At 44.6% G+C, this 72,089-nt stretch overlaps 2 protein-coding genes across 2 annotated transcripts; both read left to right on the top strand.

Moving 5' to 3' along the window:
• Positions 1-15,518: 15,518 nt before the first annotated feature.
• msrab (methionine sulfoxide reductase Ab) lies at positions 15,519-45,389 on the top strand. The gene is made up of 6 exons (XM_079369392.1): positions 15,519-15,769; positions 22,974-23,042; positions 23,218-23,337; positions 25,498-25,602; positions 36,763-36,869; positions 45,206-45,389. The coding sequence occupies exons 1-6, from the start codon at positions 15,598-15,600 to the stop codon at positions 45,377-45,379; spliced, it is 747 nt and encodes a 248-aa protein (XP_079225518.1). The 5' UTR covers positions 15,519-15,597; the 3' UTR covers positions 45,380-45,389.
• Positions 45,390-68,667: 23,278 nt separating this feature from the next.
• Positions 68,668-70,654, top strand: id3 (inhibitor of DNA binding 3). Its single transcript, XM_079369393.1, has 3 exons — positions 68,668-69,093; positions 69,431-69,506; positions 69,887-70,654. The coding sequence occupies exons 1-2, from the start codon at positions 68,791-68,793 to the stop codon at positions 69,482-69,484; spliced, it is 357 nt and encodes a 118-aa protein (XP_079225519.1). The 5' UTR covers positions 68,668-68,790; the 3' UTR covers positions 69,485-69,506; positions 69,887-70,654.
• The last annotated feature ends 1,435 nt before the right edge of the window (positions 70,655-72,089 follow it).

Genomic DNA, 72,089 nt, shown 5'->3' with positions numbered 1-72,089 from the left:
ACGGCACGTGTCGTGTCTGCGTTGAGGGTGCGTGGCAAACACGCTGCCTCGAGGGGATCTCCCCGTGACCCTTATCTGCGCGTCTCTGGGGACGCCTTTCAGCCACTCTTGGGATGCAAATGAACGGCCATAAAAGAGGCACAGAGACATTCACCGAGACGATGGAGGAGAAGAAAGGGAAATGGGACCATGGGGAGAAAGTGCAGGAGGAGGAGGAGGGGAGGTCAGCACTTACACCTCAGAGCGAAGATCAAGCTAAATGCAATGGAAGAAGAAATAGAGGAACAAAATAAGTTGCCCTGGAAGGATGCTCAGTGTGTGTTTGTGTGTGTGTGTGTGTGCTCACGGTGTTCCTGTTATTTTAAAAAGCCAGTTGCAAGTACACAAAATGAAAGAAAAAACAATCAATCAAACTGGTTATTTATCATCAATCTGACTCCTTTAATAAAGCATTTAATACATGCTTTAATTTTCCCAACTCTATCCCTGCATTCGTTTTATAGTTGGTATTCTTTTATTTTAATTAATGCATTATTAAAAAAAAAAAAAAAAAAAGTGTTGTGCATTGTTCAGTCAGAGAACTGCACAATGTGTGCACGGTGTCGGTGGGTTCATATTGCACTGCAAGGTCATGGTTCTGCTTTATTTTCTCCTCATTATCATAAAGCATCCATCTCTTTCTTCCATTAGTGACGCTTCACCATGTCGCCAAGCCGAACTCTATTTACATGACTAAATTAGATTTCTTTCTCTCTTTTTGGGGGCCTGCCTCTAATATTCATGTGAGGGGGGGGGAAATGTAGTAAAATGCAGCAAAGTCCGACAACAGCTTACTTTGTGTTGAGAAGAATAAAACACGTATAGTTACATAATATCTTGCTCAAATCTCACAAATAACCTTTTCCTGTCAATGTTAATTAAAAAAAAGCGTATTCCCCCGCCCCCCCAGCCTGCAGGCCTCTGATTCCATCCTGTCGCCAACACATCAGCATTATTTAGTGTCATGTCTACAGTGCAGTGCGAGTTCAATTGTATATGCATAAAAAAAACCTACTCGTGCTTTTTAGGAATATACGTCCTGGTGGTGGATGTGTCGAGCATTGTGTGTGTGTGTGTGTGTGGGGGGGGGGTCCACACGCGGTCACCTGCTCACCCTCACCAGGGGTCCGGCACTCATGACATATTAACTGTCACCCCCTCGTTTCTCCTCACATCCCCAATTCTATTGAGAGTTTTTCAACATGCATAATGTGCAGACAGGGGAAGGGGCCCACGTAAACAGTCCATGACCTCTGTCTCATGCATATGTGGCACACTTGCCCCCTGCACGCTTGTATTGTGCGGCGATGTCAGACAATAATGAAATGTCACCCGCTGATGTATCAGAACATAGAGAAGGATATAGGCCTCATTTAGATGCGTGATGTATATTCTTGGAAAAGGACATCTGTGTTTATTTTATAATCTCTCCAGCTTAGATATAGCGGGTTTAACTGCGTTATTGTTTTTGTGTTGATTATTGTCGACCTAAGACTACACTCAAATTTAAAGCAGCAAGATGTGGAATGGATCGAAATGAAACTCGACAAATAAATCCAGGATTTTTCTTTTTTTTTTCTTTTTTTTTTTTGTTCTTTGATATTCCGCCTCCATCATCTGAGATGTAGGTCAACTCGCATCTCTGTTGCCTACAGCGATTTAAAGCTCGAATCATTTGACGCAGCTCTGTGATTATAGGAGTTGAGATGAAGCTCATTATTTAAATGACTTGATGTGCTTTGGGCCTTTTACTTTGAAGAGAAGCGCTGGATTATACAAATAGAGATGTTGTCCATGGAATAGACTTCTTTATTGAGACTCTTTCTTTTTGCAGAAAAAAAATACACAAACAAAGCCAAGACAAGAAAAACTTACGAATACAAAAAAAAAAAAAAAAAAAGGTTTAATGCAGCAGATCATTTTCCAAAATAAAAGCTTAAAGCCGTGATATTGTGGTGGGAATAAAATAAATCAGCGTGCATGAGAATGATTCTTTGTTTTTATGATAAAGTAAGAAAAAGGAAATGTTTGGCTCATCGTTCTCACCCTTATTTTTCTCCATCTTCCTCTCAGATTCAGCGAGTGTACGCTCATGCGTGAACGCACAGACCTTTGAAGTGGCCCTCTGTCACCACATGGCAAATCCCCCTGGTGTGATCCCTCTGTCCATTTGGCCACAGGAGCCACACTGGTAGGCTGCCTACGGCTCTGTCTGTTCTGTCATTATGGAAACCAGTATATGACTTCAACTAGTGCCCAGTAATTATGGCTGATTTCTCTCTACGTGTCCTGTATGATTTAAAAATACCTCTACCGGATGCTTGAACTGACTTCACCTGTCTGAGGTCTCGGCTGCTCTGTAACCTCTTTACCTAAAGCTTCTTCTCCCCGGCTTCTGTGTGACCATTAATGTCATCTCTTGTTAATCTTATAGGATTGTGGCGAACGTCCATCTGTGCAGTCGTCAGAGCCACTCTGCTGTCCTGCAGCGGCTTTCTGTTGATGTCTCAGGTGAGTGAAGACTGTGGCTTTTCTCTTGGCATTCACCGCGTGCCTTAATTGTATTGAAATTAAATCAAGGTCCACTGTGAACACAAAGAGCTCAAACCCAAACTTGGAAAATGTTCTCCTGCCTCGGGTGCACATCCTGCTCTGCTCTGTTACTTACCCCAGCGATTAGCAACACTCTTCCTCCTTTGTATTCATAATGTGCCTTTCCACATGAACACTGTTTTCTTAGCGCTGTCACTCTCTGAATCTTCAAAGTGCATCCTGTTGTTCGGTGTTTTTGTCGACTTCCTCGTCCCTCTCTCCTCACCTGTGATCTCTCCTCCCTGTGTGCTCAGAGGCGGCTATGCGGTTCTTTCACACGTCAAAGTACATTGCATGCTAATCCCACACACACACACACACACACACACACATACATACATATATACATGCGTCCTCCTTTTCGACATAAAAAAACAGGATTTTCTATACACACAATACAGGAAAAAAAACATACATGATACGAGCCAATGACATTGTGAGTCCTTTGAATGGTCAGCGTGGAGTGTGCGACTGCATGCATGCGTTTGTGAAGGTTTTACAGCAACATCATATGAACAAAAAGCAGCATGTAAGAGCACAATACGACATACTCTGTATATATATACTACAGCAGAATTTTTTTTAAAAAGCAGCAGAGAGAGAGGAGAGCACAGAGGGTGAGATAGAGCGAGCGAGCAGAGCTACCTTTGTTGCACCATAAAGAGAGCAGCAGCCCAGCTACCTGACTGCTACCATTCCTGCAGACCATCTTCCCCTCAGAGCAAAACAAAGGATGACGACTAGATATTTAGGAGTACACGGCGCGATGCGTAGCTATGCCTTATCCTCAGCGGAGCGCTGCCTCTGCTGGTCCTGTTCAGGAGCTTGGTGCGGTTTAATCAGACCAAGCAGTTCTTCATTACAGTTGGTAAAGCTGTGTCGTTATCTACCCCTTTCCCTCCCTCTCTCCCTCCCTCCTACTCTCCATCTCTCTCTCTCTCTCTCTCTCTCTCTCTCTCCCTCTCTCTCTTTCTGTGCACTCTGCGCATGTAACTATAGCCATGTACAGACTGGCACACAGGATCTAAATAACAACATGTTCTTCTGTTAAATCACAAACCAATGATTTAGCAAAGTGTAAATATGGATCTCTGGAAAGGATAAACACACGGAGAAATTTAGCTTCTCTGCAGGTACACAAGAGTCCCGTCAAGAAAAACTGCAAGTGTTACATTTTGTATCCCTTTCTTTTAAAACTCCTAATCACTGCGCTCGGTTCTTTCTATTTTTGCCAATCGAGAAATTTTACAGCACAAGAAAAAAAAATCAATTATTTTGTTCTCAGATCAAATATATCCTTTCTCTCTAAATACGGTGCGAAAAAAAAAAAAAATAGCTGAGGTGCTGCAGAGTATTTCCTCCTTTCCGGGTCCGCGGTCCTGATTCTGTTATTGTTGTGGCTGAAGTTGTAGCTGTGACGGTGCAGCTCCATCCTGTGAAGAAGAAGGTCCTTCTGGGATGGGAAGAGCAGGGGAGCAGGCACACAAGGGGGTTGGTGGGATGGCGGACAAGGGGGGCTGAAGGGACGGGAGGCAGGCAGGTGTCACGCATGCAGTCAAGGGATATATACAAAAAAAAAAAAAAAAAACTAAATTCTACCCAGTCATCACCGTTAGAAAAAAAAAAATCCTTTGGATCTGCTCAAGACAAAACCAAAAAGGAAGAGGAAAAAAGCCCAAGATGTAAAATATACATATATAAGCCGGGTGGGTATATATGTATAAGGATCCAAGAGGGGAGAAGGAGGAAGAGGAAGGAGATAAGGGATGGACGGACGAGGAGGAGGAACAGGCAACTGGCTCACACACAGACACACTGCGCCGAGGCGAAGGCACGGGCTTCAATTTATGCTTTCTGGTCGACACCACCCCCCACCTCACACGCAAATACACACACATGCAGACACACACACACACACACACACAGAAAGCGTCCCGCCCCTATCTGCCCCTGTCCCTGTCCTGTCCCGTACTGGATGCGTGGCCCAGCTGATCAGTGCAGAGGGATTAGCCAACGGGGCCAGCTGGCAGGGATTACACAGGCAAAGTGGGGGAGGTATGTGTGTGTGTGTGTGTGTGTGTGCGTGTGTGTGTGTGTGTGTGTGCATTCAGAAAGGGGAGGGGGTGGGGTGGGAGGGGGGGCGGTGAGGGGTGAGGAGGATAGTCCTAATACTGGAGGGTGGGGGGGATGGGAGGCACTGTCTTGTCCTGCATGCACACAAACACACACTCTCACACACACACACACACACATGTCTACATACACATTTCATGCACATATCATGCAGCAGCGCTTGAATACAAAATAAAATGCTTGCAAATATTTCTTTGTGAATGCACGAGCTGCAGCGGCGCAGACTGCCGCGGCGAGCAGCCAGTAATGCATGCGGTGCATCCTCTCGCCAGTGAGTCACGGCAACGCACAATGCTGATGAATGTATGTAAATGTGCAGCAGGCAGCGGGGGGATGGATGGATGGAGGAGGAGGAGGAGGGGGGGAGGGAGGGAACCCCAGGGGAGAGCAGGGCCAGGCTGACAATGCAAGGCTCTGACCCTTGACCCCTCTCCGCTCCATCATCCGCGGCCATCAGCTGATCCCGGGAAATGGACAGCCACAGTAACACCCACCTCCCCGTCTCCTTTTACCTCTTATACACACACACACACACACATCCACTCAGAGGGCCTGCCTCACCTCCTTTTTTTTTTACCCATCCTGTTCCATCACTCGCTCCCTCCAGCACTCCATCGCTCTTTCCCGTCTCATGCCTCACTTCACCACTTAGCTCATCCCGATATCCCCGCTCCTAACCTTTCTCATTATTTTGAAATGTGTCGACTTCTACAACTGTCATTTCTGTGCAGGGAGAGATGCATTCGGTATAAGTGTATTTTTTATGTGCACATATTTTGATTTTCTCCCCCCCCACCCCGATTTCACGTTTTTAAATATTTGCTTTCAGTCTGAGTTTTACCCCCATGACCAACGTCAACACACTTCCACATCACATCCTCAGCCCCTTTGTGTGTGAGAGAACGCAACGATGCTTCAGGAGTTAAATCAAACAATCCTTAATGGCAAATTCTTCCATCTGTGCTTTAAAACGAGTCAAGTATTTGTTTCATTAAGATGACTCTGATGAAACTCTAATTTTCATTCAGCAGTAGAAGATTTTTTTTCAAGTTAAGCTACATGATAGGTTTGTGTTGTGGGGTTCCTTAAGTCTACAGACTATTTATTTTGTTATTTCGAGGTTTTTTTTTTCTCTTGCTATGTTGGTGTGATAGGAGCATCGTACTTCTAAAACCATGCGAGGTCACATTTACTGCACACCCTCCGTTTTTTTAGAACAGGCATAAAATATGAGTTTTAATATCACGCAGGAGAATATGCATTCACGATCAAATGTCCTGGAATTTAATCCCCATTATTCTTCACTGAAAATACGGCCTTGTCTCCACGTCGGTCTCACACAGCTGTAAAAATGTTCCTGGTGTGGAGGGACAGTGCAGAGACGGGTTCACTTAGCATTACATGCATCAACTGTGATTTTGTGAAAATCTAAATGTCAAAGTTTCTGCAGACTTATCAGCAGTTTGCGCCACAGTATGTAAGACAGAGCTGCAGCTTAGACACCCCCCCCCCCCCCCCCCCCCCGCCCCAACGAAAAAAAAAAAAAAACATGAACACAAACTTCTGTAACACGCCTCAGAAACACACACACACACACACACACACACACACACGATGATGCAGACACACGGTGATTTCTGTAAAATCAAAGAGACAATTTTTTTAGGGCCTCGCAGGCAAAAAAAAAAAAAACAGCAGCAGTGTTTCATAGAAAATATATAGAATCCGACATGGTTGATGTGTGACAAATAGGACATTAGCGAGGGCCTGTTTATATGAAATGCGCAGTAACATTGCAGCAGAGCTTTTTGGGATGGAGCGACAGAGAGAGCTTGGCCTTACATGTCTCACAGATCCAAACGTGGAGCGGAAGGGTGGATATCAGGAAAAGCAGTTGGAATGAAAGCACAATGAAGAAATGTTCTTTTCTTTTGTTTTTTCAGGTTTACGCTTGTCCAAAATACGCGTCAAATATTTTATCAATTTCTTCAGAGGAGAATGGAAGCTTATTATTTATGGGCATAAATTACACGCCATAAATTTCACACATTCTCTACTGTATATGTTTATATGTTTCGTCGTGGTATGTTTACCCGTGTGCAGGTTGGCACGAAGAGACGAGGGAGATTTGTGACTACATTTTTGATGTCCTTCTCCCTCTCTCGTCCTCCATTTTTTGAAAAGCTCAAAAACATGAGAGGATGAGCGCGGGGCGAACAGGCATGCAACCCCACAGTACTCGCAGACAGCGGGGAAGATCACAGAGAGGCAAGCAAAGATTTTTTATTTATTTATTTATTTTCTATCATGCAGAGCAACACAAGAGCAAGCAGTTTTACAAAGTGACAAGCGAGGAGAGACAGACAGGCAGGAAGGACAGGGAGACAGGCGGGGGAAGCCACAGACAGGGCTCGTCCCTAGTTTGGTAATCCGATGGAGAGATTAGCAAGCAGGCAGCATTTGGGTCGGATTATCGAGTCATTAGAAAAGACTGGTGCTCCAGAGCCTCTCTTATGTGTTAATGTGGCTTTACAGATTCTCAGTGCAGTCTGTGCAGATTGTCGAGATTGTGTTGAGAGTTTTTACAGTAGATAGTCTTTCATTGTGTAAATAAGGCCACATGAACCCAATGCCCCACGGACTGATCTCTCTCTGTGTGTGTGTGTGTGTGTGTGTGTGTGTGTGTGTTATTTAGCACACACACACTTATTTTAAACATATAAACTCATAGTTTAGCATTATCACTTATTTTTTTTCTTTATTTAAAATGTTTAATTATTTTTAAAAATCCCAATTTTGAAAACAGAGAAGTAGTAAGTGCAGACATTTTTTTTCTTTTTTTAAAATTCTTATAAAGCTGACAAAGTTTTTATTACACAACCGAAGGGACGTCAGTGGAACTAAACTGAATCTCGTTTTTTACTTTTTTGCATCACCTAAATCCACCTTTCTTCCACATGAAATGATCATTTAGTTTTCAGATTATTAATCAGAAAAATGTGCATTTCACCCTTTGTCTGAGTTTATTTCAATTTTAAGTTTCATGCCCCCCCCCCTTTCAAAGAAATTCACCCAATGAAGGCCTGCAGAGTCGTGTGAAGTGAAAGACAAATAAAAAAGGGTCTCTGAGCATAATGCATCTGTTTAGCAGTATGGCTTTTTAAAGCTGTAGCATTTAGTGCTGTGGGTCAACAGGCTGTAGTAAAGATCATGCAAATCATACAGCTGTGATGTTCAGTGATGACGAGGATTCAAAAGAAAGCCCGAGCTTACGAGAGCGTGGGTGTCTGTGCAGAGGGAATACATGTATTTACAGTATGCTACGTGGGCTTTCAGTATTTACTCAGTGAATATCAGTGGCCAATCCACAACGTTTTCAACGTGTGTGTGTGTGTGTGTGTGTGTGTGTGTGTGTGTGTGTGTGTGTGTGTGTGTGTGTGTGTGTGTGTGTGTGTGTGTGTGTGTGTGTGTGTGTGTGTGTGTGTGTGTGTGTGTGTGTGTGTGTGTGTGTGTGTGTGTGTGTGTGTGTGAGAGTGAAAAGTTGTGTCAGGGCTTGAGGGTAAGTTCATCGACAGCTGATCAATGCTGCTGACACACTCTGTGTCAGATGTGCTGATATGATCCAGTGACCGCAATATCAGTTTCAATTTCTCTAGAGTGGGCGATGGAGCTCAGATAAGTATGTGTGTGTGTATAGAAATACCCCACATTTTTTCACAATCATGTGTCAGCAAAAATAATTTCTTTTCGATCTCACTTTGACCAAGCAGTTTTTGGATGAGCGCCTAACTTTTTCACCAGGTCGTCACTTGCATGATCCTACACACACACACACACACACACACACATACACAAACACACAAACACACACACACACATTCACACATTCACTTACAGAAATGCACACACAAACACCCAATCTGATCTTCGTTTCCAAAAAACCCTTCCCTTTCGCTGCTGCCTCTGCATACACCATGCCCCAGTTCCCCACCCCCACCCCTTTTTGTCAAATAAATTGCTATGTGACCTACTTCCCATTTTGCACCATTTCTGTCATGTTCAGATATTACCGTTTTGAACATGACTGTTTTGCTGTGGGGCAAACAGTTTCAAAGAAAAACACGGTGTATATAATATGGGGCATACACTACAGTAAAGTGTATACAAAGAAAAGTGTTTTTTGTTTTTTTTAAATTGGGGGAAACATTAACATCGGTGTTGACGGTGTTTTTTTTCCCCCCCTGAAAATTTGACTTGTTTTTTCGTCACAGTTTGTCTCCTTCTTTTCACATGGAGGCAAAACGTTTGGATTGTTTTTTTTTCTCCAAATTGCCCTTGTATGATTTGTAATTAAAAAACATGCTTCACGTATTTTTCTGATTAACACGTACAATAATACTCGTAGCCCTCTTAATAACAGGATGTCTTTGTGATGGTCATAGACTGGGGAAATAAGGTAAATCAATTTTGCAGCCTAGTTAAGCAGAAAGCGCAGTAGTCATTTCCAGTAATAAGCATGGCTAATTCATTGGACCACATTGCATTTATAACCCAGTTAGGTTTGCACTAGTTGGCATCCAGCACTCTGTTCGGAGATGCTTTATTTGAATTTTTAAAGACGCTCTTCATGAGGATCTTATAATGCAGCGTGCTGGAATCCAAAATGTCGAGGATGCTGCAGCATTTGTTAGGACTCTTAAATATTATGAGTTTGTCTTTGTTTATGTCATTGATGTGTAAAGCAACTTTTTTTTAGATATTTGCAAAACAAATTCTGTTCTTATTTTAACTTTTAGTCCAGCAGACGTTGCAATTGTACATTTTCATTCAAAAAGTTCAACATACATAAATGTAAAACACACTCAGTGAGTTTTTAAATTTCATGTATTTATTGAATGAAATCCTTATAAAAGCATATTGATATATTTTTGTTCTTTCTCTATAAAAAAGTGGGATTTCCTGTCTCTCCTGTGTCTTTTCCAAAGCGCACAGAGATGGCACCGGAGACCTCACTGACCCTGATTTATTGGGATCAGAATCCACATGACAGCAATTAATTTACATCCATTAACTACATTGCTCGCTCCCTCTTTCTGGCTCTCTGTGGACATTTTGCACTCTTGCACAACCTCTTTGAACATTCTCCGTTTCGCCCCTCTTTCTCTCCACTTTCTCCCTCCTCAGCATGTTCTGTCGCTCTCTCCCCTTTAATCAGTCACTCCCGCTCGACCAGCTACACCCAAATCAAGGTACTTTGATTCCATATTGCTAATCCTTTTTTTTTTTTATATTTCAGTGTCCCATCTCTCCTCTGTGAATGTGCAGGCCTGCTACATATCCTGTATAATAATGTCATCAGGTTCGTACCACGTGTCTCGATTCACGAGGAACCTCTGGCTGGCGATGAACGAACACCTATAAAAAATCATTATGTTTCATGCACTCAGACTTTTTAATAAGCGAACATACGATCTGTGTAATCAGAACAAATTCAACAGTACTCATCAAACGCTGATCGGGATTTCACAAGGAATTTGACATTAATGTTCCAAGCTCAGCATCTTGTGATCATTTTAACGAATCCTTCATGCCGTTTTCTTATTGTAGAGGTTCATGCAGCTTCTCAAACTCAAGGGTCTCTCCCCCTCTGCCCCTTACGATAAGACACTTAAGTGCATGGCCTACATCTCTGGCTGCCCCTCTACCTACCGCTTTTTGTCTGCCATGGCTTTTCAACTCGCAAAAAAAAAGAGACTTTGGCTTCGGGGGGAATTTTTTTCTGGAGACAAAAAATGAAAAGGGGCTTAAGCACTTTGTATCTCCTCTCCTTTTTTTGTCTTCATTCTCTACGCATCTTTGCTCTCTGCAGCATTGTGGAGTCTCTTCATCCAACTCGGGCCTCCGTGCCTTCGTCGTGTCCTCAGGGTGAGACGAGCAAGTCAGCTCGGCTGGTTTAATGCACCGGGGGGGGGGGGGAGGATGAATGTAGACTTTTATTTAAATCTGTAAGAACTCAGAAGGCACTCTCAAACAATCCTGGTCATGCACAAAGGTACTCACAGACGCCATTACATGCACACCATGCTGCATGCACGCTTGCTAAGTATAGCCTTGTATTACTGCACGCTAATATGCACACATATACAGGCAAGCAGAGTGTTCATGCCTGTCTGATTGCAAATTTATTCTAAAGAGAAAGACAATGCAGAAATCCTTTGCTCACATCTCCTCACCGACATAGCTCGGGGACAGGTTCTTGCAGTATCTGTGTTAGGATTGGCTGAGGATGTGGTGCGGGAGGAAAAGTTGCAGTTGGCAGCAGACAGAAAGACACAGCAAGGGGAGCGGGGGTTCACAATAAAGGATTTTAAACCAAAGCCTCTTTGGTAAAGAGGAGGGAGGGAGGGAAGAATGGGGCTGTGGGGGTGGTGGATAGATACAGGATGACACAAGGTCCAGATTAACCCTAATCTCAGGCCTGGTGGTTTAGGTGAAGCTGCGAGACTGGAGGAAGCTATCCCGTGCCAGGTGGTCATGAGGAGGTTAAAACTGGGAGAGGGGTGGGGGTGGGGGGGGCTGGGAGGATGAGGACAGGACAGGGTGTTGCTGGGGAAGACAGAGCGAGAGGAAGAGACAGCAGTGGAATGAAGTGTTTTCATGTTCCAGGTTTAGCAGACAGAAATGAAACCGAAAAATCCAAAATGGCTGACCAAAAAAAAAAAAACAGAAAACAGAGGAGATGTTGGGGGGGGGGGGGGGGGGGTGCAGCAGGCACGGTGACAGTGGCTGCAGGATGATTGGGTGGTTGGTGCATGGTGACAGTGGCACATGCCCTGGTGCATGGGATTAGAGGGACACGCAGTAATCTGCTGTTTAGGCTGTATGTAGGGCAAGAGTGGCTTAGCCCAGCCTCTCTTAGCACGGGTGGAGCCGCAGAGCGAAGAGGGACAGGAAGTGGACTGCTGTTATATAGCTGCACTCATCTCGTTCATATCACCTCTGGTTTCCGACGTTCATCCAAATCTGTCCTACTCTTGGGTTTGTCTTTAATGTTGTTGGAAGTGTAAAGATATATTCTTCCTGAGATGTTCCGCAAAAGAGAAAATGAGGACAAGATACGCACCCCAACAGAAGGGTACCAAAAAAGCAGGACGGTCGAGATCAGTTCTTTTGGTACCATAATAAACTTTTAAAAGTTGAAACAGCAATAAATGTGTACTGAACTGAACCGGACCGCTTGATGGAAATGGGTCTTATGGTTAGTGCATGTAGCCCCCTTGTGTGGAGGCCGACTCTCTTATTGTCGACCAGGGTTCAAATCTGAGCTAATACTCCTTCCCTGCATGTCATTCTCGTCTCTTTCTCTCTCCCAAATTTCTGACTCTGTCCTCTGCCCTATTTCTAAATAGAAGTATAAAAAATTCCAAACATCAGCCTTTAAAAAAAATCAAAATAAAGGTCACCTTTTGTCTGTAATTTAAAGGAACCAATAACAACTTTTCCATCATCACCAGGGCTCAATAACAGTCTGCAGACTACAATGAAGAATGTGTGAATTGTTCATCACAACAGTTAGGTTTGTTGATATTGATTTTGTACTTCATGTCCATTAAGGTCATGAAATAAGAGCTGGAGGGAGAGTGAGGTCTGCTTAGTCCAACATATGGCCTCAGCAGAAAGTAGACGTATACTTCCCAGCAGCGAGATGTGTAGGTTCTCAGTCATCCAGGTCACGGTCGAGTCGAAGCTTGAACCCAAAAGACAACTTCAAGACCTTCAAGTCCAATCGCCTTTTACATCAAGCTCCCAATTTACCAGAAGAAAGAAAGTATCTTGGAAAATAAAACCCAAAGTAGTCTTGTCTTCCCTTTTTTTTTTTTCCCAGTGAGCCAAATGATTCATGTCAAGTGAACTCAAGCATGGGCCAGTGTATGAATCAAAATTTGTCAAGTCGGATTTTCCCACTCACATCCATGAAATGATAGTTGTGAATCTGAAATCCAGGGAGAGCGCCACGCTGCTTTTAACCGACGGTAAGCTTGAGCCAAGCAATCAAAGCCTTTGTTTTTCACACCATCCCACAATCCCACCTGCTTCGGCGAGACGATGGAGGGCCCTTTGAAAACAACGAGGCGGCATGATTTATTATTCTAATTAGGTGAAGTGAGACTTTAGCAAAGCCACAATTACACTAAATGGCCAAAACAGTTTTCTGGTTGGCTGACTCCTGTTCTGTTCAGATGTTAATCAGAGGTAGCAATAGAGCCAAGGTGCAAACTGCTTGTGAGTCACACTATCGCCTGGTTATATCTCCCACATACACACAAACAATCAAACAAACACTTGAGTCCTGTATTGAATTACAAATAAGGATTTTGGCTTGTTAAATCAAACTGCATCAACCATTTAAACGCACAGCTTGAGTTCCAACTATCTCTAAATCTAAGAAGGGGGCTTAATGTGAAACGATACCCTTTAAAAAAAAAAAAAGCAGAAGAAAAAACAACTACTGCGGAGTTTAATTCCAGGTCATTTCATAATCTCTTTGATACTCACACACATCTGCACAGCTCTTCGCTCTCACTCACTCGCTAACAATCAAACATCTGCAAGCTGGCATACTCACTAAACCTCCGCTACAACACACTCACAAGCACATGCATATCACCCAACATGTGCACAATGGGCACATCAGAGAACATGCACACAAATGCAACCGGGCGGAAACACTTATTCATGCCAGTGTGCACACGAATACACACTTTTCTCAAACTGCTGCTGCTGCAGTCACGTAAATGAATTGTTTTTATTCTCGGCTAATTCAAATTATTTTCTCGTCCGCAGCAGAGATGTGGGGGGAAAACATTTAATGTATTGATCATTTCGACAAGGAACACATGAATTTACAAATGCACACACACACATTAATGTGACACATGCATGGTGGGGTCTCTGTATATACTGTATGTGGCTCCTTCCAGTCTTTTTGCTTTTCATCACCTTTTTGTCCCTCTTCCCCTCTCTTCCTCCTACATCCCCACACACCAACAAAACACCCCAATCATCTTGCATCAACAGGCATGTGAACCCACTGCTCAGTTCATCTCTCCCTCTCTCTCTCTCTCTCTCTCTGCCTGCTCTATTTTCATCTGCGTGCTTCCACTCTCCTAGCTTTCGGGTAATTACCTGGCATTTGCATTGCAAAGTCCCATGTGCCGCCCTCAGCTCCTCCGCAGGTGATTGAGCTTCATTTCCCCGGCAGATAAGAGAGAGAAAAGAGGAAGAGAGAGAGAGAGAGAGAGAGAGAGAGGAAGAGGAGGATGGCAGCAGGGTGTGATGCTATTCTGGCTTGCAGGATGTAGGAACAATGCCCTGGATTCTTTGTTACCGGTAAATTGGCTGGTTCAGTGCGAGTACAAAAAAAAAAGTTAGCGCATGTAAATAATCATCCTCGTTACTTAACTGTTTGGTCTGGCTGGAATGAAAGCAGAAAAAAAATCACTTCGGAGAGTGACCAGCCAGTGCAGGCCTGTGGCTCTTTGTGATTAAAATAAAGACATCTGAGCAGAAAGTGCAGACATGTTGAAGAATCCTGGACCCCTAAGCCACATTTATTTTCTGAACTCTTTACATATAAAAATGATCTGACATTTGTGCAGAAAATGATTAGTCTTCGGCTCTTTATCCACAGTGTCTTTCTTTTTTTTATTATTATTTGTTTTAGCCAACCAACACTCCTGAACTCTGGATATATTGCGTTTACAATAACACTCAACATGAAGAAGCAGATTGGAGAAGGCGTAATAAAATTAGAGGACATTAAAATAACTGTTGCTAAGAAAGTTATTTGACCACAACACCTCAGCTCTACCTTCGCTTTTTAAGCGTTTTAGTCCTTGACCGTCCATCTTTATCAGAACGACAATCATGTGTAGCGTTCAATGACTAAAACACATCCCTCAAATCAACATTCAGTCAGTGTTTATCAGTCCAGATGATTGACATGATACCTGCATGAAGATATTTGTACAGCAATATGCAACTCTCTGTAAGTCTTCACCGCAGCACAGATGAAGGTAAGCGGTGATGCTGAGGAACTTCATGTTTTATGTACAACACCAACTCACTCACAGCTTGAGGGTTAAAATTTACATTTACAGATAAAGTTGACTTTAATGGCTTTTGTAATTTTAGAATATTCTAACTCAGTAAGAGCTCGGATAGTTTTCAGCATTTATGAGATATATAAATATAATTTATGGGAGAGTAAGTTTTAAAAAATGACTGAACACTTCAACTCTTATAAATCATCTTATAGGGTGAGTATTGTGAGACACTGGAACATGATGGGTTTTTGTTTTTTTTAACAGATGTCTATTAATTCGTATAATGCAGGGCTTGAGTCATGTTGTAAGCTCTGAACAGTAGATTTTTAATGCTGAACTCATACAGGATTAACCCAGAACACGCCTGAAAAATGAACCACAAAGGGAGACCATACCCATCCATACATCCACACTCCAGCCTGGTGTAGTAAAGGCACCTCCCGCTGAATGAGAGCCCATAATTGGGGCGCGCTCATTTGCATGCAGCGCGGCGTGGATATTTATTTAAATTTAATTTCGTTCCCGCACACGGCGCACTGTAGGCTTTTGTGCCAAAGTCATATTAACCCTTGATTAGTTAATATGCAGCGCACGACGTTGCCCACGCACGATGAATATTCATATTGATGGCGTTTTCTCCGTCCTCTCTCTCCGCCCCTCCCTGCCTTTCAGTCTCCATCGCGCGTGCTTCGCCACGTGACGTAACGTAACGTAACGTCGCGGCTCTATGGAGGCATCCCGGAAGATAGCGCCCCTTGTACAGGTGTTCTCCAAAACGTTCTCACAACACACCGCTTGGTTTCTTCTACTTCTACTCGCTGACTCAATGGCAGATAAAAGCCAGCTTCCGGGCAAAGACCGCGCCATGAAAGGAAGAGAGGAGAGAATGGTCGTGGCAGGTAAATGAAAAATAACACCAAGGTGTTGAAGTTGTGTGCGCGCGGGCATGGAGGACACCTTGTTAACCTTTGACATGCTTGAGTCACGCGCCTTCACAGCACACAAGTCAAGTTAAAATAAGACATAATGACAGATGACACTTTATCTTTGGCTACATTTTTTTAGTAGAGATGCACTGTTGTTCATTTACTGCTCTGTGGGCCTTTGAATTAAAATAACATTTTTTTTAAATTGAATCAAATTAAGGGTCTCATGCTGTTTTATTGATGAATTAACCTTATTGTTTAAACTGAGGTTATGGTTAAAATTAAGCTGTTACAATTACAGCCAAAGGAAAAGTTTTTATGTAACATCTTTTTTTAAGGCATCTTTTAGCTTCTAAATCTTCATTTTTTTTTTTTTAAATATAAGAACTTGTAGGTTAAAGAAACCTTCCCTGCTTCAACCACTACATGGATTTAAAATAAGTGAAAGTTAGAAATACCAAATTTTCACATGAGTTTTAGGTTCTTTTTTTATTAGTGCTTTCTTTGAGGAAGCCGGAAGTGCAGTAAGAAAAGAGTGTGTTGTAACTTTGTACAGTGTGTGTGCATGTCTAATCTTCTACAAGTTTGTGCTTATAATCTTATATATATTTATATATATTATAATCTGATCTGATAAGATGGTAAAATATGTCCTAAATTGCCTGACGCAGTTTTTCTTGTGAAATAAATGCTTGGTTGTCGGATCAAGTTGTACCTTGCCCATCCTTTATGAAATGTCAACAGTTGAGACGTCACATTTGATTTGATAATGACTTAATTGTTAAACGTTTATGCCAAACATGTGTCCACATGGTGTTTATTGTAATCATTAGAAAGTATTATTAGAAAATTGCAAATCATTTCAACTTTCCCACTACCTCCCGATGAGTCACGGCCCGAGGAGAATATTTCAGCATGCTTAAAACCGCAGTTTTTAAAGTATCTTTTCGTAAATTAGGTTGTCATTTTTACAGGTGAAATTTAAAATGAAAATACAAACGCGTTCTTTAACGTCTTCCTTAACGCCATTTTAACCATTTTTGCTATGTGGTAGCACTTAGGGCAATTCATCGTTTCACCACCACATTTGCGATGCCACTGCCTAGGATGTGTAATGCCAGTCATGTGACCTGAAGCGTGTCACGCTGCCTTTTTTTGTGTCGCTTGATGCAGACAAAAAGTGACCAGCTCTCTGGTTTCCATGACTGCTGTACAATAAAAGTCTGATATCACCTTCAGTAGTCAGAGAACTGACCGCCGTGCACGCAGAGCCTGTGTCCCCTTATTGTAAAAAAAAAAAGTTTGGAGGCTACAGGCCACGCTGCTGCCTTCACAGATACCACAGCTTGACCCTCGAGGCAGACGCTCTATCACAGATTTGAAAAGGCACCTCATCCCTGTGCTTGGTAACGCTGTGGGCAAATATAAGTTGATGTAGCCCTGATTGTTTCCTAACAGGAAGTAAACCAGCAGCGCCGTTTGAGTCCCATGCTGCTCAAGACGGTGAGCCTCCCTTTAATTAGACGTTAGGATCACGGGGCTGGTTATGTTCAGCTCAGTGTAACTTTGAACCAAGGTAGAAATGGTTGGTCATGTTTGAAAGTTGATAAAGAAACGTGTTGCTCCATCGACTCCGTGTGTGTGTGTGTGTGTCTGTGTGTGTCAGAGCTGCTGTCAGAAGTAGAAGAGGGTTTAGGGAACGTGTCAGTTTGTCCAATATCATTCATCCATAGTAACAAGTCAAACCTCTCAGTGACTCCTCTCTTGGTACGTTTAGACTGCTTGTTTTTAGACAAGTCGCTTTAGTGCTGGATGTAGTTGAAAGACTAAGGTGAAACATGTTTCAATTCAAATCAGTCCTTGTCCTCACCTGCTAAGTCGAGGTGCCCTACAAGTGCATTATGGGAGCAGGGTGTGAGTGCATGGGAGGAAGCCGTGCCGCAGCGTCCAGGGGCCCATCTGGGCATTATGCGCATGAAGGCTCCGCCCCGTTGTAAGTTCCCGCTCCGTCTGTCGGAGCAGCTCGGAGACACCGCATGGCAGAAAGCTGTTCCTCCCCTTTCACCGTGGGGTGCAGCTTAGGTGGAGACGGGCTTGTTCTTGTGTGTGTTTGCATTTTGCTGTTTATTGCTGTGGGCCAGTAAGCATGAGTAATTTAGGGATTGCAAGGACTGCCTTCACAAGCTCCCTGCTAGGCCCAGCCCTGTGTGTGTGTGTGTGTGTGTGTGTGTGTGCGCATTCGAGTACACACATTTGTCTCCTCTGCAATGAAGATCTCTAGTTTTGAAAGTTTCTTCTTCCCCTCCAGCCTCTCTGCAGAAGCTGCTGGTTCCTTAGTCAGCTGTCCCGGTGTCCTGCGTCGCCTCCCTCTATAATGTACTCGGTGACCTTGGCGAAAATGATCCAGTGGCAGATTGCTACATGGTAGGGGCACAGTGGCTATTATTTTGAGTCAGTGCCGTATAGACTGCCAATATTTCTTCCAAACAGGATGGGGGAGGTCAGCTGACCAAAATCAATCTCTGTTACATGCTCGACTATAACTCTTCAAAGCAGGTTCATGGCGAAGATATATTTCAGTGATTTCAGTTGTTTTCCCATCTTTGCTGTCCCAGGTGCCCTTGAGCCCCTCCTCTTGTTTTGCAAATGGCTTAGAGGGAGAGGAAAGGGTAAGTAACTGAATGGGTAAAAAAAAACAAAAAACATGCAAATGAAGTATGAAACAGTAGTGACATAAATAAGAGGGATTTGCGAATGGGGAAACACTGTTGTTCACTGATAACGACGCCTGCTTCAGTGATGAAACGCCCTGTGTTCATATTCTGCTCTGCACGCGTATCCTTCATGTAGATTGGGTTTGATGCCATAATAAGACATGGGAACTCGTGACCCTGCATCAATGCATGATGGGATTGATTGTAAATACATCTTGTAGCTGCAGAGTGAGAGTGTAAAGGTCACTTCAGGATCATTTTCTCTCACAGTGTTGTTCATTTGTGTCTGTGCAGTCTATCCCATCCTCTTCGTTCCTCCCATATGTTGCAGTGAAGATAGGCTGCTGGGCCTCAACAGGATGTGCCTCCATCTTGCTCAAAGGAGATAATGCAGCCAGGGCCATAGTAGGTAGCCTTCTCCATAGCAACTGTTTCCGTTGCTAGGATACAGTATGTATGGAATGCATGGATGGCTTCAAAGTTGCACCTTTTTGCAGAGTCCAGACAGTTTTCCAACCCTGAGCAGTGGATGCTTTCAGTGTTTTTCATTGTGACAATATCAACTTGGGCTGTTACTCACCTCTCAGTTTAAAAAAAAAAAAAAGTGGCCCAGCGCCCATTAGCCTTGCCTCTTTCCTCCCCTCCCCTCCCCCTCTGTTGCCCGATTCTTCCTCCCCTACCCGTCCGCCCATACAGCAGAGGGTAGTTGGCATTGGTATAAAGCTCCAGCCTCCTCCGACGACTCGTGCCTGACTCCCTGCCAACCTGTGTGAAGCTAAAAAGAGGAAGAGGGAGGGAAGAGAGTGAGAGGGGAGGGGAAAAGAGAGAATGGATTTTTTTTTTTTTTTTGGAGGAAAATAAACAGTGCAGCCTGGAAATCGACCTTTTCTGTTACCAGTTTTGGTGCGCAGGAAAAGCGCCTCTCTTGTTCCCTGCGTGAGGGGGCAGCAGCAGCGCTCGGACTTCAGTTTTACTGGTGAGAAACACGGGACCACAGATACAATGGAAGGGTAACATAGATCAAATACCCGAACAAACGTCAAACTTGATCGCTATGCAACAGATTGACGGTAGCCAGGATGCAAGCATTGTGGCAACGCTCCGGCTCCGATGTTTTGGTTCTGGTCCAGCTGCCTACAACCACCAAGCTAGAAAAGCAACAAAAGGTGACCAAAGTTTTCCGCCTTAGCCCCGCCGTGCTCTACTGTTCTTTTCAGATATCCTCAAAAACAAAGGTGCACAAAAGAAATTACGCCCATATCTCATCCAAGTTGGTAAAAAAAAAGAAAATCCTTTTCCTGACTCCGTCCCCCATATTCAGCCAGTTTTCTTCTTTTGTAAGCTCAGTCACCCACCCTGCTTGTGTTTTTCTGTCGTCCTCTGTTCTTTCTTTAGCTGGCGTAGTGAGGCAGCGTAGTGAGGGTATTCAGCCAGCTCTTTCTCTGTGCCTGTGTGTGTTAAGGTGGGGTATTTCTGGCAGAATAGGGTGTGGGCGCTGGGATGGCAGGGAAGGGGGGGGGGGGTTAGGCACAGTGAAAGGAGCCAGCCTGGCACCACCTGGACCCGTGCCAGCGACTCCACTGGAGACAAACCCACAGCCGAGGTTAGTGTGTGAGGGATTGTGCGTCCGATTTGTGCGTGCTGGTGTTTGTAGTTGAGAGTGAGGGATGATGGGAAGGTGGGGTGAAGTGGAGATGGAGGGCAGGGTGAGCTGGCTGTGTCGGCGTGTTCTTGGCTGCCTTCGTTTTAACTTCTCTTTCTTGTTTACGTGTTTGCTTGTTTGTTTTCTCTTGGACGAAGTTATCGGTCACTTTATCTGGGGCCCAAAGACACGGTGGTCCGATGGCCAGAAGAATCCCTCACTGCCTTTCTGCTCTCCTTCATCTGTTGCTTCTCACTGGCTATTTACTCCTTTTATTGTTTTGGCAGGCAGATCTCTCCTCCTCCCACTCCTCCTCCTCCTCCTCCTCTATCGCACACTTGTCTCCCTCTCACTCTCTCAATCCCTCTCCTTCATTTGGCAACTTCAGTGCGTTTTATCTCTCTGGCCAGAGAGGCAGAACAAGAGGGTGAGAGTTAGCAAAGGATGGAGACAGAACACATTTAGTAGGCGATGAAGGAAGATTTTCTCAATCCTTATACCACTTTAAGTCACAGTGGAATATTTAACCAGCACCAGCCACTGATCCAAATCCACTCTGATTGTAGCTAACTGTGCCAGTGAACATGACCTGACAGAGCCAAACAACCTGCTGCTAAAAGACAGAACTGTCGCACAACAGGAGGGCAGAAAGGGACTGCCTGAAGGCAGCGAGGCCTCACTGACATTTTTGCAATCTGTTACTGCGCACAAAAATGAAAGAAGCTTAGCTCGTAGCAGAAAGTGCCCTTGAGGTCGCACAGCAAGACAAGTGCTATCAGGTCAAGTGACTCTTCTGCTTCTCACAGAGCAGTCGATTCCTTTTTTTAAACTCCTGATACTGAGTCTAATTCCTGACCACACACTGGCTTATATTGAAGTGGCTCATCTTTACATGCGTTATACATCCGATTCCTGTAATACGTTTAATATATCGGATACTCGTATCAGAAGATATCCGTTACCAATACTGGGGTCAGAGCTCACACAGGCATGCGGCTCAATTTTTTTATTTTCTTGACTTCATTGTTTCCTAATCTCCTCGTTATTGTATCATTTTAGTGTTCTGCAAAATAAAAATAATTTCTATGCTGGTAAAGGCACGGTCAGCCTTTCTCTCGTCTCTTATTGGCTGGTACTCGTTGGTCCAATTCTTTGTTGGTTGGGTAAGAATAACAAGGTAAGCCAGTCAGAGGTGGAGTAGGACAGGTCATTCCAGAACTGTCCTCACAAAAGAAAGTGCTGCCTGTGTTACCTGTGTGATGATGATGTAATAAAACATGGCCTTCTCTGGTCATTAAAATAAATGAAGGAAAAAGGAAGTGAACACCTCAAAGTGAAATTTACGTTATTTAAAAAAAAGAAAAGAAAAAAGACTCCTATTTGCAAATGCTTCCTCGACGTAACGGCAGGCTGTGTCCTCTCCGCCGGCTCGGCGTGTTGCTCAGCCCGAGCTCCACATGCACACTGACATGATCACTGTGAATGTGTTTGTGTGGCAACGAAAAGGAAGCAGAGAATACTTTTGATTACAGATTACTTATTGGGATCTAAATAAACGATGACTTAAACTGAAAGACTTCCATGTTGTGTTGCTTGTTTATACAGAAAAGTAATCCAAGTACTTTGTAACACATCAGCCCAAACACTGCTATGGAATAATAATAACTTTATTATATAACTCCATAAAGAGCCAGTAAAGATTATAACATCTGTGTTAAGACTACAGGTCCATTATGAGGGGAAACGATGTCACTGATGAGGGGGGGGGGGGGGGGGGGGGGGGTATCCTGGATGAGCATGAATTCAGAGCAGACCCGCTTTAACATCATCTGATACCCAAACCAGCGTCTGTTACAGATAAAGATATCGATAAAGGAACAACTCTGTATCTTTCTTTTCAATATTTCTCTCTTATCTTTTACACTTTTCACCTCGGTCTTTGTCAACGCTCAAAATCTGTGATCCACAAATGTAACAATTACGGCACTTTTTTTTTTTTTCAAGATGTTTTTTTTTTTAAGATTCTCGTCAGTGTCACGCGTCCCATTGCTCCGTAGCCAGAGAGCATTTACACAAGCGTTGAAGTTAGAGCAAGCATCCATTAGCGGTATGTGCCTAAGCCCTTAGTGTGCCCTGTGGCCTGTTTATCTGTAGACTAATATTAGTGGTTGCAGTACAAACCAGCCTTGCTTAGTGGAGATTTGCACGCTAAGTCACCTCAGTCTTCTTAAACCTTAATCCTCCTCACACATCTGTGGGGATACACATACACTTCCTTTTTAGCCCTCTAATTCCACGCAGCACAGTTGGCAGTAGAGTGCCATCCAACCCCCCCTCCCCCCACCCTGATCGACCTCCCCCCCTCTCTCTCTTAGTACTCCACTTTATTTTACTTATGGAATATTTTTACTAAGCAGCAGATTAAGCTTGTTCTTGAGGTTATTCAGGGTGCGGGTCTTCAGTTGTTGGCTTTCAGGACGCACAGCGGTGCCAAGCCTCGTGCTTAACGCGCTCACATTCAAAGACGTGCAGCAGGGTGGAAGACAGATCAGAAAATAACCGTGTGGCTGTGTTTAATTGTGTGTATTGAGGAGAGGACAGCAGGGAGAGAATGGCGGTCAAGCCGTGTAATCTCTTAAATGTCTTCCAGTGCTGAAGCCTCCGCCTCTGATCCGCTGGCCCGGGTCAGCTCATAACGACGTGTAGACCTGTGAGGCCTCGCAGAGGCCGCTAATGGGCCCTTTTTTTTCTTCTATACTGTAATTGCTGAAACACTATGTCATGATCTCATTTCACATTTGTACACTGTTTCCCTTCATAGAAAAGCACACAGTCAATGGGAATCCCACCATAGAGCCTTTTCCAGACGGCATGGATACCATCATGTTTGGTGAGACTGCACAATCACACATTTTCAGATTCTGATTCAGCCCAATATGTATTTGTGTTTTTGTAGTTTGTGGCTACTGACACATTTTGGGGAAGTGTTGCTCTCTCTGCAGCTGGTGCAATAACACAGAAGCACTGAAACTGCTCGTGTGTTTGCGTGCTTTCTCTACTTGCAGGTATGGGCTGTTTCTGGGGAGTGGAGAAACTTTTCTGGAAGCTTCCAGGAGTCTTCTCCACACAGGTGGGCTACGCCGGAGGCTTCACACCGAACCCCTTTTACGAAGAGGTCTGCACAGGTAACGCACTTTGGTCTCCTCTTTGATAAATGTTGCAGGATTGGGCCCGTCCCTGTGCAGAGGTGAAGTGGGCTGGCGGGACATTTCTCTGACAGATCAGATCCCGAGTTCATGAGACCAAAAAGGAGCAAAGGGAGGAAGAAAAAGATCCGGGGGTTTTTTTGAAGAGGGTTTTTAAAGTACAGCGCTCGCATCCTCTCGCCGTCTTCCCTTCATCTGCAGTCAACTACTCAGAATGCACTGCTCCAGATGGGCTGCACCCCCCCAATCCCCGCCCCCCCATGACCTACTTGTAAGGATTGGGCTCTGTACTGTGCTGTACTGCGGCGTTTTTTTTGTTTTTGTTTTTTTTTTGCAAACAGAGGTTACTGTGTATGAAGCGGCACAAATTTGCAGATGATTACGCAAACATGATTTTGCCGATACAAAGCTTAAAGTGCGTCCGTCTGCCTCCGAATGTATCTGTTTTTACATCAACTATATGGATGTAGGCATTAGTGCATAATTCCAATGAAGCAGTCGTCTTGTCGATGACTCCTCTTCTATGTTTCTGGAGTCGTGAGCTTGTTTTGTTTTTTTTCGGTGGGGGGGGATTTTTTCTTTTGGAAGGAGTCAGTACAGGCACATATGAAGTCTAGGTGCAGGAACAGCACAGGGGATATGGAGAGGAGGGTTTAGGTTTTGTTGGCAGACTTTCTGAGCAGCGCCTTTAAAGGGATTTTATGTTTCCTATGCATCTCTCTGTCTGTTCGCCTCCCAGCAGCACGACGGTCAGCCTTAAGAGGAGGATGGGGTTGGAGACAGATGACAGAAAATGAGAGATTGAAAGCTGAAGCACGGGAGGGGAAATGACTAAAATAAACTTTTTCTAGGAGGAAGAAAATTGTATAAAAAAAAAAAAGAAAATAAAAAGTGTGAGAACGGTTGCCTGTCCATCGGCTGAGAGAGTGCAGGCGTCGCTCCAGTGGCCATGACGGAGCAGAACACTGCGATGGCATGAGACCAAGGAGCTGTCAACACAGCCGGTGCAGGACAGACAGCTGGATGGACTGACAGACGGACAGGAAGAAGGGGATGATTGAACTGTCAGCAGAGCCAGAGTAGGATGGAAGGACAGGCAGAAAGGTGCATGCACTGACAGACGGACGGACAGACAGAAATGTGAGAGAGGCCGAGGTGCAGTCAAATCAGTTTTGGGAGGACACATGATCCAGACGCTGAGAGATTGACAGAAGATGTTGCCATCAATCGTCGATCTGAACCTCGACTATTTCACAGCAAAGTCTTCTTTGTCATGCATTTGCAGAACAGAATCAACACACACACGCATGTTTTTTTTGTGTGTGTGTGAGAGATTGTGATTGCATGTAGTAGCATGGGACCCAAAGCATGCCCAAGTTTTAAGAATGCCTGCAGGCAGCATGTTGAAGCTTTGGGGTCCTGGCAGCTGCAGACAGTAGCAGGTGTCTGTGCTTTTGGCAACTCTCACCATAAGCTCCATCCTTACTGTGCCACCTCTCTCTCTCTCTCTCTCTCTCTCTCTCTCTCTCTCTCTCTCTCTCTCTCTCTCTCTCTCTCTCTCTCTCTGTCACTCTCTCTCTCTCTCTCTCTCTTCTCAAACTCTCTCTGTCACTCTCTCTCTCTCTCTCTCTCTTCTCAAACTCTCTCTCTCTCTCTCTCTCTCTCTCTCTCTCTCTCTCTCCAGTTGTGCCACAAGCAATAACAAAGCTCTGTGTGGATTCAACCTGAGTGTCTTCCACCCCTGGCACATGAACTCAATGACATATTCACAAGGAGGCTCCTTCTTTTCTCTCTCTCTATTTTCAACCCGCGTTTTACTCTTACTTTGAAAGGGCACACAGACATCATGAAGAGGTTTTACTGTAGTACACACTTGTACGTGGATGGTAGTTTCAAATCGAGCGCAGTTTGTTTTTTCCCCCTGAGAAATTCTAATGTAAAATAGGAGAGGTCATTTCTGAGAGTATTTTGCTGTTTTGGTCTTCATGTGTTTTAGTGTCTCATATTCACTCTTACTCTCTGATGTACAAACTTGCCGCAAACAGCAAAACATTCCCAGAATTGATCCGTCGTATTGGGTGAGCTTGAGCGTCGTACACCTTAAACCTTCAATGGTGCCTCTTTGTTTTCTTCTTCCAGGTCTGACCGGGCACACCGAGGTGGTGAGGGTGGTCTTCTCCCCAGCTGACATCAGCCTTGAGGAGCTGCTCAAAAGCTTCTGGGAGAACCATGATCCTACCCAAGGTAGCAACAAGCACTCACACACACATACACACACATACACACACACACACACACACATACCCACACAGCAGCCAAAATTTGCCCTCAAATGAGACCCGTCCCGAAGGGCACAGGGTGTATTAGAGCAGAAGGATGATGCCCAGACGTGTGCCTGCGTGTGTGTTGTGGAGGTGGTAGTGTGTGTACGTGTGTGTGTGTGTGTTTGGGGGGGGGGGGGGGGGGGGGGGGGTTTGGTCTCATGGGTGTAAGTCAACGCCAGACAGTGTTAATGTGTCTGAGATCCAGCCATCCATGGAGAGACACACCAGTGTGGTGTATGTTCAAGCCCTAAAACTCTTGAGGCGTTGGCGCATGTGCGTGCCGTCTTCATCCAATGTCAACCAGACCTTTGTCTTCCACTTCAATTATGAGCTTCTGGATGACGCGCTGATGGTCCTGCATCTTTTCTGGGTTGGATAATGTGACTGTGTTTTTGTTGTCTTATCATGCAAAGTGCATGCCATCAGTGGGGTTTTTTCCGCTTCACTGCAAATCTGACGTTGTACCTCTTTGGGTTCAAGGTGCCGTTTTTTACCACAAAATAATTCAACAGTGTCGAATACGTCGGTTACTTGTTTTTACTTCTGCTCTTTATATGCCACATATGTTCAACTTCATAGCTTTTGAATCCAGCTGCCTTACCTCTCCTCTTTAATGACATGTCTCTTCCCAGCCAGCCTCTTAACTCCCCCCCGCCCCCCCCCCCCAACCCAGCAGCGACAAGAACCCCATCCCCCATAACTCTTCACTCCATCTCTTCTAGTCTTTTTGGCTCTCTTGTTCTCTGTGCTCACTGGAGGAGGTGATGTAAGAACATTAATGCACTGGGAGGGCACAGGGAGGATGTGTGTGTGTGTGTGTGTGTGTGTGTGTGTGTGTGTGTGTGTGAGGGAGAGAGAGAGCGAGGACAGGCAAAGAGGTACTGTGCTCACTCATATTGAATGTAGAGAGGGGGCATGACAAGTTGGGAAGAGATGGATCAAAGATTCATGGGCTTGGACTTGGGTCACTCATCACCCATAACATGCCTTTATCATCTGTCACACTAAGATGGTTGCCTTGAGTGTACATCTACCCATCTAACAAAAAAAAAATGTTTTCAGCTGTTTGTTACTGATTGTCTTTACTGTCAGGAGCCAGGAGCACAATCCAAAGACCCAGTCTGTGCTGAGCTTCATCCAAAAGCCATCAGATGTGATTCTCCCCGTAGTCGAGGGCAGAGACACGTCTCACTACGGGCAAAGGCACAAGCAGAGTCGAGGCGACTCGCCACAGGGCTGAGGCCAAAGGAGTAGTCATGCATTTCCCCTGACTCACCGCCCTGTCTCATCCTATGTTTTATTAATAGCATGCAGCTCATTGAATATGCACTCTGCTACTTGTGTTTTTTTTTTTTACGGTCACAGCTAAGACCAGGCGACATATATACAGAAACTCAAATGTACATTTTTCTCGTCTTGCGAATGTGACTTTCATGTCAATCCCTGCGTTTCTTTCCCACCGACGCTCGGTTCACGTGTAGCAGAAAAACTCTGCAACTGATTTGACAAATGTGGCGTGGAGTGGTGGAAAGGGGCCCGTTGGCTGTGCCTTCACGCATGCTTAAGCTCCAATTTATTCTGTCCACCTTAGAGCTGGGCTTAAAAGAGAATGGAGAAATTAAGGAAGTTTGCTCTCTTCCCTTTCAACTGAGCAGAGTCACTCGAGATCATCATTTATGTAGACGAGCCCAGGAACATTAGGAAATCTGTTTCCTCCTGACATGATCAACACACATCCTGCTTTGTATATACACATGCACTCAATGTGCATGGAGTGCATGTGGAACTATCATGCACACATGCACATTTAGCTTAATGCAATGCTTTCTTTTAATGTGTGTATGTGTATCTGCAAGTGTGTGTGTGCACATGTGTGTGTGTGTGTGTTTTTAGATCTGTGCCTCTCTGCTTTTCCTCAGTTCAAAAGGGTTTAGTCCCGACAACGTGATGTCGGGCTGCGTCAGCTCCACCAATCCCAGCCTGGATAGCAACATTAGCAGCCAATCAGAAACTCCCAGCAGCCTTTGCTGTGTGCCCTCTTTCCATATTCAGCAATGCTAGTCTCAATCTGCTGGCTTCCTTGGGATGTTGCATAAAGACCCTCAATTCAACACTCTTCCCCAAATCATAAGTTCCTCGCAGCTGCGTTAAAGTAACGCTTCGGTAACACACCTCTAAGCGTGTGTGGGAACTCTTGAGCACAGAAGAAGTCTCAGCAGTCAAAGGGGGACGTCTGCATGTCAGAGGGCAACAGCAGCTCTGTTTCATCGTCGGGGCTTTAAAAAAAACAAAACAACATGATGCATTTAGAACGCTCTCTGTTGATTTGCAAACACATCTCGCTGTTCTTTCACACACTGCAGATCAATTGCGCCCACATTTCCATACACAAGCATACTGTTCACTTCACATTATGCACAAGTGCTCATCATGCCTACTCAAAGGCTGCTTCAGTCCATTTGTGCGAACATGCAGATGAGCAGGACACACGCGTGCACCGTGCGTGGAGACGACGCACCACCAATGGCAAGTCACTTCCTTGCTCCGAAATATCCCAGTTCCTTTCCCCGTCGCTCCCATCCTCTCGTGTCCTGGTGGAGGATTGGAGCATCTTATGTGGCCACTTCTACAATGCCTACTTCAACTCAGTTTTCTACCATTGTTGCCCGTCGGCCAATTTTTATTTTTTTTTGAATTAGAAATTAGAAATAAGGTTACATCAGCTCTTCTCCCCGTTTCTGTGACTTTATATGCCGTCTTCCTCCTTCTTTCATTCGCTCCCCAAAATAGTTTATTTGACATTAATCTCCAGTGTCCATATAAACCTTGTTCCCTACCATCACTGTCTCACCTGCCTCCCCTCCACCCCTGTCCTCTTAGCAGCGAGTGGTAAGACGGGAGAGAGAGCGAGCTGACGGCCCGGAGCTTCTCAGCACATCCGCAGAGCAGCACAGTGAGTCGACCGCTCCCCGAGGCCATCCGCTCATCGCACAAACACACTCGCTTCCACTCGCTACACTTTTATCTCTTAGTCACTCTCTCTTCCCTGCACCTCACCCCCCCACCCACCCTTTCCCCTTCCTCCCTTCCTCCCATCTCTTCCTTGTCTTCCCTTCCTCCTTCCCCCTTCCTCCCCTCCGCCGCCCTTCCTCTTCACAACCGAGGCTTCCCCCCCCCCCCCCCGCCCTCTTTGTTTCCTACGACTCTATTCCTCTCCTCCTCCCTTGTTACCTCCATCCTCACTGTTCCGAGGCCGTGCAGTTTTCACCGTGTGGGTTGCTGATGCTGCGTCAGTGAAGAGGCATCACATGTATACACACACACAGAGACACAAACTACTCAAATACAAAGATGGCCAAGGCAGCTGTACTCATTTAGTGACTTCTCAAAGCACGCCCACCCATGCAGGTATAGATGTAGGCGTTCATGTTGGTGGAGTCACAAGTCATTTAAAAAGGTTGAGTTAAAAGTCAAAGTTGCTTTTTTTAATCCATGGCAGCGTGGTTTGTTTTTAGATGCAACATAAAATGTTTTCTCTGTCTAATTATACAGAGTTTAAAAACTGCTTATCACACAAACACATGTGCATATATATATATATATATATATATAGAGAGAGAGAGAGAGAGAGATATAAGGTCAGATCCTAAAATCCATCCATCTTCCACCTGCCAAGTCATGCTGCTTGCGGTTACTTTCTTCAATTAAATTCAGCATGAATATTCCTTTTCCGAAGGCCTCCCCAGCTGGCTGCGACACACGTCAATTCCCTGATGGCTTCCCCCCCGTGTCACCACATCCCTCAATTTAGTGACGCTAAAGCCCAAACCCCCCCAGGAGGTGACCTTGACCTCTGATCTATGACCTCTGCAACCCCCCACACTCCGAACCAAACCCCTTCTCTCTGCACTGGTTGGCTGCAAAAGGCTTGCTCATTACCAGGTGTCACTTATTACACCCTTCCACACCCTGACGGCCCTAATTTATGGAGATTGCGGCACGTGTCAGACGCTGTGGGGGTTGAGTTTTGTGTGTCGGTTAGATTACGTCGAGCGTATATATTATATAACCGATGTTCTTATTTTACAAAGCTTTTTGCTTTCTTTGGACACAACTCAGCACGTTTTGTGCACTTATGTGTTCTCCTTCAGCTGGCGTGGAAATACATGTATGACCACAGATATGCAGCTCATTGGAACATCATTGGATTTTTATTTTTATTTTTTTTTTTTTTTTAATTGTTGGGTGGGGGCAAAAAAACAAAGATTGTCACAACTTCAAAGATCCCAACCTGAGCTTTGATATCTGAATTAGAGACGGAGACGGCATATTGTGAAAGGCTGGAAATCTTCGAGTGTCTCACGATTCGATTCTAAATGATTCTGGATTCGTGATTCAAAGTCTATTTTTAAATAAGTCCACTTCAGGATCTACTCCAGTCATCTGTGAGACTGTCTGACAGCTTTCTACTAATTTAAAGAGCTAGCTTTAGCATTTAGCCGTTGTTGACTGATTTGCCAAAAAAAAAGAGGATTTTTGGAAGTTGTAAATCAATGAAAGGATTTCTCACCTCTGATTGGCTGTTAGCATAATAACGATCAATGGATCTAACACAGAAATGCACATGGAGGGTTAAAAAAAATCTGCCAAGTTTTAGACTATTAAAAGTTATTTTTCTTGAGTTGACTTCATACTAAATGGCCTGTATTAAAAACACCTCTGCTCTGTAATCAACAATTAAAGATGCATTGACTCCATGGAAGTAAAACTCACTCCTAAATTAACTCTGACATAAAATACAGAAAATTATTTTATAATATTGTTAAATAATGTGGGGCAAAGATCGTCAGATTTGTGTTAACTTAAGTTTAATATAATGTTGTGCACATTTTATTAAAGACAATGAACTCTTCGTGACAACAAAGAGTGATGTGAGGTTTCGACTGAAATGATCCACATACATTAACATCCTCAGCTGATGTGACCGAGCTGAGACTCTGACAAATATTCTCCAATTTAATTGCAGATTTTAAACGCAGGGACACACAAAACATCTCGCCACTATTCGAGCTGAACCGTTGAACGACCACTATTCGAGCTGAACCGTTGAACGAGCTCTTCTTGGTCGATTTAGACACAGCTAAAAATAAACATGGTAAGGGCCAGAATCTCAGCGCTCTGACAACATGCCCAAAAACCATGAAGTGATCATGTTAGAGAGCAGTGCTCCGGTGAAGGAAAGAAAACGGGAGATAAGGCGGATTTTTTTTTTTTTTCTTTAAAGAGACAATGATAGTTACTGCAGTAATCTAACTGATGTGTGTGTGTGTGTGTGTGTGTATACCTTACAGTCACAGTCACACACGTGCACTTTGCTGTTACCAAGGCACACACTATTCTGCTGTTGGTTTAAGGATGCCTCCTTGTGTGTACTGTCACCATCTGACAGCCAGCAGAGCATCACTTGGCGGTTTTTTTGCTCTGTATGTTTGCATATGTCACACATTCCCTCCCCTTAGTATATATAATCCGTGTGTGTGTGCGTTTGTGTTTGCACGTGCAGGGAAGAGTGTGTGTGTGTGTGTGTGTGTCCGCTGGGGATGCTCTCACCATCCCAGCTCCTCCGTACTCTGCCTCTGTCTCCAGCGCGTCAGGAGTGGCTTACATAAGAACAGGGCAAAAATAGCAGCTGAGAGGGGAGAGGAGGAGAGGGCTCTGCTGGCACGCACACAGTCGTAACGGGACCGCGGGGCACAGCACAATCCGGAGTACTATCACGCACACACACACACACACACACACACACACACACACACACACACACACACAGAGGAAAGACTGCAGTTATCAGCCATTATAGCTTTTTCTTTTAAATTTCTGTTGCACTTTTTTGTCAGAGTAATAGAAGCAGCGAGTGTTGGGCCGACTCAATCAAGCATGAACAAACCAAATAATTCCCGTATGTGAAACGGGGGGAACAAGTATTACACGGTGTGACATTTGCAGTTGGTGAGAAGGAATAAAGAGGTAAAGAATCAGAAAAGAACAAAATGAGATTGTTCATGAGCGCTCACTCGGATTCAGTCTAATTGGGACACAATTCCAACTGCAATAATTAACAACTCACTTTTCCTTTTTCCTAGACGCCCAGAAGGAAACGAAAAGTCACCAATTATGCAGAAACATTTCTTAATTGCGGACGCTGACAAAAGCTTGACTGGTGAAATGTTTACTTCTTTCTCTCTGTTATTAAATGCTTTTGGTTTTTGGGGCCTCATTTGCAATCAGTTTTTTTTTTTTTTTTGCTTTTTTCGCTTTTAAAGTTTCGAGCACTAAACGTCCTGCTGCAAAAACGGAGTAGGCTGAAAGACGAGAGAGCAAGGAGGGATAGAGGTGAAGAGGTGGGACAGGTGAAGCTAATCTCAGCTCTTACAGTTGTTAAAGGGATCAAGGATCATGGTGTAAAAAAGATGCGAGGTAGGAATAAGCCGGGGTCAGGCTACAGATTTCAGGAAAGGACGTGTTTAAAGCCGGACACGCTCTGCTTCAATGCTCTTTCTTTTCTGGCCACTCTCGGTCGTCTATTTCCTCTGTGTTGATTTTTTTTGTTTTTATCCAGGTACCTTCATAAAGCTTTCTATTTGCTCCCCTGCAACTCAAAGCCTGGTTACGCTTTGTGAAACTCCACCTGGTGTTATCGCCATCACTCGACCACATCCATGATCACAGAAATCTGCACACTCGGCTCACTTGCAGTAACAGAGACTGGCAATGGAACCAAAAAAAAAAAAAAAGAAGTAAATTAGTGAGATGGGAATAAGGAACCAGTCAGTGACGAGAGGTGAATGAGCACGATTTATTGAAGGAAGAAATGAAGGTGAAGTTTTGCAGCAGGAGAAGTGGCAAGCTTTTATCCCTGACAGCCAGCAGGGACAAGCTGAGTGGTAGGGTTTTTCTTTTTTTGGGGGGGGGGGGGGGGTGTTGTGTGTGTGAGGATAAACACTGGAAGAGATTTAACAGACTTGCAGGAAATCTCAGCGGGTTTAAACACGAGGAGGTAAAAAAAGCGACTGCAGGTTTGTGCGCGGCGGTCTGTTGGAGAGACTCGCACCACGTTCAGTCCGGTTTGTGCTTCCATCTGCGTTGAAGGGACGTCTTTTAAATTATCCGATTTAAGAGGGGAGCAATTAATTAATATTTTTGGCTTTGTGGGCGTAGGTCGGCGACCCTGAAGAGGCGGCGTGTGTATGTGTGTGTGTGCACGTGTGAGACCAGTAGCCCCTCCCCTTCTGTCCACCCCCCATTACCCTCTGCTTTCAGAGGCAAGGCTCTCATGCATAATGCAGAGAGAATGGGGAGGCTCTCATTAATAATTACTGCTGCCTTTGATGGATGGAGAAAATAACGAAGAGGGCTGTTAAAAATGGGGAGAGATGGTGGAGGCGGGGGATCTAAGTTTTTTTTTCTTGGGGCGGGGGGGGGGCAGATGTGTTGTAGTTCTTTGAGGACCATTCACTGTGGGGATAGATTTGGACTTAGTTTAGTCAAAAAGCTAGACTCATGATTTGGATGATGTTCATGTTTTGATGAGGGAGGAACTCGTCTTCAGACGGTGAAAGGATGTCTGCAGATGTGATGCGTCCTAATTTTCTTTGTCTTGGAAGCAGCAACCAGCACTCGAGGGTTTCCACTTGACTTTCCTCAAACATTTCTTCTTCTTTTGTGATATAGACATTAAATGACTACCTTTCACTGTGAAGTACAGAATGGATTATTTCTCTGCTGTCACTTACCTTTAATCAAATTAAAGCAGCCAAACCAGTTCCATGATATATGATGAAACTCTTATTGATTTACATATTTCACCATTATATGATCCTGGAACATACATACTCAATCATTGCTGTGTGTGTGTGTGTTTGGTGCTTGTGCTGTTGGGATGGTCAGAACCTCAGGGGTCAGCAAGGAAGGTCAGAGGGAACAGCAAAACCACAAGACCCATGCCGGCCAGCCAATCAGAGAAAAGGCTCTGCCTGGCAGCCAATGGCAGAGTGGCTTGGTGGCCTTTGACGAAGGGGCCACCATTAGCCTCATCACTGAACAACAGAGCTGGGGGCAAGATGGCCGACATCCAACACTGCAGAGATGTAGAGCAAGAGGGCGAGAGTGGAGATGGACGCATAGAGTAACACGAATGAAAAATTGATAAGAAGAAGTACATGTATGTTTATTTAGCAAAGTAAGGAAATCATGGTATGTCTGAATAGTCGACACCTGCAATAGTGTTATTCACTGAATAACAAAAATTCAGAATAAAAGCATTGCATGAAATCATGGGCCGTCTTGCAGAAATGTCAAATCAGGCTTTTACTTTGAAAAGCATACCGCAGCCATGTTGGATACATGACGTACATGTCTGACTGTGACGCGCTGTGTTCAGGTGTTTCGGACCGTAAGCAGAGTGAAGTACGCTCATGAGTTCCAAACGTACTCATTCTGTTTGTAGGAGAGAAACGCAACCCAGACCAAAAGAGGAAAGTGAACCAAAAGCAGTGCATTGTGGGTTGAATTGTGTGGTTAAATTCAGCATTGCTTCAGTCCTTCTTGCTGGTGAAAGTCCACATGCCTGTACTCAGCGCGGTTACACTTTGATCAGGTTGACGTGACCCAGCGGACCTAAAACTTTATCTCTATTTTATAGATCAGTAAACTGCCAAACTGTGCACTTATAAGGGATGCCAACCCTCCTCTGTCCTGTTGATTACTTGGAGGTCATAGTGCAGCCTCAGCTGATACAAGTGCTACGCTGCACAACACAACAGGCTTCGGTGCGCTGCGTGAAAGAAAACTGAACCGGATTAAAAGTGCAACAACTCGGCAACTTCATCTTTTCATCGCACCTCGTCCACCAAACTTCACGTGTCAAAAGTGTCCTAATCGATACAAATGACAAGTGACTACTTCTTCTGCATTGACATTCATAAACGTGTTGGTAAACGGTGCTGTGCTTGGTTTTAGCCCGGCCAATGACATGACCCATGAACTCATCTAGAGCTGTGAAAAACGAAAGCAGCCAAAGGCCATAAGGGTTGGATGATGATGTCAAATTTAAAATGATCTTCTTCTCCGTCCACTAACCTAAAGAGGGCTGTCATGAAAGATGTCTTTACATATATTGCATGTTTTGATTTAAAGATACTCGAGGAAACGCTCTGCACTGAGACTCATGAATGTGTTTTGTTCAACCGGGGTAATCTTCCACGGCACTCTTTTCTCCAAAATCATATTTGAACAACTCAAGCATTTAATATTGTTGATGAAATTTTCAGTGAAGCAAATTCTCTGAGGCGTTCAGCGTGTGCCGGAGAGCGGGCGACGTCTGCTTGTCTGCTCTGATTTGAATGAGGAGCAGATGAATACTTCCAGCCATTACATCTGAACTGACTGTCACAGATAGGTTGTGACACTCTATGATGTAAGGTAACATTTAATCTAAGGAGAACAAGATATGCAGATCACTGTCAGGGAGATACGAGGCCAGTCCAGCATCCGCTGCATATTTATTGAGAATCTCTCCAACAATGTGGAACATGAAGTATGTAGCAGGACACAATGTAAAACATCATAACAGACCTCATGTCATGCTACTGCAGGACATTTAGTAAAGGAACGATGTGGCTTCACTGCGGCCCGTGTGATTGGTTAAAAACGCTCTTTGTTTATAACTTTTTGGCCTTTATTTGAACGCATGTCTTTCAAGTGAAGGGAAGTGGGAGGGAGACAGAGTCAAGGTCGGGGATGACATGCACCGAATAGCATCAGGAGTGTCACTCAGTGTGAAGAGGACGAGTCCATGTGCCTGCTGGTGAACAAGGCTTTTTAAGTTGGGTATCGTTGTAGCTTCATACGTATAAACTTTGTTTCCCTGGGACGTAATGTGGCCTGAGCTCACTAAGGGGTTTTTTGGCATCTTTCAGCTTATTGTTTTGGTGCAAATAACCTGCAGCCTGCAACATTTTTACATCATTGTCATCTTACCTGTTTGCCTGTTTTTCGTTTGCAGTGGGAAAGAAAATCCACTCGACACTCTCTGGCATTCGTTTGGCATCCAAAGAGACGGATGCAGCGTTTCCCTCTGGTGTTGGTAGAGACCAGAACGAAGCCAAACGGATCCTGAATGATTCAGAGGAGTAGAGGGGGAGGGGGGGGTTCCTGAGTCTCATGTGTACAACTTATACGCTTATCTCTTCACACAGTGGTTTTAAAAGGTGATCAGGTCTTTTATCGTATTGACAGATTGTTTTGTTGCTTGGCAGTAATAGTCCTTTTATATAGTCCTGCACATACAGGCTCAATCATTGCTGCATGTGTGTGTTTGGTGTGTGCCGAAAACCAGGAAAGAAACAGACATGACGCCAATAACAGCAATAATTTATTTTTCACTCGTGATCAAACTAGTGATGGTATTTTTACAGTTGACGTTGTGCGATCATTCAGCAGGGCTCGCTCAGCGTCTCTCCTTATCTGATGTTGCTTTCTGCGATGTGAACAAAAGCCGTCCGGCGCTTCCAGAAGGATCTTTAAAAAAAAGGTATATGAACAACAGAATGCTGCTTTTCAGTAAAGATTAGAAACAAACGGCTGCGTGGGCGAGAAAAGTAAGACGTGAAGAGAGAATCGTTCTGCCACGTAGTGATCTGTGGATGCCAGATCTTCTCAGCGTGTTAGCCGCTGAAAAGCAGCAAAGTGACGGCAGCTGTTTGGCCTCCTCATCAAGGTACTCCAGACCTGGGCCTCTTCCAAACACACACACTGATGTAAAGCTGACGAAAATGTCGACAAAGAACGAGAAGGAGGAAATGCACCCTCCTCCACAAGCGCATACACCTACACACCGCAGGCCTCCCTAATGAAAGCCCAGATCTGCTGTGATCTCTGAATTCATTTGGCTTCATGAATTCAAGATGCAGGATGATGACATCATTACCACAACCTTTTACATGCAAATGACTTTGTGTCTTTGGTTGATTGCGGTCCTTGTTCCCGTTTGTCTCACTTTGTCTTTTGGTGTTTCTCGCAGGTATGAAGCAGCACGCTGACCACGGCACGCAGTATCGTTCTGCCATTTACACATCCAGCTCTGCTCAACGGGAGCTGGCACTGAAGTCTAAAGAGGCCTTTCAGCAGGTAGACGCACACAAACACGAAGCGTAAGCTAGTCGGCAGCATCCTTTGAAAAAGTGTAACTTTCTTTTTTTTTCTTTTTGCTGTTTAGTCTCGAGGGGAAACACAAGACAAGTTGGCACAACAAAGCATTATTCTGTTATCAATTCAAATCACTTTTTTGTCCGTTAAGCCGAGCGGAGCTTGGAGTTGTCCCAGGTATTTGAATAACAATTCAAAGCCCGTCTCTGGAGTGGTGACCTCTTAGAGTTTGATGCTGTTTGGTTAAGAAAAGCCACTTCTGTTAAGCTGATCCCATCCGCGTCCAATCGGCTGCTCTCGCTCGGGGTCGAGAGGTCAACACAAGTCATTTCTAAAGCTGTCAGTGGCACACGTGCCGCTCTTTTGTTCTCTGATCCATCCGTCTCCGTGTCCGTCTGTCCATCCGTTGGTCTCTTTGGTCCGTTCGCTTCATGACTCTCTTCATGCAATTCATGGAGAGGCTGGTGGGAGGCAAATTATCACTGTCATGGTTACTTTGAGGCCCCAGAGGTCAGCAGTCATGGTCCACAGGGCTCTCAGATCGCTATGGCAACCACCTCCCAACCTTGGCCTTGGGCCTGGGTCAGAGGTGAGAGAGGAGTGGCAGCTGGGACCAGGAAGGTGCTGGAAGGGGGAGGGGGGGGGGGGGGGGCAATCAGATCACCAGGCCATGACTGACAGGCCATCAACTGACACTGACCCCACACACACACACACACACACACACTAGACCTACTAGATTGTGTTGATTTGAAATCTCCAGCTTTGATGATGTTGCTGTAAAGCTTTTATATTTTACCTTTTTTTGATGTGAAGATTTCATTTGATGATGTAACGACATTTCTGACGACAGTAACTTTTATAGATTTTTAAAAGAAGGTCGTTATGGAGTGGACTCTGAGCAAACAATAAGACATGATAAACAAGCTCTAAACACACCTGAATGCACCTGGAGGTGACTGTTTCACCCAAAGACAGACGAGCATACAAGTAACCAAGTCCTTCAGTGTTGTGTGAACCATCTGAAATACTTTCAGTGTTTTTAGGTTTATTTGGGGATTTTTCTGCCTTTTATTGGAGAGTCAGAAATCAGGGAGAGAGAGAGTGAAGAAAGACGGGTTAGGAGCTCGAACGCTTTCAGAACTGTAATCTCCGTACTTTGGGGCACGCCAACGAACCACTGGGCCACAGTTCCCCTTATAGTATCGAACGTGTGTGGTTGATCAATCCCTGATACACTCTTCTATCCGTGACTTAATAAGAACACAGATACATGCTGCAAACATCCTGTCGTCAAACGTGTCCTCCAGTGGGATTAAGGAGGATGTTATTATGTCCTGAAAATAAAGATATGGGCATGTACGTCTGCGTGACATGTATCAACTACGCTAAAATGATTTTATTGTGAGACTGCCTCGGGTTCAAACATCATCTTCTTGTCACCTCTGTGCCAAGAACCTTAACCCAGTTTTGAGCCGACGCTCAGCGAGGTTCACAGGAGAAGCAGCTCATCCCTCCTTCTCTCAGCCCGACTTCGCTGCTGACACCACCGATCTGTCAACCACTTCACTGGCACCCCAGTTTCATCCGAGGGCCACTGGGACGCCTCTCTCCCCGAAGCCTGCTGACACGCTCTGAACCAAAATGGCAGCTTCCTGTCCTGAAATGGTTGCCTTTGCCGCATTGATGCTGAGTGCGAGGAACGCCAGGCTTGAAAATGGCATCTCAACACAGGAAAGGGGTTGCTGTGTGTATGCGCGTGTGTGTGTGTGTGTGTGTGTCCGTCCGGGCGCCCGAGGTTTTGTGTTAGCGTTTGTGTTTTATCCTAAAAGGCCGAGGCTCTATATCGGGAGGAGTGGGTGCATGTTAGAGTGACATGAGAGAGTAGGAGGAGGCGATCTAAGACGATCAGAGATAAGACAGGCATCACAAAATCCAGATTCCACCCTACTGCGAGCACATGACTCACACACTCTCTCTCACACACACACACACACACACACACACACTCAGACATACATTTGGCACATACACGCCCAGCCCAATGAATAATTAACCCATACGAAGAGTCTCTTCTGCAGGGCTTTCAGTTTCTTAACTTCAGCATGGGGGGAGGCAGAAAAGCTTGTTTAAGCGCGAGAGCGGAGAGGAGGGGGGAGGAGAGGAGGAGAGAAGGGGAGAGGAGGTGAGAGGAAGGGAGGAGGAGAGGAGGGGGACGACGAGGAGAGGAGAGGAGAGGAGGGGGTTCTCTATAATGAAATTTGAAATTTGCAGAACATCAAAGGCTTCTGTAGCCAAGCCGCTGTGGCAGCCGAGCAGAGAGAAGTGCATCTCTTTCTCTCCCTCTGTCTCCCCCATCTCTCTCTCTCTCTCTCTCTCTCACTCTCTCTCTCTCTCTCTCCCTCTCTCCATCCTTTCCTCTCTGCTCAAATTTTTCTCCCCAGAGCTGGGGGGGGGGGGTGATTAGGAAGAGAGTTCAGGGTGGAGGTGGAGGATGGGTTAGAGATGGGTGAGGGTTTGGAGGGAGAAATGGAGGAACAGGGGTTCTATATATAAGTGTGTGTGTGTGTGTGTGTGTGCGCGCATGTATGAACAATAGGTTTTATCAAGCCAGCTCGTATATTGCGTGTGCGCGCACATGCATGTGTTCAGGGCCTTGGAGGGGTGAGTGTGCCCTCTGATAAGGCATCCTAACTTAATGAGCTTGAAAAGGGGGAGGCCGGGGGGGGAGGGGAGGGGGGTGCACAGGGGTTTAGATGATGGCTGGAGAAAAAAAAAAAAAAAAAAAGGAAAGCAGGGGGATTGTTTGAGGCTGTAAGTCTCGCGGAGAAGCCCAGGGGTTAGTTAAAACGGGGTGCAGCATGTCACAGGCTCCCATTTTTGGAAAGTCTTCAAAAGTCACATTTACCCTCCGGACTGTTTCTTACATTTTAAAGTCTAGACAGTTTGTGCTTTACGTGGAAATCTAACCGTGTATTTAGAATTCTTATGTAACCACAAGACATAGAAAACGGTTTATTGTTCATAAAATAAGTTTCGTAACGGGCAGAAGCTGCAAACGTCGTCGACCCCTCGGTGAGGCGTCTTCCACTTCACGCCACCTTAAATGTTTAACGGCGATCTCTTTGAACAAAAAACACAGGGAGGATTTTTTTTTTTTTTTTTTTTTTTCTTCTTCGCCTCTCCCGTCGTCAGATGTCGAGCTACTTGTCGTCTGCCCTGGAAAGAAAAAAAACAACAAAAATAAAAAAAATAAAATGTAGGAGTGCGCACCGCCTCGCTGCGAGACAGAAGTGTGTGTGCATCCTCTCCTCTCCTCTCCAAATGTAGGAGTGTTGGCTTCCTCGCTCACAAAATGTAGGAGCGCTCACTGAAGATTAGAGCCCTGCTAAAATGGATGCCTGACCCTGCGTACGAGGCACAGAGATCAACAGAAGAGGGCAGGGGGTAAAAAAGAAAATCTAGATGTATTTATACGGCCCTCTGTGCAGAGACGATCCGAAACCTCGCTGCAGACCGAAAATGAATTACATGGAACAAAGCAACAAATTCCCTCTTTTTTCTTTCTTTTTTTTTCAGTCTATATTTTATTTTTTCTCCATCTTGCTTCATGCTCTTGATAATCTGCAGCGCGCTCTCTCTCTCCCTGTGCGTGTCTCTGCACCGTCTCTCTGTCTCTTCCTCTCTCCGTCCGTCTTCCTCCTTCCTCCTCGTCTCCATCACTCTCACTCTTCCACTCTCTCCCCGAGGTCATCGAGGGCAAGCGTGCTGCCGTGGACTCGTCGATAAGTATCATGTCAGACTACTTCATGTGTTTCCATCCAGAGCTCCACTCTCTCACTGTACCAAAGAGCAGCGTCGCTCTCCGTCCGCAGCGCTCCGTGCACATATATTCTTAACATGTTGAAGCTCTTTTTTTCTTTTTCTTTTTTTTTGCTTTCGATTGTGCTGATGTGGAGAATGTTTGGCTTCATGAAGATAAGATTTGTCGAAATTGAACCATCAATATACCAACCATGTCCTTTCTTACCCCTCTGAATGACAGCAGCAGAGTCTTGTTAAATTAAAAAAAAAAAAATCTGAAAATGTTTCATTTTTACTTAAAATTTACTCGCCATCTCAGAGCGATTTCTTCCTATTTTGCTTCTCTTTTTTTTCATGTTTGGCAGCTACATTCACGTGTGTAATATCCACGCTGTACACAAATGAACATGTCAGCTTATAAAATAAAAGCAACAGTGCAGATTATGCACACTCTGACATTTGCAGTATTATATTGAGTAAAATAAATAAATAAATAAATATTGGAGGTGAAAATGACCTGTAAGAATAAAAGCACAGTTTGCATGCCTGCTGAAGAGAAACGTCTGTCTCAGCACGTCTTCACCAGAGGAGCGGCGTCTTGGATCATTTTAAGTTTCAACATTAGAAACAGTGCAGCACTTTGAGTTGAAGTGGTAGTTTGACTCTGAGGCCTCGTTCTTGTGTTTCCTGTGTGTGCTAAAGCATCACATTTACACCTGGTGGAACAGGCGGCGCAGCGTCTGCCTTTAAAGCTCGTTTGAGACGGACATATTATTAAAACATGAGTTGGGGGTGTCGACAGTGAAATGGTAAATAGTGTTGACCACACACCGGTCTCAGGAGTGGACTGAAGGCATGATTACATAAATCACAGAATTGAGGTCATATCCTTCTTCAAATGTCTCCACCATGAGTCATCGGGTGTCACACACTCCATGTCAACGCACGTCTCTTCCCCGCCGCCCCGCAAGCCCAGGGCCTTCGGAGTTAAAGTAAATAAATGTAACGGGCTGATGAGACATTGGGGTTAAAAAAGAGAAGAGGGAGTACATTTTTCTTGCTCGCCCACCTCTACCCTCTCTCGGGGTGTCACGTCCTATTTGTGTCCTGAGGCCGCCTCTCTGGCGGTGGCGAGAGGGGCTCTCTCGCTTGGCTGGAGAGCGGGGAGGACTTGGTAGCACGAAGCGGTGGTCTGTGCTCACATGGGAGAGAGAGAGAGAGAGAGAGAGAGATGCACCCGTTCAGCCATGTCTTTGACAGGGGAGTCTTTCCGACAGGCGTGAAGAAAGGAAGGGCTGACTGGGCTGACTGAGCTCAGCCCTTCACACACACACACACACACACACACACACACACACACACACGTACATGTTTCTGTCGCTAAGGAGGTACACTGCATTGACTTGCATTCATTCCCTCACAGTTTGACCTTACATTAACCGTCAGGCTAACCTTAAAGCTAATCAGAAATTCCTCGTCTCAAACGTTTTCATGTTTGGCTTTTTGAGGACCCGTGTTGTCGTCAGATGGAAGTTCAGTCCCCATAATGTGGCTGTCTGATGTGATTTTCGTCCCCTCGGTGGAACTACATCTTGCGTGTCTCGTATTCATGACCTCGGGAATCCATTTTTTAGCACACTCACACATATTCAACGCCGCCCCCCCCCTCACCCCATCTCCCTCAAGAAGTCGCATCAAAATGTTTCGATTTCTGATGATATTCTCTCAGTTGGTGGCGTTTTTTACCTTCCCTCCATTCCTCTGCTGCTGCTGCAGTGAGAGAGAGCGAGCGTGAAGCCACATAAGGTTATACACAGTGGCATGACGCCACGCATTCTGATTTATAGATCTAAAATGGCCGCCGTGTTGTGACTGCTGTGCAGGGCTGGACGGAGAGCGAGGGAGTCGTGCAGGATTGGGGTGGGGGGGGGGGGGGGGTATGTTTGACCAGAATAGCAGACCTTTTCTTGGACATGTTGTCCTGCGCACACGAAGCATCCTCTGCCCTGAAGCGCTCGCTAACGCAGCGGTTTGGTGATGTGGACTGATTAATTAGGCCATGATGTCCACAGCTCCACGCTCGCGTCGGGGCTGCTTCGCCACAATGCTGAGCTCTCACATGTCAAGAGTGCACACATTTAAAAACCAGGTAAATGAATCCACGCTTGTTGAGGTTGAGCTGTGTGGATGTTCTGTCGTTCTGCAGGGAGATTAGAGCGCTCGCATTGTAGCGGCAGCCACTGAGGACTTAGAGGTCAGCTGCTGCCTCAGCCTCTCTGTGGGGCGCACAGCTTTGATATAGTGACTCCACTGCATCACCTCCAGCACACACACACACACACACACACACACACACACACACATGCACACACGCACAGCTGGTACCACACTGCCTCCATGTGGACAAGATTATTACCTCCCCTCCTGCCCTCCTCTGACATCAGATTATTAATCTCTGCGTTGTATAAAACCCGATGATGACCTGGGTGTATTTATTCATGAAACGTTTGTTTAGCGTTGAGTTCAGACGCTCACATTAACAAATCTTTCTACACTAAAATGAATTCTTCACAGAACTCTCCAGCCTCGGATTATTTTGACGACAGACGAACTGATTTTCTGATGCAAAAAAAAAAAAAAGTTTAAGCCTGATTTGAATTAGAATAAGAATGTGTTTATTGAATAGGGACAATGCAATTTAGCCTAGGTTCAATACAGAGCCTGAAACTTTCCAACTCTCGTCGTGATCGAAAACAGCTCATTAAAAAAAAAAGAGTAGAGAACGATTACTCTGCAGTCTGAAAGGATCGAAGGGTCAAGATTCAAAGTGAACATCAACTTTAAAGTGGAGAAATATGAGAAATCCATCCAGATCAGAAGAGAGAAGAGGCTTTCACTCCGCAGGTCACACGTCCACATTCACACACTGATGGTGGAGTTTGTACAGTGACCATCAGAAGTCACACACACACACACACACACACACACACACACACACACACACACACACACACCAAGCAGTCGGAGCGTCATAGTGCTAAATGCCACAGCTGCCCGTGGTCATCAGTCTCCTCTTTTAAGGAGACAAGTGAGACATTTCCCTCAACTCGTATCAGTAAAAGAAACTTCAGAAGATTAATTTTCATATTTAAATCGGTAACGTCACACACACACTGCAGCCGCTCGCCTTGTTTTAAAGAAAAGGAGCAGCTAACCTCGAGGACACGCGTGTCATGTCACCTGCACTTTGAGCTATCCAAGGTGAAAACTGGTCATCGATGCCAGCTGACATGTGTAAGAAGATGATAATCCTCCTTTAAAACTCACCGTATCCATGGCGATGCCATCCAGAGAAGAGGGCGTGCGCAGAAGCAGACAGGAGCACGTTGAGCCAGGATTGACTGTGTTTAGCTGCCTTTTGAACTCTGTCTATGGACGCCTCCCTGAGGCCGAGCTCTTCGCACCGCTCACGGTTCGGAGGTGTACCGTGCTACACGCCAGCTACGTGTTGCCCTCAGCCGGTCCCTGCGCGCCGCTAACTTGTTGTTCAGTCAGCTCTCAGGAGCACTGATCTAGGGAGGACTGAGTGCTCGTGTTATTAGATAGAGAAAACCACTCAGCGCAGAAGCTATTTGATATATTTGTCAAAGGTGTTTAGTGTGCGTCTGTGTGAGCGAGCGTGCTTTCTTTTCTTTTTTTCCCCCTCGTGTCTTTGAAGCCTTTTCTCAAGGTGTTTGAAAAGTGTAAGTATGAAAGTGTCTAAAGGAGTTCTCAAAGAGAGCGGATAGCCTTTGATGCTTTGTCCCACAGAGAGAGCCACAGAGGCAAGCTGCACTACAAACAGGGAGAAGATGCTCCTTTCTTCTGTCACTCCTCAGTCACCCTGCTTCCTCGTCGACGAGCAACAAACTCTTTTACTGTATTAGCGAGAGGTATCAAAAGTTCACAGCCGATACACAGCAGAATAAAAACAAGCGTTTAAGAGGTGTGTTCGCTTTGGAGAAAGTTACAGAAGAAAGAGGAGAAGGTGCTGAATGTGTGTCATGACTGAGCTGCTGGGAGCACAATCTCGACGCTTCCTTTTTTTTTTTTTTTCTAGCACAGGAAGTGAAGACAAATCAGCTGAACTACTTTAAATATGCAGATCGTTCTAAACCCCACCTGCAGAAACAAACATGCGTGTCTTTAATTTGAAAGTACCTCAGGTTGAGTCCCACCTAGCAGGGTATTAGAGATCCCTGTGCGCTGACCTTTTCATTTAGAAAGTTGTCCTCTCAGGCTCCTCTGCTCATCAGGGAGAGCATGGGAGAAGTCCAGTTAGCAACGGAAACACCAGCACGAGTTTGGTTAGATCTGCCGGTCGCACTAATCCCACGTAAGGTCGCACAACGGCGCCAAACGGAGGGGAAACCGGTCCACACTTCGTCTACACACAGAGGTTCTGAAAATCTTCACCCCGGAGGGAGGCCTAAAACTATTCTTTTTTTTTTTTTGTGTGTGTGTTTTGTCCGTAGGAGCTGAATAAAAACGGCTACGGCTCCATCACTACAGAGATCCTGGAGGGGCAGCAGTTTTACTACGCGGAGGACTATCACCAGCAGTACCTAAAGAAGGTACCCAAAGGTTACTGCGGCCTTAAAGGAACCGGCGTCTCTTGCACCAGGGTCCCTGCAAAGGATGAGCTGTGAGGATAGACAGAGAGGGGACAAGGAAACCAAATTTAAAAAGGCTCTTAATCTTTATTTTAATCTGTTTTACTCTTTTAAAAAAGAAACCAGAAGCACTTATTAAATTCATGCAGTATTTTTGTTTTTTATAAAACAAGCCTTAGAGGATCTAGTGAAGACCACGACTGAACCTTCAATGTCTCTCTCTTTACATCTGTTGAATAATAAGACTGTGCTTTACTCAAACATGGAATTACAGAATTTTTAAAGATGAGAAGAAAGGCGACGCGCTCGGATGAAGCTTCGTCCCAGCAGTGCAGCAGCCTGTAGGACTGCAGTGACATTTAGCGTCCACAAGGGGGTGATGTTTTCCCAAAATAAAACTGCAGCTCTCACTGTTTGTATTTCTGCCCTTTTTTATGGAGAACTTTTAAAGGCAGGAAATCCTATTAGTCTTTGTCATGTAAAGTCTTTTGAGTCCAAGAACATCGACCAGCCGTATGAGCACTTAAACACGTCACATCCATCCTGAATCCAGATCAATGTAACCTCTAACTGCTGAATGCAAGAAGTTTAAATGATCATAGTCATGTGACGTGCAAACACAATCTATGCAACCTGTTTTTAGTGGGAATAAAGGATATGAATGAATCACGATGGACTGGACGCTGCATTTTTTCTTTCTCTCCTTTTTAAAACGTCTCGCACTGATTCTATAAAACAAATGTTTTTAAATAGTCATCTTTTCTTGTATGTAGGTGTCAAGGTGCCTCTGCTGGTGCACTTCTCTATTTTAAACATAAGCATCTGTTCTTGCCCCATTTGACAAAAAGGGACGCTGCACACCACTCGGGGACAAACAGGTATGACTCACTGTGACACACACACACTCACACACACTCCGACCAGTCATTTATTACTGAGTGACACATCAGAGGCACTCATGTATGCAATATGATGCACACTTTTCTGTTTAACTCTCACTACACTCCTATAAACACACACGCATGTGTTTCACGGCGTGTTATTATCAAACACATCAAGCTGATAGTCTATTTCAAAAAATGAAAATCACACTCATCACAGCGTTCGGAAATACAGAGATGATATCTAGAAAGAGCTTTTTGGTCGACCGCAGGAGTGTGATTCACCCCGCTTTTTCTCCCCCCTCCCCCTCTGCTATCTCTGTCTGTGTGTGTGTGTCACATCCTGACACCTGTGTGTAGGTGTGGACCAGGGCACAGGTGCAGGTGCAACCTCTCAGGGCCTATTTTAGTATTGGGGCAGATATTTTTTGCATGTGTCTGCATGCAGCAGCAGCTTGTGTGTGTGTGTGTGTGTGTAGCTGTGGCTTGCTTGATCGAACTACGCAGGGTGGTATGCGGTCGGGCCAGCTAGCTGTTTTCCATTGCCTGTCTTTACTTTTTTTGCTTGCCTGTTTCGTCAAACATGCAAGAGGAGATAACCTTTTAATAAAGGTTTCATCTTTTACAGCTTCGATCGCCTCGTGACGTTTCCCTGCCGTCTGTGTGACTTCATGAGATATACCTCAGTGAACCAAAGCGTTAGCCTGAGAAGGCAACCTGACATTATGAGGCCATTAAATATAAGATGAGATGAAGGTTTGCTGAATAAAATCTCCACGTTTAATGTTGTCACGCCAAAATGTCTGACATTTAGAAGTAGCTGCATGCACGTGTGAGTGAGTGAGTGTGTGTTTTCACCGTATTCCTTTGTAATACATAAAAAATGGAGCATGGAAATGCATGGTACTCTCATGTACGCATCCATACACAAACACAGTGAGGCAGGGCAGGACAGGAACCAGGCTGTGTGTGCCCGTCAGACAGAGCCTATTGTCTGCAGATGGGCCTTTAATGGCCCCACAGCTGGCCACAAAGAGCATGTACCGCTCCACATCGTTGCTGTCCCTCTCTCTGGCCGATCACCCCGACGAGAAGACCCAACACCGCTGAGTACAGCCGCACGATGTCTTTGTCTGATACGCTTTTAAACAGATGATTGGTGTTCTCATTGTTCTTTCCCCTTAGCGAATTTAAAGAAGAATAGGTTTTGGAGTGGGCTGAAACACGGACTGAGGTTCTGCTTGTTTGTCAGAAGTGCTCTACACACCCTTACCCACACATGTACCTTCACATGCACACATTTAAACACACATCTCAACCACCGCCTCTACCTCCGTCCTGTACCGCTGCCTAATGCAAGAGGCATCGCCCACGCAAAAGAAACAAACACACCAAAAAGACACCTTGCAGAGACGTGCACCCACACAAATGTTCTTGCACTCTGATACATTCTCCGCTGTGTTCTCCTTTCACAGCTTTTCATTTGTCTCGCCTCTGACATCTTTAATAGATCTCACCCTGTGTACACTCATGTGCACCCTGCATATATATTTACCATTGATGACTGCATTGTTAGCGTTCCTCATTAGCTGCAGTGCCGTTAAACAGTTTCTATAGACCACCAGCATGGCATTGTTTGGTGAGCCACAGAAATAGAACAGTGGCAGTGTGTTGAATTGTGGTACGATCCTACCAGCTGGAGAATTGTTGTGCCATCTTGTCTTGTTCCACACATAATTACTTTTCTAGAATGTCGAGGTAGCAGGCACACAACTGTGGCTCGATTTGTGTGTGGGTGTGCGTATCTTCTGAGCCCAGATGGAAGACAAAACGCTCTTTTCTATATGGCCTGTGCATTTCTCTTGTGATGTTATGGGAGTTGTGTGGAGAGTTGTTTTTTTTTTTTTTAAGATGCCAGATGTGTTTGCATCCCTCCCTTGCTCTCCCTTCCCCTCCCTCTGGTTCCTGCATGGGCGCAGGGTCTCAATCAGAGCATCAGGGCTCCAGGAACCGGAGCACAGCAGTCTCTCTGTGCTGCCCAGAGAAATGCAGCCTTGTCTGGGTCGGTGCATCTGCAGCCTGGGGGTGAGCCGGGGGAAGCCAGTGAACCCCGGTGCCCCTGCGATGTCAGAGGGTTTTCTCCACTGCTGTGGCCTGACCCTGAACTCTCGGATAGAAAACCCAGCTTATAGAAGAGAGGTACAGTATATGTCCACATAATGTTGCCACTGACGCATTAAGACTCTTTAAACCGGTTAGTTTGATGCAACAATACCCTCATTGATAATAAGGGCATGCTCATACACGCAGAGGTCTTCTTTCTCACACTCAGAAAAATTGTCCCAGGACTGTTCCTCCCCTCCTGCAGGAATAGCGATGAGTTCAGGGTGGGCATATCGGGGGGTTGGAGGGCAGCTCGTGCTACAGGTCCCGCTTGGCTCGCATAACCCTCTAGAGCTTTCTGGCTGAGGGCCCACACTGTGACACTCTCTCTTGCACCTGGGACCCTGTGTGTTGTCAGCCATGCTAGCTCGCTCCAGCTAACACCACATGACACACAGGAAGCACAGAAATAACTGCTGAGTGTCTTGAAGCACAGTAACCGGGGGACTAGAGGTGTGCGGCTGACAGAGAGAAGGGAACGCTGGTTTGGAAAGGACAGAAGAGGCCGTCAAGGTGGAAGAGAAGAAAGCTGGAAATGAAAATGAAACGCAAAGCTGCTGAGAGCGCGCTTGCACCTGTGCTGTCATGATAAGAGGAAGATTCCACTAGGCTTTATCACGACGAGCATTCATTAGAATTCATTGACACACTGAGCATATCCTGTTTTGTCATCTTTGTTTAATCATCAAACCGCTACAACAGCGATTGTGCAACAACAAACGATTGACATTTTAACAGCTGAGGAACAGATGTAACTGTGAAATTTCCCAAACATGTCTCGCTCTTGCTCAATCTGCACCGTCCACCTGCCACCCTGATTCATCTGAGCCTCACCTCCCACCCGTAAGTGGAGCCGGCTTTTTAAAGCCACTGTCAGCGCCCCACAGTGTTTTTTACAACATTTGGTTGTTTTTTTTTAAGTGCTTGACATGTCAAATTTATGAAGAAACGGGAACAAATCTGAACACACACGTTAACCTTTCACGTTGCCAAATGCACAAACTGTGTTTTCTGTGGGGCCGCCACCAACGACTCATTTCTACCAGCACTGCAGCTCTAATCTTTCTGACTTGTGTTCAGTTTTCAGGGGAGAGGCCAACGCAACATGGGGATGTGCCGCCAGTACTGTCTGCTTCTGATTGAACGTGTTTCCCGTCTATGCTAAAGATGTAAAGGAAATGAGTAGATAGAGGGAGAGAAACAGAGCGGGGAGGAGGGGGGGGGGGGGGGGGAGAAGGAGAGGAGGAAGCTGGGTCTGATGCTTCTCCATGCAGCTGCTCCCAAACACCCACACTCTTCCTGTTGGAGTGTGTGCATCTGTGTGTGCTGCTTGTGTTTAGATCGAGTGTCTTACTTAAGGAAGAGAGGAACCTGTGATGTTTTCTTTTTTTACATCGGTGGTGTAGTGATGTTGCTTGTTCTTATCAGAGGAGGCAGAAGAGTTCAGTCACTACAGACGGATCGTTTTCTGCCATCAAACAGGAAACTGCCTTGAACAAAAGGTTTTAGTGGTGGAGCTTTAAAATGTCTTTAAAAAAAAAAAGGAAAACTTCAGCGAATCTACTTGAATGAGGACATCGAGAATAGCTCGAGTAGGTTTGTCTGCCGAGGCCCCTGTTGTCTTTTCAAAGAAGCTCTGGCCTCAAAAAACATCCGCTGGCTTGACAGTCAGTGAATGGAAAGGTTTGAGGTAAAGATGTGGCCATGCTGAGGTGTCAGCGTGGTGTGTGATCTTGTAGCTGTAACTGCATGTGTGTGTATGTGTGTGTGTGTGTTTCATGCATTTCTGTGCATGTACGCTGTGGTCTATTTAAGTTTCCATCACAATGAAATGCAGCAGGATTGTTCACAAGCCACATCGCTGGTGTAACTGACAGGTGGGTTTCGAGCAACGTTGTCGTTAGAGGCTGACCTCTATGTAGGCTACTCATCCTTTACAGACAGACACCACATTTAGTCCACATAGATATAAATCACTTCTAAAACAGCGATGGTTTGATTAAAAAAAACAGGGTTTTAAAATGATAAGAAGCGTTAACACCTAAAGTGAAAGGATAAAGGGCGACTCAGCTTAAAGGTATTTAAGATTTGATCTGAAAACCAGCAGTGAGCGTTTACTATCTGGCCTGATGGTTGGCGTGCGTGCCCACCGGTCACTCCTCACTCTCTCTTCCAACATTTCTAACTCGAAATCAAAGCCCCAAAACAAACCTTTAAAAAAAGATGAGCGGTTATAAATCGTGTATCATTTAAGTCTTGATTAAGTAAATAATTAAATGAACAAATTGTTATGAGAATGGGAGGCTTCTTCTTTAACACAAGATGCTGGCGCTGTATGGAGTGGACTCAGCTCTCACACAGTCCCAGCACACAAACACGTGGATGTAGTGGATGTAGTGGATGTCGGTTTACTTGTCTTGTCGCTTGGATGTTGGTTCATAGCATGGCTCAGTTCGAGATCCCCTGGATGCTGTGACTTCACACACGTAACACACCTGGGGCCCCTCTGTCAATCGATAAACCCCGCCCACTATCAGGCTGCCAAACTCAAAAGAGAAAGTCAAGCTTACTGTGTTTATGTCAACTAGCAAAAAAAAACAATGAATAACCTGAAACCAGTTTGGATGTGATGGATCCTGTCAGCGATGTGATTTCTGGGTAAACGGACAAACAGCAGACTGGAGAGTTTGTTTAACAGTCAGATCAACAGAAAGTCAAATGAACTCAGTTCTCATTAGGATTACATCGTCAGCTCCGTCGTGTATCCACACGGTCGACAGCTGATGAATTTGTTGCCCAACAAATTGAAACGTCAAGCTGGATGAGGATGCTGTGTTGACTGGAGGACTTTTTTTTTTCTTCTTCTTCTGTCTCGTGTGAGTGCTGCTGGTGCTGGGCACTGAGACAGGATACAGTACATCTGCTCCACTCTCCATAATGATGGGGCAGCAGCACGTGCTCAGCAACCAAAACTGGGTGATAGACTACTCCATTACAGTGGTGCCATTTCACAATAGATTGCTATTATTGGAGAAAATTAGAGTTTAGGGGAAATTACAGAACAAGGATTTCCTCCCAAAAAAAAAAAAATTGGGTGATTTTTGACTGAAGTTGCACGTCTTGTTAACGGCCACTTCTGAAAGGGCTTGCATGTTAAAAAAAAAAAAGATTTTTAATTGAGGACATTTTGGCTCTAATCTTGATCTCACAGCTGTAATGTGGACGATATCAAGAATAGAGCCCAAAAAAAATTTGTATTTTGCCTTCACAGTTTTGTTGCTATGTGTAGATGTATGACACCCTGTATGGTATGTTTAGTAAATGTGTATTATAGACCCCGACCTTAGTTTTGCAGACTGCATATTTGAAAAGATATTGAAAGTAAAAACATGAATGTAGCACCGTGTGTTGGCCACATTTGTTTTCGTATTCCATGATCATCTCAAATCTGAATTATCACTCCTTTAAGCGGGGAGCTGTCGTGATACGAGTGTCCATCGTAGTCGCAGAGATAGACTTCATCGCTGTGTACGTTATGTACGTTAGCAGCTACATGTGTAGGCTAACGAAAACAGAGCGTGTTAAACTCACATCTTCTTGAACTGGTACATTACAATCGTCCTCATAGCTTTAACCTTTAATGAAAAATATACTCCATCCTCCGCCTCCTCTTCTTCTTCTTCTTCTTCTTCTTGTCTCCTCTCCTTTCACATACCCATCTTTGTCTTGCTCACTCACTCCTCTCCTCCCCCTCCTTCTCTCGGGGGCCTTGTGAGATGAGTACAAGACAGGGGAGAGTGTGAGCTGTGGTGAGCCACAGACCAAAATAACTGGTACTTTTTATATAAAAACACATGTGCATCCACCCACACACAGAGTCACATACACGTACACACTCTCTCTCTCACACACACACTCACAGACAGACAGAGGTCCCTTTTAGCGGCTGATCCCTGGAGAGAGGTGAAGTGGGATATATTTGGTCGAGCTGGATATGCACCACCACAGGGAGTGAAACCGGCCATGTGAGGAAGATGCTGATTATTAGTTACATTTGTCGACTGTTTTGAAGTTAAAACTGGAACATAAAAGTTGTAACATAAGCAGTTGTTCATCCTTTCAGTTTCCACTTTATCTCCAGTCAGCTGCGAGACACTTCCCCCTGTTTCACTCTGTTTCGGTCTCACTTTCTCCCTCTGTGGTGACAGATCCTGCAGCCTCGCTGTCAAGCTGGCATAGTGGCATCATTCTAAAACTGGTATTAGGCATTTCCTGCTGCGTCCGTTGGCGGGTGTAAGGGTGTGTTTGTGTGTGCGTGTGTGTGTGTGTGTGTGTGTGTGTGTGTGTGTGTGTCGGGGCGGAACGCACCTGGTCCGCGCAGCTGTGGGGATCCTAGCAGGGGGGAGACAGAGAAAGAGAGAGATAGAGGAAGGGGAGAAAGAGAGAGGGATGGGAGGAGACGAAAAGGGGGCCCTGTGTGTGCTGTACTGGGGACCCAACAAGTTCAGATAGGGGAAGAAAAAAAAGAAAAAGGTAGAAAGATGTAGGAGAGCAGGCGGCAGAAAAAGAAGGACACAGTTTCCATGCTCAGTGTCTCAGCAGGCACAGTGCGCTTAAACTGTATGCAAAAGCTTGAAAAGTAGCTGGAACTGCCCTTTAAAAATGTCCTCTGTTTATTAGAACAGAAGACACATGAGACACGGAAATCAGTGTGCTGCGTTCGTTTCCTCAAAGTTAAAGGCTGATTATAAACGCACACCATTAATAAGATCTTGTCTTCTTCTCTCACACTAAGCTATTCCTGCTCACTAGTTTATCCACTTTCATGTTTCAGAAAATGAGTACTGTTATGGATCATGTTTTCACTGATATATACATGTCAGAAAAATATTGGCTTTTCTGCCTTTTCTCTCGCTATCATACACGAGCCCCCAAACACATCACTGGAAATAATGTGAGTCCATGCCTGGATGCAGTTCCCCTGTTTCTCTGCAGAGGGGGCAAGGAATCTGGGAACAACAGCATGGAAGAGCACAGATTAATAAAAAAAAAAAGTTTAGAGATTTAAGTGTGAGGTTAAAAAAAAAGGAGGAAAGAAAGAAATAGGCCAGAGATAATGGGACAAACACTGAGGGAACTAGCAAACTTGTTCCTCAGGATTTTTCACTTAAGTGCTCAGAGATCACAAGCACAGATGTGTTGGGACACACACACACACACACACACACACACACACACACACACACACACACAGGGTCTATTTCGCAGCTGGACGACCAAGACACAGTCAGCACTGAGAAGGTCAAATGACCAGGCCAAAGGTCAGGCCACAGAGAACTGTAGTAGAGGAAAGGGGGGGGCATGAGGGCATCCAACACACACATTCACACTCACATTTATTAAAGTCACCACCAACACTGAGGCGACTCCTGAGTCTTTGCTCCAGATGGGCACAGGAAGCAGATAACAGTCTGAAGTAATAAACACATCTCACACACACACACACACTCTCACACAACATTTCAGTCGGAGTTGTGGTCAGCTGATAAGGAACCAAGAAGGACAGCGTGGGTCAACATCAAAGCAGCAGCTGAAAAAGTTTAAATTCTCCGTAAGAGGTCCAAATATTTCAGTATTTCACAGAGTACAGCCGTCATATTTTTGATTTCAGAATCTTTAATCTTATTTATAGTTCTGATCATATCCCAGGATGTTGTTGTGTTCTGGTTATTTGTGTGTTATTACTCCAAACAGCGAGTCACAAAGAAGCGGTGACTGTCGGAGCGGCTGTGGCTCAGTGGTTAGAGCGTGTTGCCTCCAAACAGAGAAGGTTTGATCCTCAGCTTCAGCCGTCACATGTCGACACGTCGTCGACAAGACAGTGAACTCTTAATCGCTCCCACTTCTGCGTCGACAGTGTGTGAACAGCCTCTATCATCAGTGTGTGAATGTGACATGTAGTGAAGAGCTTTGAGTGGCAGGAAAAAACTACAAATGCTATACAAGTCCAGGTCCATGTAGCATTCACCAGATGCTAATGTTCGTGTGTGAATGCAGTTTTTGTTTTTGGATGTTTTATCTTTCCTTTATCCTTCTGTGACTGCTAGCTTATAGTAGTCAATGTTAGCTTAGTTTAGCACGCTTTAGCTATGCTGCTGTTTTAGCCTTAGCTAACCTTATTTTAGCCTAGCTTTATCTTGATTGTCCATGTTGCTCTTGTGACTGCCTGTTTTCACATCTGCAGTCCTAAACATTTTACTGTAGTGTGTTAGTTCTGGTTATTTGACATTTTATGGACTTCTCACTGTGGCCTTGTTGTGTTTTGTTAGCTCATACTGAAAATCCAGAGGGCTAGCCGTTTCTTCATGATATTCGTGTGACCTCTCATACACAATTATTTATGTGTGCAGGCAGAGTGGACTCGGGTTTAATAATGTCCTCTTTATTCCCCTATATGAAGAGGAAGTGTGCTGTTAAATATGAGGAAAACAACCAAGACAAAGGAGTGACGAGACGCCCGAGGGCAGGCTAAAGGTCTGTGAGAAATTCTTCAATCTTCTTCTTAAGCCTGTGTCTCTGTATTTCTGTGTTGATCCATATCCTTGACAGAAAGCCCTATTTATACTTTTCAAGATCTTTTTTCTACTTAATTGTATCTTTATAAGCTGGGGTAAGCATTAAATCCTGCATCTTTTCCTAATTAAAGGGATTCTTTATTTAAAGCAGCAAAACTGCTGTTTCACTTTTTTTCCCCCCATAGCTCCAATCAATAACACCGGAAACCACTGAACTCATCTTTCTCTCACGTATCCAACCGCTCAACTGTGGTTCAGTTTGTTATTATTACACCAAATTAGCTTTAACACACACACAGGCACGGGGTCTTATCAGTAGATTAAGATATGCTAAGTAACGTGCATGACCAACGGTGCACGTTAATGACCCCTGAGTGCAATTAGCCCCTGCTGTTGCTGAGCTCGCACACAGACACAGAAAGCACTACAACTATCTTAAATGTCTTATCTGTGTGTGTCGGTGATCAATGTGTCCTTTGAAGGAGCACAAGTGAGTGGGTGGACGTCGAGGGGGCTGGACGAGCGAGTGCAGAGAGAGAGAGAGACAGAGGCAGTATATAGGACAAGAGGTGAGGAAGGTGACGTTGTATCCACAGTGATGGATGGATGTTCACATACTGAGAGATGGTATCTTTTGAGGCCAGGTGACCCCTGACCTAAAATTAAGGCCTTGAGTAAAGACTGAAACTTAAAAATATGTGAATTTCCTGAAGCTAAGGAAAAAATGAGGCAGCGATGTGTTTGCAAATGTGGACCCACTAACCTTTTGGTTTCTTAGAAGAGACAGAATACACAAACAATGACCAAAAAGGTCAAAAAATGATTAAGGACAAGTGACATTCAGTGTACAAAATACGGTAAAAGGTTAAAAAGTGAAGTGTGAATTTATGATAATTATGATTCCTCAAATGTCATCAATGAGCTGCTGGTTTAAATTCCTCATCAGTAAACATTCACTCCAGTGAAAAATGATTGGTTACACACAATGTATGTTTGTCTTAAACCAGAGCAAAGTAAGCCAAGTGTTAATTTGCAGAAGTCAGGGGGAGCCAACATGTGAAAACACTCAGGTAAAAATCAGTTAGAAGGCAATACATGGAGAAGACCCTCTGCCCTCTCCGTCTCCAGTCGGTCTACTGCAACATCTGGAGCTCACATCAGCCTGCCTCTGAGACTGGCACTTCTAGAGAGAGAGATGAGAGGAGGAAGAGAGAATAAGAGTTAAGAAGATGGGACGAGGTTAATAAGAAAATTGCGACAAAACAGGGAAAATATTAGGCAAGGAAACTAAACAACTCATGATCAAAAGAATTTTGGCTGAAGGGACTCTCCCATTTTGATTTCAAGAAGACCAACTGTGTTTTGTCTTAGTGCATCTGTGTGTGTGTTGTGTGTGTGTGTTGCTGATGATTTTCCACTGATCAGCTTCTAAGCAGAGCAGAGTGAGCATGAACACTGGTTAGCTTCTGCGGTGAATTGCTGTGTGGCAGGAAACAGAACAACCTGTGATCTCTGCAAAAACACTAATGGAAAACTCAGAAGACACTGGGTGTGTGTGTGTGCACGAATGTGTGCTAGTTGCGGTTTGCCGTGCAAGTTGTCAGAAATCTAATTATTCCCTTAACGAGCCAAGCTTATGTGTGACGTTTTCTTAAAAAGGACTAAATACAGCCAACAGCTGCTGTTGCAGCTATTAGCTTGTGAACCACAACCTTTCCTCTGTAGATAACAACAAGTGAGACTTCCCTTAGAGATGTGCAAACCAAACAGTCAAGACGCACCAGTTTCAAACAGCTTTTTTTAAACACTCTGTGAGCTCGGTTTGCTTCAACTGCAAGTGTTTTACAAAATAAAAATCTTCTCTTCTGCAGAACGTTTTCATTCAATGTGAGTTTTTTCATGGCAAGAAGTGACTCAGACCTTCATAATATTCTCTCTGACATTTTTGTGTTTTGTTTATTCTCGTGGTAAATTCAAGTTAGACATTCTCTACTGCTACGGCATCTTCTTTTTTTTTTGTCTAGCAGTTATACAAAGCGTCTGAGTATTTCTTGAAAATCAGGTCTGACCCTGCAGGTTCTTGTAATTTGGTGCAATGCTTCAGATCCCTTTGTTGTTTGAACTGAGCCAAACTAATCCAGGTCTTCTCATAGGCCTGGACCCCACAGGGTCGATAAGACAAGCATCAGTAAGTTGAGATTGCTGAGTCTCATTTCCCTTGACAATGTGTAAATCAGCAGCTGCATTTACAAATGCACTTAAAAGGACACCCATCTATATTCAGGACAATTCACCGCTGCATGATCGGCTTTTCTGCTGCCAGTCTGCTCGTCTCCACTCGTTGTTTAAAACTGTAAATACGTCCCGTTACATGTAGCCTACTAGCTAACTCGGTTATTGTAGTGCTGGACTGGGCTGCTTCGTCCGCCATCTTGTGTTTGTTGTAAATGTAACAGACATCTGCAGCATCCTTTGACCTTATTTCTTGCATCCTGAACACCTGCCCCCCACCAAAAAAAGCTGACATGGAAAATGTACCTCTGTGAAGGGCATGTGTGAAAGAGCTAATTCGGAAACAATGATGTATTTATTGCTTTGACTGACACTGGTGGTTAACCCGAGATTTAACCAGGTCAACAGTTGCAGAGTCAGGTCGTTACCAACATACAGGTTAACCAAAAGAGATGATAGTGTGCGTGTTTTTTGTGTGTCTGTGTGTGCATGGGTGGGGCGGTGTTGGGTTGGGGGGGGGGGGGTCACAGGGATGTTCTTGACTGTGTCATCTCCAGCAGCTGTTTCCCTCAAAACCCCCTCCCACCCCATCGCCTCACAATGAAACCAATACAAAGGAACAGGAAGTGCCTCCCGTTAACTGGGGGCCCAATCAAAGCCGTCATTATTCCCGTGTCAGAATTTTTTCAGGAAATAGCTCCTCAGAAAATATGCCAGCTGTGCAGGGAGCGTGGTATTATTGTCTCATAGGTCTTGTCTGTTTTTTATCATTGGCTGCTAACAAAAGGACACACAGACCCGTCTCGACCACGTGCGCGGCACACTGTCACTGCTGTGCGTTCACAAGGCAAACCAGGCACAGTGCTCTCTGGGGCTGCGTGGTTATTGTGCACTCTGTGAAAAGGGGCTCCCCTGCTGTGTCTGCACCGGCTCCTTTGGTTCCCATCCTGAACCGAGCGATTGTCTTTTTTTCAAAAACCAACGCGAACGGAGTTGCTGAGCACACAGATGCAAGAGTACATCCATGATCGCACACACACACACACACACACACACGTACACACACAGCTTATCCTGCTGAAGCCACATCTGTAAGAACGAAGCTCGGATTACAGCATAAACGGTGGGTTCAGGTGAAGCCTAACGTTTGCCAGATGCTGCGATAAAGTCACCAGGAGGTTAGCTTAACATTGGAGTGTTGTTGTTGGTCAGGAGGGTGGAATCATCTGCCTCCCTGAAAATGGGGGGGGGGGGGGGGGGGGGGGGGGGGGGGTGCACATCTGGCGTGAACAGAAAAGCCATTTATGAGCATTATCTTAAAGGAGCGTGAATAACAGCACCCATGATTTTGCTTATCTGTGGCGTTTAAACGTCAGAGCGGAGCTTAAATCTTGACATCGCTGAAAAGAAAGCTAGCTTCTCCTCGCCTAATCTAATCTCCCGTTTTGTCCTCGGTAATCTCTCTGTGTCTCTGAGGCCTTGCAGACGTCTGGAGGACAATAATTAACTCAGTCACACAACGCGTTGACACAGGTGAGCACTACCCAGGTTGTTAAACAGTCATTACAGGGCTGCTGTGGTGTGAATGAACACACACACACACACACACACGCACACACACTGCAACATTTGATTGACCACTAACATTGTCAAAGCTTGTCTGTCACATGGGGCTGAGGCCTGTTCTGTTACACAACGCCACTGTTGACTGTTGTAGCACTGATTAGATAAAGTTGATGTGCCATCTGAGAGAATCCTCCACAACTAAAAAAAAAGAAAAACGACTTCTCACTTGTGGCCGTTCTGCATACAATGACAGGGATTTCCATCAGTGTGAGGCGAGTTCTCACCTCTTGCGTTGGCTTTTGTGAGCCCTATCTCCTGTTTTGGCTGGTGGAGCTGCTTTGCGTCCTTTACTCTGAAGCTTATCAGCGGTGTTTGAAGTGCGGAGGTCATCAGACTGACCCACGGCAGTCTCTATCTCGGCCTTCCCTTCTCTTCGCCTCCTGCTTTCGGAAAGTTGATTAAACTTATTTGACACGTGTCCTCCTTTTTATCGCCAGAGATGTACTTCGATGCAGATAATTTTATTGTGTTTGGCCACCTGTACTGTGCGAGACGGTAAACAGAGACGATGATGACATTTGACAAAACTGAACTTTGAATGTTGTAGGTGTTGAGGCAGTTAGTGCTGAAAATAGCAAGCTGGAGTTATACATAAGGACGACAAAATGCTGCAGAGTCGACTGTCATTGTGGGGTTAAATTACTACGAGATAAAGGCAGAAGCAATAGTCGAGTAAATACTGTCAACAGAGACAAGCATTTTAAAATACAGATCCTGAATGAAGACACCTCAGACCGTATTCACATGTTATATAACCCACCTTATGGCCCTCGCTCGTCACCGCAACCATCAACAGATCCAGGCTGTGTTGATGCAACCTTCAAGTCATGACAATACAAATACCATGTGACCCCTTCTAGCTCCCACAAAACTTGTATGCTGCAAGAGCCAGGACACTCACTGGACTTTACATTTATTTTCCTTCATGCACCCATTGCACACTTAGTTTTTTTATTATTTTTTATATTTGATTTTTTTTAATTCTATTTAATATATCGGTAATTGCTTCTCATATTTTCTTGAAGTACTTCATTTTTTTTAGCCTTGTTTTTTCTTTCACACCAATAAACCAAGACAAGTTCCTCGTGCATGTAAATGCACTTGGCAATAAAAGCAGATTGTTATTCTGCTTCGGACATCATCGGGGTTGTATGTGGACAGGAAATAGTCCTCACAATGTCGGCGTGAACCAATTCAGCCATTTGCATTCACACATGCGCCGCAGCCAGACAATGACAGAGAGTTCAGTGAAAGAGGAACGGTGATGAGAAATGATAAAGGGGTGAAGGGTGCTTGGACCCGGTACAGATTGCCTCGTGTGAGTGCGCCCTGACGGTCACTTTACACAGCCGCCTCTGCGTGTATGTGTAGCTGTGACCTGTGGTGGAAAGGTGCTTTTATATATCCAAACTCAAGCCAACATTCTGCAGAATTGTTTAACTCTTCTTTTTATTCAGGATCATTTCTTAAAAGTTCTGTCTTAAATAAGCTTTTTTTTCCTGAATTACCCTGTAAACATAAATATTCCTTGATTGAAGCCTCGGTGCCTCCCGTCTGTGAGAACTGTCTCGCACAGATTGTATTCCTTCTTTTGGTCATCCTGTGGAATTGGAGGAAGTAGCATTTTTAGAAACCTTGAGTGCCTCTGACCCTTCACTTTGGCCGGCTTCTTTACTTAGTGGTGCAAGGATATTTCCAGCATAATTACAGAGAAGCCCAAGAATGTGAGCAGGAAATGTCCATAAAACAATACACACGATGATAAGAGCAGTTCCTGGTGGTGCTGCTCTGACTCATGGTTGTGTTACTTCATCTTTAATTCTCACAAATAATCCTTAACACAAACGTTGAAATGTGTGTATATATAGTGTCAACAGAACTTGACCTCCAGCTGATGACCTGTTTTGGTTCACAGATGGAACAAAAAAAAAAAGCAATCCATTTCAAACTCTCACAATAAGAGTCACATGCCGGCTTTCTAACGGATTCAAACACAACATGAAGAACCTGTAAAACACCGCAGTGCTGTGCTGAGCAGCTGGCACAATGTCCATTTTCCCTGAGTCCCTAAACATCCATCCCATGATGCTTTGCACATCGCATCACCAAGATTAACGTGAAAGGGGGGGCGAGGGGGGAGAATTGCTTATCAGAGTAGATTTCACTCTAAATGGAGATATCATATAAGCAGACGAGTGTATGACAACCAGATGGAGTGAGATACGGTCCAGTAGAGAAGCCAGAGTAGTGTGGTGTGTGTGTGTGTGTGTGTGTGTGTGTGTGATTGGTTATGGAGCTCACTAGTCTGTGAAGGAGCTTTTAATCAGGTCACTGAGAGTCCAGACCTCTTTGCTCCCACTCTGCCCCCTCCGTCTGGAGGGCTCCGCCAGGGTGACCAAGAGGGGCACCACTGACCCAGATTAGGGAAGGGTAAGAGTGTGTGTGTGTGTGTGTGTGTGTGTGTGAGGGTCGAGGGGGGGAAGGGAGGGAGGGAGGGAGGGAGGGGGGCAGTGGGAATCAGCTGTGTCTCAATCCCTACTGTTTCAATTCATTAGTGGCACAAGAAGGAGACAAGAAAGGAGGCGAAGGGTGTCAAGTGTGTGTTTGTGTGCTCATGCGTGTGTTATGCAATAAGACAAAGCATGTCCAGATAAAGTAAAGATCTCTTATTAGATAAACTGAAAGTAAACACACCTTCATACGTCTCTCCTCCGTCATTTTCTTCACAATAAGTTCAAAAAACTTCATTTCAATTTAAATCATGGTGTGAGACCCTCGAGGACGTATTTTATTTTGTAAATGACAAGAAACACTAAGATAGGTGTGTGTGTGTGTGTGTGTGTGTGTGTGTGTGTGTGTGTGTGTGTGTGTGTGTGTGTGTGTGTGTGTGTGTGTGTGTGTGTGTGTGTGTGTGTGTGTGTGTGTGTGTGTGTGTGTGTGTGTGTGTGTGTGTGTGTGTGTGTGTGTGTGTGTGTGTTGTGCAGTGTATGTGTGTGTGTTGTGCAGTGTGTAGGGAAAAGAATAGAGAGAGGGGGAAGAAGTGTTAAAGGAGCACAAAGCCAGTGACAGAAGGAGAAAGTCACTGCTGCTGCTCATCTTAGATTTCAGGGACACACTTGACCTAGAAACACATGACACGCACACACACACACACACACACACACACACACACACACACACACACACACACAGGTGCAGAGATACCCACCAGGGACCTGATGGCCTCCGTCTGTGAGTCTTTGTGGAGCCTGACCAGCTGAACCCCTGCAGCAGCAGCAGCAGCAGCAGCAGCAGCTCCAGCGTCGCTCTCTGTCTGACTGGCTCTTTCTCCTTTTCTGTCACTTGTTCGCAGACTCTCTCGGTTCGTTCTGTTCTCTGGACTCTGCGCTTCCTGATCGGCCGTGTACAAATTTCCTGTTTGTATCTCTCCATCTTGCTCCCCCTTAGCTTCATTTCGCCCTCCTCGCAAAAATCCTGTGAATGAACTCGAGTTGTGTGTGGGGTCTGGGGGAGATAATGAAGAGGAGTGGGTAACTGCTGAACCTGCAAAAAACAGAAAGTGAATTCTTCCTTATTCAGTGCGACTGTTAGTGGTCATAAAGAAAGGAATGTGTTTGTCTCCTTCCAACACAATCCCATTTCTCTCTTTCTTTTCACAAAACAGCTTCTGATTTTTCTTCCAACGTTACTTTCATGACCATCCAAATATACTCCAGCAGGAGAACACTGGAGCCGCCTCAGTGCAGGAATGGATTTAAAATGTTCCCTTTTCTATGTACGTCTTTATGCACGAGCCTTACTCTGTGTGGGCTGTCGCAAACTATGCACCCAGACAGCATGTAATTACAAGGTCAAGATTCGTGTTCAGCTGAGTTTAAAGTGTCCTTTCCATAAATGCCCCGCTTGCAAAACAACAGCAGTTGTTTAATTATCATGGTCATCATCTGGTAGTCGTCTGCTAATTGTCGCATAGCTCAGGATTTCGGTTTAAGGATTCGAATGTGGCTCTGAGCTGGACGAGGATCAGATTCTTTCTTTCCTTGGCACGGTGGAGATGCAGACAGTTTGTCTCGGTGCCGTCTGCAGACACTCATTCTGGCGTTTATTTGCAGTTTTTAAAACAAAAATACTGGCTTCGGAGGAGAGATAAGAGGAGGTCTGTGGTTCTTCCATTAATGGTCATCTGCTGGAAACTACCAGGAATTTTAACTGTCAGCATTCAGCTCGACTGTAAATGATCTACAGACTGAGGAATACAGAGACGTCTCTAAACTTGATGGCAGCAGAGTAAATCACCAGTTCCACTCAGGGACGATAAAAACGACAAAGCAACAGTTGGACTGGCAGCTGGCAGCTTCTCCACCTGCACAGTCGCACCAAACATTACAGTCGAGCTTGTTTTGCCTTGTGTGATGACTTTATGACCTTCCAAGGCTTCATTCCCACCTGCAGCATTGTTGTTAGGCCTCCATTTCTTCCTTCACTGATCGGTGAAATATTCACAACCCAAGGACAGAGACAGGGTCACCCGACAACGTGATTAAACAGTTCCCACAATGGACGGAGGCCTCTTGTTACTCAGTAATGCCAGGTATTCAGGTACACTCCCTCAGAGATTCACATCACCGAGTTTTGACTAGCACCAGAAAATCTGTCAAGGTTAAATGGAACATTTTTTAAGAACCCAAATGATTTTGAGTCATTGAGAAAAGTCACAAAGTGTTTGTATTTAGCAGCTGAACGCAGATACAGGAGCTCTTATTATCAGCTATGTTCTTATCTGAATATATTTAACATACAGAAGTGACTTATGTCAGTTTACAGATTCTGCATATGCACACAAATTAAATGTCTGAACCAGACCGGAAATGTTCTTGTATGAAATTATCCCCCACAAGCATTACCGTGGACGTTTGTTGTATGGAGGAAACGAGTATCTGGGGCAAAAGAGGTGGAATCCAATACACCAATATGCAAACCTGGGAACTAATTAGCAGCAAATTATTAGCGATTTAGCTGTAGTTGTCTTTAGACAGATCTGCCTGCAAGTGCAGATGGTAATCAGCTCTTAGACGTCGACTCAAACAAAGGCAACACACAGGACAGAAAGTCTTAGCTGGAAGGCTTTTATTGCTAAATGTTGGCTATAATAGAAGTCTCCAGCTTTTTGCTATCGCTACTAAAGGCGACCTGTCGTCAGATGACAGCAGAAGATCAGTGTTTCACACCTGAGGACAAAAAGCATTTAGCATCTGAGAGATACATTTTTTTTAAAGGAAACATCCCATTCCTAACGTATGCAACAAAGACGGATCCTGATTTATTTATTTTTACTCCATAAAGCGTTGGTCAACCTCCAACACCTCTATTTCCTACAGTTCCCATAATGCTCCTGTGTGATATATTTATCTGGTTAATTCACATAGTTGTGACACAAGATGTCCCAACCTGTGACACACATTAGCCTACCAGCACAAACTTTAAAAGAGGCCAAACGAAAACAAACACAACACTGGTGACATCACCATGACATCACCAATGCGTCCTCTTCAAGGCTTCAGCGTGGGTAACTGTTTGTGCTGACTTTGGGAGTGAACTGGGTAAAGAGGTGTTTTTTAATCTTTGGCTTGTAAAGTGTAACCGCCCTGACTTAAAAACATAGGCCCTGCCTATACCTTGCATTTACATCCATACCGGGTTATCGAACAACAAGTACATCCCACTAAAGTACAGACGTTTACACTTTGCATAAACGATGCGTCTGCTTTGAGCACTTCCGTTCAGATCTCATGTAAATGTGCCTGTCTGTTTGAAAAGGAGTGAAGGAGTCATCGTTTACACCCAGCGAGTCGCTGCCCAGGATTCAGAAGTGTCCCCATTACCAGACCATTCTGGAGAAATGTGCCAGATTACCTACGTATGGGGTCTGAGCTGTTGGATCTCAGGATGACTCAGGGTCTTCATCAGATCACCCAGGATGGATGTTCATGTGACGTATAAACAGGGCCTCACCCGACAGATGTGGAAGGCTGGATTTGTTAAATATCTTTTTTAGGAGTAAAAAGCTGAGTGTGACTAATGTAGTTAAAATGTTCTATTTTATTCTAAAGGATTGAAATGAAATCTTCATGCCACATATGTATATGAGTTTCTATTTCATGGCCTCAAAGTTAAAATTCACTTCAGCTTATGTCATTTTCCTCACCTCGTGCCCTGCAGGGTCAAACCTCCGGCTCCATGCTTGTCTCACATTCTTGCTTGACGTCACACCAGGAGGACAGGCACTTTAGATGATGTGGTTTGACAGCAGTCATACAGTGAGAATATAAACCTGTGTATTGTGTCGGCCCGGATTGGACCGTCCATTATCGCCCTTTATACAAGCTACTCCATGTGATTTGTGTCACAACAAGGCAGCTTAAAACATGTTCGCTTAAATGGGATCTCAGTTGTTTTGAGAACAGGCTACTTGTTCAACATAATTTATATTTTAGTCTGCAGCAGGCGTGGTCGAGTTTCCAAAGCCTCCTACTGTACCAGTCACAATAGGCACATTTAAAGTGTCTGGACGAATCAGTGGATGACGTTTGTGGGTGACTTTCTTTGTTAACACACTCCGTTCCCCCTCATGTAAATATCAAGCTGGATTATTATGCACACGCTTGAACAAGAGTCCCAAAGACAGAAAAAAACAAAAAACAAGCGATCAGTACAAATCCACAATATGCATGAAATGTCATGTCACTGCCTGGGTCACTTTGGACAAAAAGCTCAGGATCTGTAGGCTGTTCAAAGCTGACGGAGAGCACTGTAGCGTCTTTGATGAAGGGCTTAGTGAAAACAGAACAGAGGAGGAGCAGAGGAATCCTGCAAGACAAATAACAGGGATGCAAAGAATTAAGTTGCAGAGTGGTTTTGCCACTTAATTATCTCCCCTAAGATGGGCCTGCACTTGTGGATGAAAAGGATTCCCCCTCTGTATAAGACACTGCCTCTCCACTTACCAGTGTGCTGCTTCAGCCCCCCTTTATACATCTCTTCTCACAAGTTGACCCTCATCACTCAGCTGCTGTTGTTTCCACAAGTGAAAGACACTCTTAGATTATGTTCAGTGGAGGTGCTTTGAGAGTGGAGGGCTGAGATTTGGAGCCTGCAGGTACGGAAACACGCATTCAGTTACAGACCTGGAACAGATGTTTTGACTTATTTATAAATGATAGTATTTTTTTTTGTCTTCCTGTGTAAAATATGGTGGATTGAGATTTAATTGAGAGAAGTAGAGAGGGGAAAAGAGGAGTAGAGGAGTAGAGGAGGGGGGGGGGGGGCTTCTAATTATGCATGGCGATTGTTGATGCCTTGATTGTCTGCGTCCAGCTGCACGGAGGAGGAGCGGGGAGAGAGGGAGAGGGAGAGGGAGGGCGGGGAGAGAGGCAGACTCACTGACGCCAGGCTCGGAATTCTCCCATCCATTGAAAGAGAGACCCGATTGTGTCCGGGGCCTTTCCGACAAGCACCTGATCCCTACCCAGACATACTAGTGAGTTTGTGTGCGTGCGTGTGTTTTGCACACATTTACGCACCGTGAACTCTGGAATCTGCAGACAAGCATTATTGTCATGAAAGGAAAAACAACTTCTTCGACGATGTTCTAGAAATAGACTGTAGAGTATTAAAACAAACACAAACTGACGGGCAGTATTTAATTATATATATATATATATATATATATATATATATATATATATATATATATATATTAAAGTTTAACTTTCACATTGGAATCTGTTTCTGGCACTTTTTTCAGTTAGCAAATATAAAATAATAATTTTCCCACCAGACCTGGGAAAACCAGAGCAATATTTGTCTTCCCTGTGACATATTTAAGAAAGATATTTAAGGTCAAAGTCTTGTTTGGATACTCTGCACCGCTCACACAATATATCTCTGAAATAGCAGCGGACTGAAGTCCTGTCTCACGGTTCAATATTGTGCTTTGCTCAAAAAGTGAGGCTGCTTAGTGACTTGTCATGAAGGGTCGATGGCTGTGGGGAGGATGAGGGGGGGGGGGGGGGGGGGGGGGGGGGTGGCATGATTGCCAGGACTGAAGGAAGGCAGGGAGTTGAACATCTGTTAAACCTCTGCGTAATGTGAGGAGGATGGTTCGAGTCGTGCATTTACGCACGGACGTGGCCAGAATGGAGATCAGAATGATTGGTGCTTGTAAATAATAATTATCTTGAAATGAGTTGGTATGTTTGAGCTCTAATTTGTTTATGTGACCTAGTATAACTTAAATTAAATGATACAACTTTGCTGGTAAGCATCCACGTGTGGGTCGCTGAGGTGTACGCAAAGTGCCTCATAACACGTGAGCACGTCTGCGCTCCCAAATTGCTGAGCAAACACTTGTTGTCATTACTGTACACAAACGATCACGTCTGAAAGTGTTGCGTCTATTTTATTTAATCTAAGCTTTGATATTAGATCTCATGTTGACCGTGGATCGTGCCTGAGCACATGGTTTTGCCACTTTTCAAGAAGTACCAAACTTTTAATCCAGTTTGCGTACATTTGTTATTCCTTAGAAAAGTTTTAGAAAGTCCAGAAAGACTTTCCTCTAAATGTGAGGGAGTACTGCAGGAGGAGGCAACCTTGGGAGCTAACTCCTTGAGTGACAGACCTGTTCAGCCAACCGGATCTCTGAGCGCCTCTGCCTCTCTCCCCCCTCCTGCTGCTGGACGGGGGAGGGAGGGCCGCCTGCCAAAGAGGGGAGTGCGCGTCGGGGTGAATGGATGACGTCGGGAGGCTGGCGCCAGCATGTCTGGGACTGGCGCGTTAGATCAACACAGCTGGGCCGGGATAGGACACACAGCTGGCTCAGGCCTGCATTCCTCCACAAAACAGGATTGTGAGAAAAGAGGAAAATAAGACCCAAATAGGAGCAGGACGGGACGTGCTTTGATGTAAACTAAGAGGGAGCAACATTTGGAATAGTTAAAATATAATAAAACATTTAAAAAAAACCCTTCCAACATGTAGGAGTTTGGTTTTAGCAGTGATTTGACAGTTGAGGTGAAACATTAACTTTCTTCTCCTGGTTTGAATGATTTCAGAGAAAAGTCTAGAACTTAATAAGAAGTTTAATACAAGTGTATTTTAAAGTAGGCTATCATAAAAACAGAGACAGTAGATCTATATCCAAGAATCTATCATCACATTATGAAGTGCTTGGAAACTAATGTACAAAAAAAAAACCGAACCTGACCTTTTACCTATATTATGTACATGTTCTTTTGTTAAGCTTTTATATTTGAGGACTGTATCTCTTTAAAGGGGGCCAAACAAACGCTGTGTGTGTCTTCATATTAAGGTCTATTACAACATGTAGAAACCCACTTTTAAGAAGCTCTTTGATTCTAAGAAGTCAGACAGGCATTCAAACTTCAGGAAGGATTTCTAGTAACAAATGATCCAGTTAAAGATGAAGCCATGATATCTTTATGTTGGGTTTTATGATGACATAGTAAGCTTAGAGATACACATTTCAGTCCTCCTTGCAAGAGAACTCAAACTTTTACTGTTTTTTCTCTCGTTCAAACGTGTCATGTGTCTTATACACGTCAACTTTCACCACCTCTGCAGAATAAACAGCAACACCTGCAACAGGTAACTTATTGATTGACAATCCCCTCGAGGCATCCCATCCTGATTTCCTCATTCTTGAAAACCTTCCACAAGGTGATCGCACCAATCAAAACGGGCTTGCGTTTTACACTGACCAATCGGAGCGCTGTGCGAGGAAGTGGGCGTGAGCAGGCTCCCAGCCGGAGTATAAAGACAAACTGTACGTCCCTGTCAGATCACTGAAGATATTCAGGACAGGAGACCGCAAGAGAAGGAACACAGCACAAACTTTAATCGTGAATTTCTAATTGTGCTTTAAAAAAATATATTATTTGTTGAGATCAGCATGAAAGCCATCAGTCCCGTCCGATCGGTGAGGAGCTGCTACAAGGCCGTGTGCTGCATCTCGGAGCAGAGTCTCGCCATCAACCGGAATAAACTCTCGTGTCTGGAGGAGCCCGTGGGCGCCCTGTGCGACATGAACGACTGTTACTCCAAGCTGAAGGAGCTGGTGCCCAGCATACCGCAGAACAAGTCGGTGAGCCAGGTGGAGATCCTGCAGCACGTCATCGACTACATCTTCGACCTGCAGATCGCGCTGGAGACGCAGGAGGACGCAGCGGCGCCGGAGATGGTTCTGTCAATAAAGGTGAGAGCTGAACATCAGGGACACGCTGACATTGTCTACCTTCAGAAAACACTGTTTTCTTTTGCACCACAGACCTCTGCATTCATTTCAAAGTAGACATACAAGGGGAGATATTCTAACAGTGACAGTAAAGTTTATGACACATGCTTGTTCTGCGTAATGACTAATGCATGCTGAACCCTGATCTTGTTTGTTGGGCCATTTTCATACTTGACTGATACCTTTTTCATGAACATGCTCTTATGGAAACCTATCACTACCACCTCGTGTTTATTTGACGACATACAACAAGAATGATTGTGTTTAACAACAACTCTCCTTTTCCTGCTGTGTTCAGACTGCCGATCTCTCGCGCAACTTCTCAAAAGAAGAAGGACGAGTGTGTCATTAAGGATAAAGATGACAAGACTGTGGTACGTATTAATCAGCAAACACTAATGTCATTATCTCTCTGTGTTCATGAGTAACATCACAAGATGATTCTAGCCTGAAGGCGACAAGTTTAGAATCCCACCAGTGGCTTGTTTTTCCCTTTCTAAATAAAAAAAAGAAGTTCATGTGGCAGGGAGAAAAGTGTTGGCGTTGATGTGAAGGTCTCCCTGCCCCTCCACATTCACCGTGGCTGCCAATTAGACAGGCTCAGTGAATGTGTAGCGGATTCATTGCTATCTGCCTGGGGTTAATGAAAGTTCCATGCTAGGCGCCAGTCTGTCTGCTCTCCTCTGCAGGGAGGGAGGGAGAGAAGGGGGGAGAGAGATCTGACTTCACTTTTCTTCCTTTCTCTTCCATGCAGGTGCAGGGAAACACATGTCTCCACTTCACTCCGGGCAAGAGGACAAGAGGGGCAGAAAGGGTGGGATAGGTATTTGGAGGAGAGGAAGAAGAAGAAGAAAAAAAGAGGAGGGAGGCGGTGGAGGGGTTTTTCGAAGAAAGAAAGAAAGAAAGAAAGAAAACACAAGAAAGAAGTGGACTGTTTCCACGATGAGTGGGGATCAACAGCCGTGCGTGAGCAAGAAAACAGAGACTCATTCTTTGGCCCCTGGACAGACAAATCAACAGACCAAAGCAGACGCCAGGATTGGAAACTGAAAGCCTGGGACCCCCTGTTAGTAGACATAGAACCATTGGTACATTGTCCTCCTATCGTCTTTAATTTTTTTAATAACTTTGTTGCATTCCAAACAAACTTCTCGGGGGCTTAAACTCCACGCCCAACCTGACCCCTTTCTACACCAAGTGTCCCAACATCTCACTTGAATGACTTCCCTCCCTCTTAATCTGATTTGTAATGATCTGGAGACTGTTACTTCATGTGAATGTGTACATATCTGCTGTGGGTATGTATGGTGTGAGTACATTTGGATGTTGTTGTTTTTTTCTGAATGGGCGTTTGGGTTTTCTTAGGTATAATCAGAACTCTATACTAGAGTTAATTGTAAGTGTTTGTAGGGATCGTGTATTTCTACAGACAACGTGTTGTGGGTTTTATAAACTCGTTATTATAAGCTTTGCTTTGTATGTATGTTCTTATGTAATGAAATAAACAAAACACGTGAAACTGTTTGGCCGTCATGGAGTGTTTTTATGCGCAACAATGAATGAGATTGAAGGGTTTGTTGTGTCATTCAGCAGAGTGACACTGACTTGACTCTCTGGCTTTGGATGACAATGAAGTGCTGATACAACAGGATGTCTTGTGATGAATCTTGAGGTTGAGTTTCTGGAAATCAAATGAAGGGAATTTCCTGCGAGGGTTTTTCTTATTTTCCAAAGAATTATTCACACATCAGTGTAAACTCAGCAGAGTTTCCTTAAAAATGACAAAGTAGAGTCGAGGTTTTTGATTATAAACAAAACATGTTCTAATCATTCAAAAAACTTCAAAAATCCAACATCACCCAATTTATAGCAACATCACTGCACGAACACAACGTAGGGTTGTAATCTGTTTTTGGGACACACCTGTGGAGTAACTATTTTGCAAATAGGAAAACTGTAATGCCTTTTTGATGGGCCTACTTTTAAATAAATGTTACTGTGGGCCTTCTGGACTGGTGTCAAAAGATGGTCAAACTACGCCACCTTGTGGATCAGTCTAAAAACGACAGGTAGTTCATGTTTGCATGTGGTGTCCTAATTGATCCTGTAACTACGGCAACTACGGCAACTACATTGTTTTTATTATTTTATTAATGCACTTATTTAATTTAAAAAAGAGTCAACAAAGTGGAGCTCCCAGTATGTTGGACAGCGAAACACGAGCTGAAGTTTTGATTTGATTTTGTTCAGTAGCTTACCTGTTTTGATTCACATAACCACCTCTGGCAGGTTGTACTGTAACTTGTGGCAGTCATGTTTTATTATGTGGTATGTCAGTGCATGTGATGCAGTTTATTAATATCTCTGGCAAACTTCAATACAAATAAAATCCAAACAAAAGAACTAAAGGCGCGAGCTCTAACCTGCAGCCGAAATTGAGCTTGCAACTCCATCTAGTGGTGAAAAGTAGTTATTGCATCTATAAAGGCAGCTCAGCTCAGGAATACTGCACGTGTTGAGGTGATTCAACATGTATTCATCTCAAGTATGCAGATGAGACTGAATGAATGTTACAACTACAAATATTTGGTTTTAAATAAGTATGAGAAAGAATCAACTCAACACAACTTTAATGAAGACAATCTGTAGCTGGTTATGTATCAGAAAACGTCAGACACACGATGTTGTCATTGTGCATTTTAGTCTTTAAACAAAGTTTTCAGTGACCATCACCTCAGTGACCTTGTTTTTACCACAAGATGAGGTGTGTTCCCTGCATGGCACTCCTTTTGTTGTCGCTATGGGTGACACAACAACCTCAACAATTCAAATATGGTGCCCTTTGACCTTTAAACACATCCAGTTAGATGAGTTAAAGTGAAAAGAAATGTTTGCGAGAAGTGTACCAACGACTTTGAATCCAGCAGCTGGGTCACGCGCATGTTTAGGTAGCGCCA

Source organism: Symphodus melops (genome assembly GCF_947650265.1).
Source record: "Symphodus melops genome assembly, chromosome: 19".
NCBI classification, from domain to species: Eukaryota; Metazoa; Chordata; class Actinopteri; order Labriformes; family Labridae; genus Symphodus; species Symphodus melops.
The sequence above is the reverse complement of the archived record's forward strand: the minus strand, read 5'-3'. Positions and strand labels throughout refer to the sequence as shown.

Excerpts from the sequence above, each read along its gene's own strand:
- id3 (XM_079369393.1), top strand. The coding sequence starts at position 68,791 with ATGAAAGCCATCAGTCCCGTCCGATCGGTGAGGAGCTGCTACAAGGCC. Across the intron at positions 69,094-69,430 it reads AGATGGTTCTGTCAATAAAG|ACTGCCGATCTCTCGCGCAA; the intron begins GTGAGAGCTGAA and ends TGCTGTGTTCAG.
- msrab (XM_079369392.1), top strand. The coding sequence starts at position 15,598 with ATGGAGGCATCCCGGAAGATAGCGCCCCTTGTACAGGTGTTCTCCAAA. Across the intron at positions 23,338-25,497 it reads TTACGAAGAGGTCTGCACAG|GTCTGACCGGGCACACCGAG; the intron begins GTAACGCACTTT and ends TTCTTCTTCCAG. Across the intron at positions 36,870-45,205 it reads CTAAAGAGGCCTTTCAGCAG|GAGCTGAATAAAAACGGCTA; the intron begins GTAGACGCACAC and ends TTTTGTCCGTAG.